The 71,385-nt window shown below is 36.7% G+C and overlaps 7 protein-coding genes across 8 annotated transcripts; 3 read left to right on the forward strand and 4 right to left on the reverse strand.

The window, feature by feature from the left end:
• Positions 1–3,024: 3,024 nt before the first annotated feature.
• On the forward strand, positions 3,025–3,906 carry LOC113345893 (F-box protein At3g07870-like). The gene has a single exon (XM_026589544.1). The coding sequence runs from the start codon at positions 3,025–3,027 to the stop codon at positions 3,904–3,906; it is 882 nt and encodes a 293-aa protein (XP_026445329.1).
• A 6,203-nt stretch (positions 3,907–10,109) lies between these two features.
• Positions 10,110–16,197, forward strand: LOC113345817 (NAD-dependent malic enzyme 62 kDa isoform, mitochondrial-like). Its single transcript, XM_026589484.1, has 19 exons — positions 10,110–10,481; positions 10,620–10,716; positions 11,164–11,282; positions 11,410–11,577; positions 11,885–12,013; positions 12,182–12,242; positions 12,350–12,453; positions 12,569–12,652; positions 12,888–12,994; positions 13,079–13,190; positions 13,704–13,817; positions 13,901–13,966; positions 14,332–14,404; positions 14,487–14,573; positions 15,010–15,064; positions 15,152–15,223; positions 15,328–15,390; positions 15,488–15,602; positions 15,745–16,197. The coding sequence occupies exons 1-19, from the start codon at positions 10,296–10,298 to the stop codon at positions 15,817–15,819; spliced, it is 1,887 nt and encodes a 628-aa protein (XP_026445269.1). The 5' UTR covers positions 10,110–10,295; the 3' UTR covers positions 15,820–16,197.
• Positions 16,198–16,564: 367 nt separating this feature from the next.
• Positions 16,565–20,592, reverse strand: LOC113345818 (vacuolar protein sorting-associated protein 55 homolog). 2 transcript variants are annotated; one of them, XM_026589485.1, is made up of 5 exons: positions 20,446–20,592; positions 18,220–18,386; positions 18,069–18,108; positions 17,034–17,118; positions 16,565–16,925 (listed from the first exon to the last, which is right to left on the reverse strand). In XM_026589485.1, exons 2-5 carry the CDS (start codon positions 18,316–18,318, stop codon positions 16,733–16,735), a joined length of 417 nt encoding a protein of 138 aa, XP_026445270.1. In that variant the 5' UTR covers positions 18,319–18,386; positions 20,446–20,592; the 3' UTR covers positions 16,565–16,732. The 2 variants fall into 2 exon arrangements, with proteins under 2 accessions (XP_026445270.1, XP_026445271.1); XM_026589486.1 differs by having other exon boundaries at positions 18,220–18,383; positions 20,446–20,587.
• A 601-nt stretch (positions 20,593–21,193) lies between these two features.
• LOC113345952 (binding partner of ACD11 1-like) lies at positions 21,194–24,035 on the reverse strand. Its single transcript, XM_026589590.1, has 5 exons — positions 23,854–24,035; positions 23,386–23,489; positions 23,219–23,294; positions 22,176–22,259; positions 21,194–22,061 (listed from the first exon to the last, which is right to left on the reverse strand). Exons 1-5 carry the CDS (start codon positions 23,860–23,862, stop codon positions 21,492–21,494), a joined length of 843 nt encoding a protein of 280 aa, XP_026445375.1. The 5' UTR covers positions 23,863–24,035; the 3' UTR covers positions 21,194–21,491.
• Positions 24,036–40,564: 16,529 nt separating this feature from the next.
• On the reverse strand, positions 40,565–41,163 carry LOC113345894 (major latex protein 22). The gene is made up of 2 exons (XM_026589545.1): positions 40,956–41,163; positions 40,565–40,833 (listed from the first exon to the last, which is right to left on the reverse strand). The coding sequence occupies exons 1-2, from the start codon at positions 41,161–41,163 to the stop codon at positions 40,565–40,567; spliced, it is 477 nt and encodes a 158-aa protein (XP_026445330.1).
• Positions 41,164–42,918: 1,755 nt separating this feature from the next.
• LOC113345810 (major latex protein 146-like) lies at positions 42,919–43,807 on the reverse strand. Its single transcript, XM_026589478.1, has 2 exons — positions 43,527–43,807; positions 42,919–43,400 (listed from the first exon to the last, which is right to left on the reverse strand). Exons 1-2 carry the CDS (start codon positions 43,729–43,731, stop codon positions 43,126–43,128), a joined length of 480 nt encoding a protein of 159 aa, XP_026445263.1. The 5' UTR covers positions 43,732–43,807; the 3' UTR covers positions 42,919–43,125.
• Positions 43,808–66,885: 23,078 nt separating this feature from the next.
• Positions 66,886–67,787, forward strand: LOC113345965 (major latex protein 146-like). Its single transcript, XM_026589601.1, has 2 exons — positions 66,886–67,181; positions 67,300–67,787. The coding sequence occupies exons 1-2, from the start codon at positions 66,977–66,979 to the stop codon at positions 67,572–67,574; spliced, it is 480 nt and encodes a 159-aa protein (XP_026445386.1). The 5' UTR covers positions 66,886–66,976; the 3' UTR covers positions 67,575–67,787.
• Positions 67,788–71,385: the final 3,598 nt, after the last annotated feature.

Here is a 71,385-nt window from a genome sequence, read left to right on the forward strand (position 1 = left end):
AATTTAGTATAGAGCTGTGTGTCTATTACGAACCATTTGCAATTACCAAAACCAGCCAAGTACTGTTGTCGGATGGACGTAAGTTCTGTTGTTATGACACTAAAACTCGAACTGTAAGCAAACTTGGGGATGATAGGACTGTTATGGGATGCCCAGGAATTCAAGTAATACCTCATGCAAACAGCTATGTTTTCGTTGAAAGATTTTGGGGAGACATGGTATGGGCCGGGGTGCTCTGCAGTTCCTCGAACAAAAATCTCTGCATTGTCGACAAAAGTTAGAGATGCCAACTCGTCCAGGTTTTGTTTTTTTGAATAAGAAAATAGGTTAATTTGGATACATATCATTTGTCCTTGAAGTAGAGTTCAAGGCCAAAATTTTGTCTATCGAAAGGGTTTCAAAAAGAAAGCTAGGAGGATAGCCGGAGTAATCCAGGGTTGGTTTTGTTAGTAGGCCTTTGTTAGATCGTTTTTACTTATTATTTTCCTGGAATGTTTTCTTTTGCTTTATTCCTTTTATCCTTTAGATAACCTTTTTCTTTTCTTTTTTCTTTTCTTTTCTTTTTTCTTTTCTTTTCTTTTCCACTATTTTCCAAAAAAGAACAAAATTAGTCTCTTGAAAACATACTGCTTGATCATAAGTGTTGCTGAGAATAGTTCCATGTCGTCCGATGATGGTGCTGGACACGCATATATAGCTGGCTTAAAACTTTGACAAGAAAAATTCATGGGGATAAAACCTTTAGCGAAGGCCATGCTAACACGAGCATGCCACTTGGCATAACATAAACTGAACATGGTAGCTTCAGGTGCCGTGGTGTGTTAGCCTACTCGGCACACGATGCAATACCAGACACCATTCTAATTTAGTTTTTATCTTATGTTATCTTGTGAAAGATTTTGGGGAGACATGGTATGGGCCGCGGTGCTCTGGGGTTTCTCAAACAAAAAGCTCTGTATTGTTGACAGAAGTTAAAGGCGCTTAACTTTGATTCATTCGTGAAACAAAAAAGTAATATTGACTCGTCCATCTTTTGTTAGATGGTTTTTAGTTTTTCCTTTGCTGGTATATATGTTTTTCTTTTGCTTTATTCCTTTGGAAATTGTGTAACATATTTACAGAGAGGAACATCTCAAAAAAAATTTGTTTTTGTTTTAGCAGCGTCCAAAACAGAACAAAGTTGTTCTTTTGAAAGTACACTGCTTCTATTTGGTCAAACTGTTTACAGGTGTAAAACGTGCCGCCACCGCACAGCCCAGCCACGAAATCACCTGCTTAACGTGCTATCTGTCGTGCTGTGATGTGCCGGAGATTATGATTTGCCGTGTTGTGCCGTGCTAGAAGGCGTGTTGGGCTGGGAAAATAAACGTGTTGTGCCGTGTCGGGCACATTTATTTTATATTTTTCAATACAAACCCTGCATACTTGAGATTATGGTGTTGGAGAATCATGGACAAAACGTTATGTCATTACCATGAAAGGATTATGAGACACTCTTCATACTTGAGATTTATATGTTATTTTAAGAGTGGTTAGGTACTATATGGGCTTTCTTGTAATCCTATATTATATGACCCTAAGAACGGGAGGCTGTACAACCAAATATTTCTAGATGGATGCGCTGGCACCAAGAACTGCATTACTTTGAAAGCCTCGTCTCCCTTAACTCTGGTATTTACGTAGGGAGCTGGGGAGAATCCTACAAAGAAAACCAGGTGAAGTCGTGAAGCATCATTGGCGGTCACTCTATGATCGTGTAGTTCTGTTTTTTTTTAACAATAAACCAGCAGGTAACTTACTATTTTGCATTTCACTTTTTATTATATCTTGTGCTGTTTGTTAGAGCCTCAAGTGATGATACTACAGGCCTGGATTTGAAACTCGTTTGCAGCAAATTCTTTAACGATCTAAAAAACAAAATCACCAAATTAAGAATGTGGGGAGTCATGTATGTCGTTGTAACTTATTTATAGTTGTTATCAAGCTTCAAGGAAGTACGGTTAGGAAGACAGAAACGATAGCTTTCTTCCATCTGTTACCTTGAATGGTCGAGGAGTGGGGTCTTTAAACAAGCAGCAAACTGTCTCGATCCATGCATTTGTCTGATCCTGCTTCACTGAGGTTGCTTTTACCTTACTCTCATCTGTTTTTTCCTTACTGGAACTCTGCAAGACTGCAATATTCCAACCCTGTGTACCTTGATTTGCTCTTCGCACAGTAAAATCTGAATATTTGGCATATGACTGTAAGTCACTGACTGATCCATACTTGCACATAGGATTACAATTTTAGAAGAAACTTCATATAATTTGGTAAGGAACATAGGATTAATATCTGGCATATGTTGTATGAGGCACGAGGCGAGGTGCCCACACTTTGCATCGTTCTCCTTTAGGGCTTTTGCGGGCACCTCGGCGCATATTAACAAGGCAAGGCGCGTCGTGTGCCTTGAGCGCCTTGTGTAGTTAAAGTAAAAGCAAATTAAATTAGTAATTGGTGCATTCTTCAAGGCATTTAGTTAAGACTTTCGGTGTTAAATGCTCAGCCACATCGGCTGGAATGATTTGCAGCTCACCAGTCAAATTCGGAATTCTTCCAAATAAATTCTGTGAATTAAGTTAAAAACAGTTCACCAACTCATTGATAATTGACCAACATCTGGAGCTTGAATTGTGCAGTACATATTATTGGGCCGTCCAGCAGGGCCTTATCCAAGAAAGAAGTTTCATGCACCGAATTTGGTACACATCTCTCTCCATATATATAAAACTTGTGCACGGCTAACAAATCAAATCATCAGGTCACACAAAAAAAAGATTGAGGTTATATGAAACGATTTCGCTGATCAGAAAAGTTTTTTCATGGAAAATCGCGACCATGATGTCTTAGAAAACATACATTTTCGCCTACCTTTAAGGACAGCTTCTTCGCAGGCTAAACATGTGTGCAGATCATGGAAAACTATCCTGTCCAATAGACCTCATAACGAGGTGGGTTTCCTTTTTGCATGTCGTTACTACAAAGATGACTACACAGACAATAAAATCAAGCTATACTTCGGAGGAATATGATCATATTGATATTGGTAATAAGATGGAGAAGTATTACTACTCTTATGAAACACTCATGGAGATGGAGCATTGCAGATTTGCTTTTAAATCCTTTCAAAGTGATATCCTGGTTGGATCATGCAATGGATTAGTTTGTTTTGAGAAAGAGGATTCTTATAACAATATGCCTGAGCCTTTCGCAATTTGCAATCCCTTAACAGGAAAATTTATTTTTCTTAAACCTAATTTTAGTAGGGTGTGGGAAGAAGAGGCTGTCCTAGTTTCAAGTGGGTTCGGTTATTGTCAATCAACAAACCAGTACAAGGTTGTTAGGATTTACGCACTCAATGGCGAGGAGTCACACGTCCAAGTATATACTATCGGCAGCAGCGAGTGGAGAGACATGGAAACATGTATAAGGAATAACACATTCCCTTCACCTGGTATCTTTGCTAATGGTGTTCTTCATTGGTTGGACGCTTTCGAAGGTGGAATAAGTCACATTGCGTCCTTTGATTTGGAAGATGAGAAGTTTCGATCTCTCCCACTACCACCTTCTGAGGAACTTGGACGTTTAGATTCTTCTCATAATAAACTCAATTTGTTGGGTGGGAATTTGTGTTGGGTTCAGTCTCAGTATAGACCTACCTATAACATAGACATATGGGTGTATAAGAGAAAGACGCACAACACTAACAATACTCATAAGCTCGACTACTATAGCAAGAATTCTTGGAATTGGGTCAAGGAGTTTAGTATAAAGAGTAGGCTCGAGCCAATTCAATTACAAAAGGCAATCAAGTACTATTGTTGGGCAGCAAGATCCATTGTTATGACCCTAAAACTCAAATTATAAGCCAACTTGGGAATGATAATGGTATGGGTTAGCTATGTTGTATATCCCAACAATTTTTCTACAACAATTCCTTTCTTTTGCTGTTTCCGGACCGTCAGTAGCCATTATTTTCAAACGCAATCTGTCCAATTTTTGTTGATGTTATGTATTTGTAATGTTCATTTTTCTTAAATAAATAGATTGGTGAAAAACTAAAAAAGAAAAAAGAACATAAGTCTTACAGTGGGTCTAAGTTACTATATACAAAATACTCCGGACACTGCTTCTGGCCTTAACGGTGATTTCTATGCTTGCGTAAATCCTGGACATATGGTGGTTCACTGTAGAAAACTGTAAGGACCTTAAAAAGAAATATAATGTTAATTTGGCTGAAAACAACAAAGATGAATTTTCTGGCACGGTGTCTGAAGTAAATTTGGTAATAAATGTGAGAGACTGGTGGGTAGACTCTGGTGCTACCAAACATGTATGTGGAAACAGAGATATGTTCACCTCTCATAATAAGGTAGGGGAAGGCGGGAAACTCTATATGGTTAATTCATCTGCAGCTTCGGGTAGGAAAAAGCAAAGTTGGGCTCAAGCTCACTTCTGGCAAGACTCTCACTTTGAATGAAGTTCTTCATGTTCCGAACATCTATAAAAATCTTGTTTCTTGTGGTGTTCTAGATGATAAGGGTTTTAAAATTGTAATAGAATATGGAAATGTGTTGTAACTAAGAAAACTATATTTATTTTCTTAATTAATTTGACAGTACGTGCAACACCAATCATTTGCGAAGTGAGCTATTTGCGCAAGTGTGGTCAATGTATCCCTTAACTGTAATAATAATAACAACACGTCAGTTTTTTTCAAGGTGTCCAGTTGTAAATGGTATGAATCTAATAGATTTGAATTGTACCTCAATCTTAGATATCACATTCTTCTCATATAACATAACAATTGAGGAAGGACAAATCTTGACCACTCTTTACATAGGCAGAGTTAGCCAAACTATGTTTTGCAATTGTCTTACGTGGAAATTATTATTAATCCATTTTTTAATCGTCTCCTATCGAAGCCGATCTAATTAGTCTTATAGAAAGTGAATCTTAAACTTTTGACCTTATTTCTTGACCAAATTATTGAAATATTCTCAGTGATGTTCTGCTTTGTGTGATCTACCCATTTGTATCTACTATACCTTCTAACCCAGTGAATGAAACCTATATATATTGATCCGTAATTTGATATTGTTGATTTGAAATCAAGAGGTCGCATGATTTGAGAATATAAAATATAAAAAATATTTTATAAACATCGGAGGCAAAATTTAGATTTATGATTTAGAGTTTTTTATGATGATTTTGATGAACAAACATAATTTTCAAACAAATATTTTAGAATGTAAATTCATTTTCCCGGTCAATAAGGTTTTATATCGGGAATTGAGTGAAAGTACGTTGTTTTCTTTGTAGGTAGTTGTCGCGAAACAACTCGACATTGATGGTCTTTCAGGAAAAAGAATGTAATAGTACTTTAGAGAGCGATAATGTTCTCTTACGCGGGTACACCAATTTCCTTTATATAATACGGATACTGTTTCGGTGATCCAACAGTCATGATCGTATTTTCTTATACGTTCCGGTATCATCCTCGAAATATTTGGTTTTCTTCCTTATCAATCGTGCTAAAAACAACCAATTACATCTTTCACGATACAATGTTGCATGTTTTGTGAAGATTTTTTTTTACTCGGTCAATAAAACTCACTAAAAAGAAAAAATTATTTTTATCCACTACTATTACCAACACCCACCACCATAAAAACCATCCACCGCCACTATTTCTTCCACCAATAGTAATGTTACCGCCTCCACCGTTCACAAACACCCGCCATCGTTAGAATTAATATAGTTTTTAGTAAAATTATTTATTAATAAAATTATGTATTTATGTTAGATTATTAAAGGGACATCTATAATAGAAATTTAATTAATCATTATGAACAATCAGTGAGACACTAATTAATAAAACATTTAAAAATGGTTAAGTTGAACAAACCCCAGCGGTAGATTTATTTTTGCCAAGGACAAATCCTGACCACTCTTTACATAGACAAATCGATAATAAATAATTTCATATGGTCTGATCTTGATTCGTGTTGTTCGTTTAGTTATTACATAACATGGCAATTGATTGCACCAATTTTTTTAAAATGGACATGTGTTTTATCGAGTTTATTTTAACATTAGAATAATCAACCACGTTTTATACTTTATAAATAATGTTACATATTGGCGTTTTGAAATTAGCATAATATTTTTTTGTTCACCAATACCCGCCACCACCATAAAACCATATGAATCCATTTTTTTTATCCACCACCACCTAGTGGCAGAGCCAAGGGTTGACTAACCTCGCTCTAACCCCTTAAGTTTTTAATAACTACATATATTTTTTAGTTTATTTTATAAATAGTACTTTGTCCATATACATTTATGGTTTATTCCATCAATGCTTACATGTTTCCTTTTTTTTTTTAAAAGTAGGCCTCCTAAATGTCAATTTTTGACTCCATCACTGCCAACCACCCTACCACCCTATGTAGGTTATTGGACGCAATTCCAATTTTCAATCACAAATGATATGTATGAGGTTTAGAATGAACAAAATGTCGTCAACTGATTAATTTCATTACATTTTTTCCTTGTATATATTCTTTTTGTATTGCAATCAGTTTTATTTAACATTCTTTTTGTATTCCAACTACGATCATGAAAATATTGTTTTGTATGATACAATCGCTGAAAAACAACCAACCACATCTTCCACACTACGATGTTATCGATGTTGTAACGACAAAATAAAATTAATATTGTCCATCACTACTCACCAGCACTCACCGTCACTACTTCTTCCACCACAAATCAGGGACGGAGCCAGGATTTTGAGGAAAGAGGGAGAAAAAATTCTTGACAAGTTGGATACATGTGAAAAATGGACTTTGTATCCCATTTTACGATAAAAGAACAAAAATAAATATAACTGTGCTTGGCTCCGCCCTTAACCACCACTAATCTTTCGGCCTCCACCTCTTCTACTACTCATTGTCGGCAGAAATGTCTATTGATATTATTTATCAAAATTACTTATTAATAGAAATAAATATTATAATTAATTAAGAAAATATTTATAATTAAAAAATGATTAGTCATTTATTATGAGCAATTAGTGAAACACTAATTAAAGAACACTTTATAATGAATAGATTATTTATTATGTGCAATTAGTGAAACACTAATTAATAAAGCAATTATGATATTTAAGTTGAACAAACCACCATCGTTTATTTATCTTTTCTATTAATTCCAACCAAGGTAGAACACTGGTTAGAGGCCACTCTTATGACACAATAGGTCATGAGTTTGAACCTCTGTGTTATAATTTTTGAAAATCCATATTTTGACTTGATTATTCATTTTTCATTCATAATATTGGAATTAATGCCACGTGTGCGAGTTGTAGGGGGTGGTCAGGAGAACCACAACCCTTGATTTATCTTTGTATGGATAATAAATCTTGACCACCACTAACACAGGCAAACTTATCCTAGCTTTGTTTTGTACTAATGAAATGTAGATAACCGTCGATGTGGAAAAACACCATTGTCCCTTATAATATATAGATATAGATTCCTATATATGCCACGCATGACAATAAAAGCATAGTTAGTAAAGTTCTGCGAATCATCATTGACTTCCATGTTAGAATGGTTCATGGAGTTTATACTGATTGTAAAGTCAAATTTCAGCATATGATTCATGTTTTTATGTTTATACTATCCTGATCAGATTTCTGATATATAATATAGATTGTTCAGAATGTGATTTTGATTAATTGTGCATCACTCTATTGAAAAACATAGGTGTTGCTTGATCTTTGTAATAGTAGATATATCAAGAGGTTTAGTCTTCTGATAAACTACCTCATGTCTAGCTTTCCAAATGTACCAGCATATAGTAACAAAGATTGGAATCTGGTTCTTGAATTGATAATGAGCGAAAAACCAGGATTTGACCAACTCATTAAAAGTGGCAGCAGCACCAAAGCAATGGTGTTGAGTGTCAAAGAGATTTATTCATACCTAAGAGGCCAGGGGACATGAGAGAAGAGTATGAGTTAGATCTTTTTTGGAACTTTTGCATAGGTTACATACATGATCAATGTAGTTTAGGATGCTTGCAGTTCTGGTATTAGTAAAAACAATACCATGAGCACATTTCCAGATGAACATTTTGATGGATGGGGAATTATCTTTTCCCATGCTGGATTGGGCGGATCATCCTTATACTTATCACTGATTTTCTTGTCATAAAGAGATTTGACAGTGAAGATCTCATTATCAGTAAGTAAGGCTAAAGATGATTTTATCCTCCTTCTGAGTACTGCATATAGTGTTCCAAATGTCTTGCTGGTCTTCTTTCATTGAACCATAGAGAGAAGAGTCGTGCCCAATCACCTAAAGAATTGATGAGATGACAACTTATATAAGATCATTATTAAGACATATTGCGGTTTCGTTGTAATCTAATCTTGTCATTGATCCATCTTTCCTCCCAAATCCAATTGTTTCCACCGTTACCTATTTCTCATCTATTATATAATATTTTTAATTTACATGGACGAGAATGTAAAAATAGCCAGGATGTAAACAGTTTCATCCTACCCATTTTCAAATACTTTTTCTTATTTTTAATTTACATCAGGATGCATCCAGTTTCATCCTCGCTATTTGCATATAGTGTTCCAAATGTCTTGCTGGTCTTCTTTCATTGAACCATAGAGAGAAGAGTCGTGCCCAATCACCTAAAGAATTGATGAGATGACAACTTATATAAGATCATTATTAAGACATATTGCGGTTTCGTTGTAATCTAATCTTGTCATTGATCCATCTTTCCTCCCAAATCCAATTGTTTCCACCGTTACCTATTTCTCATCTATTATATAATATTTTTAATTTACATGGACGAGAATGTAAAAATAGCCAGGATGTAAACAGTTTCATCCTACCCATTTTCAAATACTTTTTCTTATTTTTAATTTACATCAGGATGCATCCAGTTTCATCCTCGCTATTTTTTAAGTTTAAGCCAGGATGAATCCAGTTTCATTCTTGATATTTTTTAGGTGTCCATTTCACCCATATTTATTTTTACTCGTCCATTAGAGCCATGTTTTAAAAATATTTGGACAAATAAACCATTTTCCGAAAGATCTAAACTCTCTAACATTTGGATTGGTAAAGGGAAATTGTGGGTCCCATTCACATTATTTCTCTTCAGTGTATTATTTTCGTTTCATAATACCTTTCCAAATCCAAAGACTAGCTCAACTAGCATTGGACTACCATTATTTCTCTCCAGTTGTGGGCCCTCTCCAAATCCAAAGACACTACTATTGGACTCTGTAGAAAAGGAAGAGCAAGCATAGGAGCTCAACTAGCTCTGAATTGGGGACAAACAATGCGGCAAATAAACATCAACTTTGCTGCAGAAGAAAAAGGATTCCTACAAGTCATCCAACTAGGGTACCAGCTGAAAGTCCAACAAAGATTTCAAGGGAGAATTCAAAGTCAGTAGCCAATTGACTTTGTCTTAGGCAAACTCATCAAAATTTCTGTCCATCAGAACAAGACTGCTATCAACTTAGCTACTCTAGCTAGTCAGTCTAATCTTTTTCATAACTTTAATTGGAGAGGACCAAACCTCCAGACTCTTTTGTTTTCCCTTCGGTTTCCTACAAACTTAACTCATGAGGATAACTGTAATAACATTGCTGAACATCATCATATTTTGAGGGATTCTTCTGCTGCTCGAGTTAGCACATAAAACATCCCAGATATAACTATGAGTGGGCTGCTTGCTTAAGCGCCTATTTCTTTTTCTTATAAAGAAAAAAAAATAAAATCCAAAGACTAGGTTTTTTAAGTTTGGTGCCCATTTTGATTAAATATGCTTCCTTGTAAACTTTAAAACCAAAAACACAGTCCGTCGACATCAACCAGAAACGTAGACAGTGCGAGTGGCATCTGGCAAGTGGCTTGTCTTTTTAATAATTTTGGGTCAACATTTTGATTGAGTCACTATTGATGGGTGGTGGCACGATGTAAGTAAACCGACAGCCCAGCACGGTCACTCAAAAGTAGACACCCCCCGACAAAAGTCAGAAGAAGAAAAGTCTACTCTCTACTGCGAATCAACGCGGTGCTTCTCTCAAATCAATGGCCGTCGTCTTCTTCGTCGTCTCTCACTAGAATTCTAATCGATCTTAACACAGTCTATATCTCTTCATCTTCTTCCTCTTCTGTAGATTCTGAGTTGTGTTTTTCTTCTGTAATTCTGCAAAAATGTGGAATGTGAATTCACAATTGCGATTATGTTCATCAATAATGAGACAAAGAATCAAACAACAACAACAGGAATTCTTAATTGGTACATCAATTAGAAGATCTTTTACTACAACTGAAGGATCTAGACCTACTATTATACATAAACGAAGTATTGATATCCTTCATGATCCTTGGTTTAATAAGGTAGGTTTTATCTAATTTAATTGCTCTTTAACTGTTTGTGAAATTGCTTCAGAGAACAATGATTTTTGATGATTTAAGTTAATTTTGTGTGGAATTGGGTGAATGATTGATTTGTGTGGCCTTATTTTGTGTATTTAGGGTACTGCATTTTCTATGACGGAGAGAGATCGACTTGATCTTCGTGGTCTTCTTCCTCCTAATGTTATGAGTTCTCAGCAACAAATTGAGAGATTCAGTAAGTTATTTCACTGGTTTATATTCTTTCTCCGTGTTACGTGTATGAATTGTGGATTGTACATCTTGTTAGTGAAGATGAAGTCCTGTTCTGTCACTCTTTAAGTAGTTGTTGTAGTGATGGTGGTAGGAAAATGCTGTTTCTACCTTGTCTGCACTGAAACTTGCCGACTTAATGGATGATATGCTAAGCCAACTGAGTTGCTAGGCAAGTGGGATCTGCAAGTAAAATCTCCTTTTATCCTGTAATTTTGCCGGTGTCGGTTGATCTGCTGGTTTAAACAGGGTGTAGTTAGTGCGGAAGGTAGTAGTAGTTTTTGTAGTACCTTGTTTGGTGGTGTATATTGTGTTAACGTTCCTCTTTTCCTTGTGTTAAGTTGAATTTGTTTACTTCGTCAAGGGAAAAAGAAAAGAAAGTTGAAGGTTATTGTTTTTGATTGATTGGCAGTGGCTGACTTGAAAAGGCTGGAGGAGCAAGCAAGAGATGGACCAAATGATCCATATGCATTGGCTAAGTGGCGTATCCTTAACAGGTTGCACGACAGAAATGAGACTATGTACTACAAGGTGTGTGCTTTTATATCTGAATTTGAGTTTCTACTTAGTAGTAACTTTTTGCAAGTAGAGGCCTTACAAATGTATGGTTAGTCATTGGAATTTACCTCAATGTTAACTGCTCTCTGGGTTCTTACAGGTTTTGATTGACAATATTGCGGAATACGCACCTATAGTGTATACCCCAACAGTTGGGCTAGTTTGCCAGAATTACAGTGGTTTGTTTAGAAGGCCAAGAGGAATGTATTTTAGTGCACAAGATCGTGGAGAAATGATGTCTATGGTTTATAATTGGCCTGCGGAACAGGTTAGTAATACTTCTTGCACTCAAACATATGCCGTTTCGTGATAGATCTCTGTTTCAACGCCACTAAGAGACTGCTGCTAGTGTTGCTTAGCAATCATGTCAATTCTGATTTCCTATTTCATGTGTTGCATTATGCAAACAAGTCAGGCTACAGAGGCAGTGTACTTATTATGGCTTTTGCGTGTAAATAGTTATTGTCGGCTGGAAGTTCTTAAGTTGTTTGTTATTAACACTTTTTTGTTATTATATTTTGTTATCGTCTAGCTTTCATTTAATAAGCTACTGACGAATGTATTCTATCTGGTAGGTTGATATGATCGTGGTGACAGATGGAAGCAGAATATTAGGTCTTGGAGATCTTGGAGTTCAGGGCATTGGAATTTCAATAGGGAAGCTAGATCTCTATGTTGCTGCTGCTGGGATAAATCCTCAAAGAGTAAACCTCATATATTATTTCTTTACATGTATATGTACCTGTGGCTTATAATGTTCCGGTATTAGTTCCAAAATGTAGGTTTGTTTGATTGTGTTTCGAGTACTCCAAGCATTGTTGATACTGTTTGCTAATTGTTCTAATATTGCGTTGATTCTGCACTTGCAACAGGTGCTTCCTGTGATGATTGATGTTGGAACTAACAACGAAAAGCTTCTCAAGGATCCTCTGTGTAAGAACTAATTACGCATTTCGCCTCGTATGCAAGTTATTGGTTTGTGCATGATAATTACTGTTATTTCTGCTTTCTAAAATACAAATTCTTTTTTGTGTGTATAGACTTGGGATTGCAACAAAACCGCCTCGAGGGTGAGGAGTACATTTCAATTATCGATGAATTTATGGAGGCTGTTTTTACCCGATGGCCACATGTGATAGTACAGGTACTGTGACACTACTTAGACATGATTATTATGTTACCATTGTTGTTATAGTCTAAACTGTCTATTTTTTTTAATCATTTGAATTGATACTGATGAAGTAATTGTGTTTGAGCAGTTCGAAGATTTCCAAACCAAGTGGGCCTTTAAATTGTTGCAGCGCTACAGAAATACCTATCGTATGTTTAATGATGATGTTCAGGTACTGATGCGACATCTTATTATGTCTTTATGAGAATATCTGTTATATAAAGAACGGAGATTATTTTCTGTAGTCTGCCAAAAGTTTCAGAGTAAATAGCCTCTGTAGATGGTATATGATAACAATGATGAAAACATGATAAGTAAAATGAAATTAAGATACTCGTAGTTCAGGTAATCTTTCCCCAATGTTCTCCTTGATTTCTTCTTGATTGTATGTCAAATATACACTACAGGGAACTGCTGGAGTTGCAATAGCTGGTCTTTTGGGAGCTGTTAGAGCACAGGGAAAACCAATGACCGAGTTTCCAAAACAAAAGATTGTAGTTGCTGGCGCTGGAAGGTGAGATGATTCTGAAATTAAAGAAGAGTGTGTTATAAGATATTATTATATAAGATCTTGAGACTTGTCCTTCTTCTGCTTCAGTGCAGGAATAGGAGTTCTTAATGCAGCAAGGCAGACCATGTCAAGGATGTCAGGAAATAACGAGGCTTCTTTTGAAAGTGCTAGGAGCCAGTTCTGGGTTGTTGATGCCAATGTGAGTTTTTACTTTCTATATCTTAAAAATTTACAAATCCTTCATTCATACACGATAAACTATTCTTGAGCACTCATCTATTTTTTATTATTATTATGTACTGTTATCTACGCCTTAGCAAATGCGCGGTTTGCCAAAAAGATACTATTTTATTTCACTATATTGCGTCCAAGTATTATGCTTCTACTCACTTGGGGATATTGGATCCAAGGAGAGAATTAGTTAATTTTTTTAATTTCTTAGTGTAAACTTTTATACTTCACAGCAGGACTTACTAGTTATTCCTTTTTCCAATTGATTTTTACAACTGTATGGAGGGAAATTAGGACTTGGTACAGAAAATTAGTGGAGTACATAGTTGTCCACAATCAGCAGTGAAAGACCATAGTAGAAATGGAAGAATAATTGCAATCTCCAACCTAAAAGTTGAGATTATCTTCATGTTGTGCTGTATCTATTTTATTCAAAGATGCCACTAATTTTTCTTCCTTACTGTTTCTTTAATGAATCAAGGGACTTATTGCCGAGGATCGTCCAAATATTGATCCAGATGCTCTGCCATTTGCAAGGACAGTCAAAGAACTTGGTCCCCTGGGACTACAATCAGGATCAAGTCTAGTAGATGTGGTAAGTTTACTTGCTATATCTGTCGTTGCTACTTACATTTTTGTTATCAATCATAACAACTGATGTTACTTGCGGCTGTTCAGGTTCGTCAAGTAAAGCCTGATGTGCTTCTTGGATTATCTGCAGTAGGAGGCTTATTTTCAACTGAGGTAGAGAAAATACGATTGATTGACGCTGTATTATTTGTGTTTATCACTTTTTTTGTAACTAGGGCATGTGCTTGCTTTTACTAGTTTATCTCAACCTCCAGAATTGTAGGATATGTTACACATGTTTATATCATCTTTTAAAATCTCAAATAGTCGAAGTTAATCTGGGATGACGGTAGATCTAAGAATTTATCCTCACCAGTCATTTGCATCCCTTTGTATCTTTTTAGTCCTTTACATAACTTAGTACAAGTATGTAAGGCTGTGTTTCCTCCTGTTCGACTTACCTTGAACAATTTAATGTCTGATTCACCTTTTTTTTATATAGATTTTGTGTACCTGTTACTAATATTATTCACCAACAGGTGTTGGAAGCCCTCAAGGGTTCAACTTCGTCCAGACCAGCTATTTTTGCCATGTCAAACCCTACCAAAAACGGTATTATAAGGCTCATAACATATTCATATACTCGGTGTAGCCTTGTTAACTGTCTGTTTCATCGATAACTTTTGTTTGCCAGCTGAATGCACCCCTGACGAAGCATTTGCGGTTCTGGGTGGTGATATAATATTTGCAAGTGGGAGCCCTTTCAAGGATGTGGATTTAGGTACGCCTATTTAAGATGCCGTGTATCATAATTTGCTCATTGAACTCGGCCATTTAAAACTTATTGTCCATAGACGTATAAGACTGCCATCTTTTTCTATGTTGAGGCCAGCAATATCAAATTATTATTTTTGGACAAATTGCTTAGGTCTCCCTGTAAGATACATCATATTCTGTACCTTAGTACGGTTTTCTGTTTTACAGAAAGGCTCCTTAGCGAATACTAGTGTATCACACTCGAATGAGGAAACAAGCTTCCTGTGTCATTCTTACAATTTCTATCTAGTTTTACCAATTATTTTGTTGGGAAATGTTTATACATACTGACAGTGAGGTGACTGGCTGCTACCATTTTTAATTTTGTAAATGCAATTGAACTGAATTTGCTTCAAGTTTTGACCTCTTGTGCTCTTCCTCTTACTCATTAAAATTTTTAGGAGATGGTCGAATTGGGCACTGCAACCAGGGAAACAACATGTACCTATTTCCAGGGTTAGCTTTCTTTTACTCTTTCTGAGTGAACACTATCTTGTTCCTGGCCTCGCCACATACCAACATAGCACGTATTTCATCATGCAGGATAGGTCTTGGTACACTGTTATCTGGATCTCGTATCGTCTCTGATGGCATGTTACAGGCTGCTGCTGAATGGTATCTTCAGAAACCTCTTCTCTTGTCTAACTGGCATCTACCAAACTGATGCTGGACCACAATATTCTGATATTTTCAAACTTTTTGCATTTCCTTATCTGCAGCTTGGCAGCATATATTACTGAGAAAGAGGTTCTCAGCGGGACAATTTTTCCTTGTGTTTCCAGGTAAATTAACAAATCCTATTTTGCATCAAATAATAATACTGTTTGTCAATGCTGAATGCTGATCTATTGGTTACTTTGAATTGTATGAAATATGCAGCATCCGTGATATTACAAAACAGGTAGCAGCAGCAGTTGTTAAGGAAGCTATAGAAGAAGATCTAGCAGAGGGATACCGTGATATGGATGCTCGAGAGCTCCAAAAACTGAGTCAGGTAATTATATATTCTCTGGTACTCAATACGCAACTGATCTGCTGGTTATTTGGGGTCTGGATGATATTTCTGTACGTAAGTGACCGTTCAAGATTATTTTGGGACCATCAAACTGTTGAACTAAAATACAATTTATGTGCAGGAGGAGATTTTAACGTATGTGCAGAACAATATGTGGAATCCTCAATATCCAACTATGGTATACAAAAAGGACTGAAAATTCTGCGTCTTCCTCTGATTCTGTTGGTAACCACGGTGGTGTCCACGAGCTCGTGTGAAGGAAGAGGTGTGGTAGTTAGGATGTTATCCCGGTTTCGTCTTAAGACTCCATTGTAGAGACTTGTATCTTGTGATTAGATTTTTACTTACTGTTGAATTTCCCACGCACTGTAAACATTTTTTCATAATGACCCCCCTGCCCAGCAGTAGTCAATTTGTGCCTATATCCTATTAGCAGCTGGGATCATATCATAAGATGGTGAGTAAAAAATAGGAGCACCATTTTCTTCCATGTAAATTCAGCGTGAATATGCTGCAGATTACTTGATCATGTTAATTTCTCTTCTTGGTGTAAATTCTTAGGAAATTTTTGTTACTTGGCTTGTCCCCTTTAACTGTAAGGGCAGAAAAGCCTGTACCCACAGGTCATTGCTGTTGTGCATGCAAAAAATGAAATCTGCAAGGCCAGGGTTTCTGTATTGGCAATGCCAGGGTTGTTGTATCGTGTAACAGAAACCGTGTTTATCGAAGCCACCAGGCTCAAAACTATGGAAAATTCAAGGGAGTAGGCCCTGCAAAAATGGTCTTGCTGCTGCTTATATACGTTTTCCCAGCAATTTCTGTAACTGGTTGAACCAAAACAAGCCCTGTAACTGATTGAACCAAAACAAACCTTGGCAAAAATGGTGCTGGCAACACAACTTACATATTTCACGTGTACAAAGTTGCAGAAAACTAAAGAATTTCAGGCACAGTAAAACACTTTATATTAATTCTGTACAAAGACATTCATTGTATCTATGAACAGCTTTTTCCTCTGTTTTTATAAACAATTTGAATGACACTCACATAAATAACCACACTTCTCGCTAAAAATAAAACCTGGAGAAAAGGTCGGAGTTGCATGCATCTCAGAAGCTACTGTACTCGTCTTCATTGTTCATTTTGATGGTACATAGTATGGCTGAAATAAAAATGAAGAATGATGAAAGTACCATCGTCCATGCTCCCCAACCAATAACATCTGCATGCTTTAAGATTGTTGGTATTGCTATGCTTCCAACTAGCGAAAATCCGGTCAAAAACTTCGCTGCACCAACCCAGCTGCTCAAAGAAGTTTCGGAAGCACGAAGGAAAGAAGAGTAAGAAGGGGATCACTTAAAAAAAGCATTCAGTGCATGATGAAGGAAGAATGAGATCAAGGAGACTTACCCGCTCTCACTACTATTAAGTAGTGATGAAGTATCAGACCCCAAGAAGAAAATCAGCGGCATTGGCAAAAGCACATACATGATCACTGCAGGAAAGCATAACTCAAGTGTTACTTTGGCAATGTATATGAAATTTAAACTTGTTAGAATTTTCGTTTATAAGCATTGACGAGACTACTGTATTCTTTCTTTTTTTTTACTGCCACAACACTTGCAAGTTGCAAAAGAGACGATCAGATTTGGATAATCCATAACTGAAAGCAGTAAAGAATTCATCGAGCAAGAAGACATGTGGGCAATTTGTGCATGCTCATGGAGAGATTTAAGGAAAACTTTGGATCAACAACTTCAAATGATCCATGAAGTGCACTGAAGTTAGATTGAAGAGCTGACGGGGTTTCCAAAAGCCATATCTAGTGTCCATTCCACCACTACTTATGATGCAAGTTCACCAAAATTATTAAACATATGAATTATTTGGATGCCTTCATACTTCCTAAATACCGTAGTGATAGTGTGGTGTTATACATCTTAAATCTTTCCCCAAAATCTGGGAGTACAAATATAGTTTAATGGTCCCAAAGCCCCTCATTTATGAAATGGCTCGATCCCCAGATTCCGAAACCCTAATATATTTATATATGACATGAGCCCGAAGCCGACATCAGTCTATCACAAAATACAGTGGCTATTCAAGAAGTATGAAGGCATCCAAATACTGCATATATCTTATAATTTGGTAAATTTATATCACAAATGATGCTGGAATGGACACTAGATAGGACTTTTACAAGCCCCACCAGTTCTTAAATCTAATTTCAGTGCGATTCCTCACAATTGATTACTGAGGTTTTGTATTTTCCATATTCTTATGGCAATAGGTGTAACAAAACAATCTTGTTTGCTAAGGAATATACATGGAATCCACTCAAAGGAAATAGCACTGAATACAAAAATTATAGTTCTGCTTCGATACTTCACAGAAATCAAGTGAATACGTAGTATGATAGGTATATATGTAAGCAATGCCACTTACTTGTTAACATAGGCCACCAGTTATTGTACAAAGCACACGCCTGCAACGTCATACAAGAGGAATAAGAAAATAAACATTTGATTAAAATGCTTTTCCTAACTGCACAGTGAAAATAAAAGGTAAAAAATTCCCATCAACAGTATTAACTTACCAGTATTTGCAGTACAATCCCAGCAGACACTAAAATCGCCAACATTGCAAGCTTGCCACTGTGCAAGCAAGCAGCCACATGACGCGGTAAATCCCCCATGATAAGGTTCTGTGCAAAATTTTGCAGACGCGGCAGAATTCAGCGATCCAGAGATTTGAAACGTACTACTGTAGGCATCGGATCAAAGCAACAATCAGGGGAAGGGATCAAAAGTGATACACAGGTTGAGGATATATCAGACAACAGACAGTACAATTCTAGGTAAACTACGAACCAACAAATTGCATCTCCGTTTCAAAAGGTCAAGATATAGGCCATGCTTGGTGTCCTGTGAAAATTTACATGATGCAAACGTAAAGGCTGCTTCAATCTTGAGAGGCTCATTCTGAAGTTTGTGTAATTCGTAGTTCCAGAAAAATAAAGATTAAAGAGGCAAAATGTGCAAAGTGAAATATCCATGTTCTCTTTAAGTGCTACAGATTACGGTATCCTCTTTGCCTCTTATCTAATGGCTCAACACAAACTAGAATCCTAACATAACAACGATCCACTCAACCTAAGTGAACTATTTACATTTGAATCATACAAAAAAATTCACAAGACTAATGTGGTTATCTTGGGAAAGCAATATGTCTACATCAAGAATAAGACTTAAGAACGAGTCCAATTTATCGCAAGTTCCTGCCTTCTTAGTGTAAGCAACTAGTACTATTCACATAACCTCATTCAGTCAATCAAATTGGCCTAACATCTCCAATACTCTTGATTCTATCTGCCATTTACTTTATTTCCGATTTTGAGACTCACTTAGCTAGTATCATTGTGTTATGCTTGGTTATACTTTTGCGCAAAAAGAGTAACGAACCCTAAATGAGCAACAGTATGGAGGTTAATAATTCAAAAATTTGTAAACATATATGCAGAAAGATATCTTTTAGTTTGACTTGTTAATAAAAATTTGTACCGTACAAAATTTATAAACATTTTTATTAACAATTTAATAGAAACGGCTTACATAAACTGAAACTTCGAGTTTATCGTAACTTCTTCGTCTCAAATTAATAGAAACACTTATAAGATGGGAAACAAAATCTTGTACGAACTATCAAACAAGGTACACTAAAATACTTCCACAGAATCAAATTGACCTAAATACCCTTGATTCTGTCTGCCAATCAATGTAAAACAACTAGCAGTATTCACCAAAGCTCGTTAAGTCGATCAAGAAACTAGAATGAGCTAAACCTGGTCAGGTCTACCACCCAAAGTGCTCAGTCAAACCTACTACAAACCAAAAGGAAGAATCCATTTGTTTCAAGATTAAGAGCCTATGAAATATCCATGACCTCTTAAATGCTACAGATTACGATATCCGCTTTGCCTCTTATCTAACAGCTGGACACAAACTACAATCATAACACAACAGAATCCACTCAACCAAAGTGAACTATGTACATTTGAATCGTACAAAAACATCAATCACAACCTCTTGGGAAAGCAGTATGCCTACATCAGAAATAGGATTTAGGAACGAGTTCAATTAATCGCAAACAAACCACAAATAACAAGGGAAGTGAATCAAACATCGATACCATGAAAGTATCAAACAAAGTAAACTCACTCAAATACTTCCCCAGAATCAAATTAGCCTAACACCACCAATACCCTTAAATCTACCTGCCAAACACCCCGTAACAACAAGCATAGCCTCTTGGGGAAGCAGTATGTCTACATCAAGAACATGATTTAAGAATTTCATCCAAAATTGCACACTCCTCCTTACTTGGTGTAGTGTCTTTGTGAGTCAAATGACACACAGAGAACAAGAGAAGCGAATCAAATTCCGTTACCAAGAACAACTATACCAAACAAGGCCTACACTCAAATACTTTCACAGAATTACATTGACATAACATCTCCAATACCCTTGATACTATCTTCCAATCAATGTAAACAACTAGTATTATTCACCAAACCCATTCAGTCAATCAAGAAACCAGGATGAGCTAAACCTGCTGTAAGGGCGAAATTCTTCTGTTTCATTGAAAACCCATCTCTTAAATTCTCAGATCTTTGGTTATCATACATAAATTTCCTCAAACAATATACAAATTATTAAGGTTTTATGCATAGGGTGAGATTTTTGTATTAATTGAATCATAATAACAGAGAAGATACCAAAATCGAAACAAAGATCAATTGAGACACAGAGGGAGAATTGAGTACCTGTTTTGACCTAATGATGATCTTCTGAGATTTCTACAAATCAAAATCAAGGGTTTTGATTTTGTCGTGTGAGGGTGGAGGTTGTAAAATCATTCACTAATCTATTCTCCCTCCAACCTAATAATTATGTCAACCGTGAGTCCAACAAAAATATATGCACCAAAACAAAACAGATGATTTGTACCTACGGTTGCCCCTAGGGGCAAGTATAGGGTATGAATCTGACTCGGAATCTGACTCAATCCGAGTAAATACCAAATTGTCTGAGTTTATGTCGCACACCGTTTATAACCATCTTACATGTGACATGAAAATATTTGAAAGTTTTATATTTTTAACTTATATTTTTTTCTTGCTTTGGTTTTCCATCTGACTCGTCTAGATCTGACTGAAATTACTCGACTTGTCTGTATCCGACTCAACATGTTTGTTTTGTTTAATCAGATTTAACTCAACTGACTAAAAAAATATACGAGTTAGAAGTTAGGTCGTATGAGTCAGGTTGTTTTATTCCCCGGTTAAAATAGGCCTGAGTCAAGGATTAGGCTTGAATCAGATCGCGAGTCAGATCTAATTCAAACTAAAAAACGAAAAGTCTGACTCATACCTATTCAGAGACCAAGTAAAATCCAGATGACGAGTCAGCAAAAAAACAATCGCAATGAGTACTATTTAATAAGTTTTGAATTCAATGCAACGAGTCAGACTCAAACGAGCCTATCAAATAAAAAAATCTGCAGAGAACCTGTAAGACGAAATTTGATTTTTGATATCCAAGGAATTAGTTACACACAACACACAGGAGGAGGTAAATACTAAAACAACACTTCCCTGTAAAACCCTTTAATGGTGTTCATACTAAGTATCTTAGAACATACAAAATAATGAAACAAAGAAATGAGTCACATTTTATATCAGGTTCGTATCGAATCAAGAAGATGGGAAAACGTATACCAGAATTTACCACTTTTCAAACTAAATATGCAAAGTAGGTAAATCATAGATCATTTGATCCCAGAGTTTGAGAAAGAGCTCCTTTTACAACATTAAAGGATCAAACCTTCAACGGCTGGTTTTGCCTTGGAAGCATCTTGTTCAGATTTTTTCGGAGTATCAGATTCAGAGAGATGAACCTTAGCATAGTCTTCAACCATTGTTCTTCTCTGTTCATCCTCGGTCTTTCCAACCTTCTCCTTTGCCTTCTGACTCAACTCAACGGCAGCACTAGCAGCCTTGTTAAAGGCACCGGTTACCCATGAAGCTCCTGAGGAGACATACTGGTTGTTCATGAGGGCAAGACCAGCATTGGCCACGGTCTGTTCTGCAGCTGCGAATGCTATTTTGGTCTTCTCAGATACTTGAAACTTCTCATCCATTACCTTGACTTTGTCGTTAACGACAGTTTTAGTCATGCTTATCTTTTCGCTGAGACCAATTTTTTGGTCAAGATTAACAACTGTAGAAGTCGCAGTGCTTGTCAGTTGGTGCTTCTCATCCAAAGCCTTTGCTTTGTTAACTGCGCCCTTCCCCAAGATGAATCCTTTGGCAATCATGCTGCTGACAACATCTTCAGCCCTTTTCACTGCAGAAGTTGCACTGCTGTCTGTATTGTTCCCCTGGAAGAAAAAAATAAAGAAGAAAAACGATATGAGTTTTCAAAAGATTCACTACGAAAATATGATACAAAATGGGTTAAAGGAGAAACAACAATCATATGTGCATTACCGTACCTGTTGAGCGGAAGCAACACCTGGTGGTAGCTGATAATCTGGAGCTGGGGTTATGGTGATAATTAGATCAACAACCATTGCCCCCTGTGAGACCATAGAATTCAATCTTTAGTGAGGCAGAAAATATGTACACGGATATAAAAAAGTTACTATAAAGATTCTCCCTCTTTGACAAAAAGGAACTATCTACTACGAAACTGTAAACGCACCCAGAAACATTTCCTTTCTGAGTTACCAAACATTTAACCACTGACGATACAATTTAGAACGACAGCTATATGGTCCTGATGATACAAGCCACTGTACCCTTGACAACCATGTCCACGAATATATCCCACATCCGATAGTGATAAACAGATTAAGAAATCCATAAATCCTAAAACGTTACATTGAGACACCTGAAGGTCTTTTAATAGGATACACATCTATCCATGAAAAGAGATCAGATATACATAAATGAAACTTAGAATCGCGCAAGGAAACTTTTATAATGAAATGCAACATTTGATCGTTATACAACACAGCTTTCTGTATACAAGTTAAGCAGGACGAGCTGAAGTATGAGTATAAGCCTATAAGGGTATACAATTTAGACAAAGGGAATCAATAAGCTCAAAGACACAGAATGGTATAACACCAAAAAACGTTACATTTTTAATAGGATACGCATCTATTCCTGATAAGAGATAGGATGTATATAACTCAAATTTGGTACCGCGCAAGGCAACTTTTATAATGACCTTCAACATTTGATCGATATACTATGTAATACACAGCCTTTTGTATACAAGTTAAACAGGACGAACTGGTGTATGAGCATAAGGGTATACAATTTAGACAAAGGGAATCAACAGGCTCGGAGAAACCTACGTAAAACTTCAGGATGATTGGTGTGCATGCATCATGCCAAACACTTGTAGAAATATTAACTACCAACTCCTCAGTCCTCAGAGTCATGTATTCGAGGTTAATTACATTAATGATAACAAGATGTAACCATACTTCAGTCAAAACAAAATTAGGAGCAGGAATAGCAAACTTACGGAAAGAAGAAGAGCAGTCTCTGCACCCTGTGTATCTTTAAATGTGACATACGCAACTTGACAAGGCTCATCCTCTCTGTACATACGAAGTCATTTAAAGCAATAGGTGTTAGTACAATCTTAACAAAGATTGTTTGAGTTGGAATGGAAAACAAATAAATAAAAACCTTTTCATTTCAACATATTCGATATCACCAGAAAAAGAAAAGAACTCCTTAATGTCTTGTTCCGTTGCTCGTAACGAAATGTTGCTAACTTCTACTGTTCTCGTCTGAAAACAACACCACCAACAACAATTAATCCTCTATTCCAATCGATAAAAACCACACTAATCCTCAAATTACCCTAAAACTAAAAATCTTCTATTAAAAATCCCCAAATCTTAGATTCTCATAATGAATAACAAAATTTAACAAAACCCACGAAGATATTAATCAAAACAACAATGTTTATGTACATTTAATCAAACAAAATTATGATTTTTCCCAAAAATCAATCTAACCAAATCTATGGTTCAAAACACAAATTGGGTTTCTGGGTATGCTTAAAAGAAGATATAAAGAGAACCCATTAAATTAGATTTGAGTTTGAGTTTAAATCAATAAAAAGTTGTAAATAAATTAACAGATACTTACAGAATTCATTGTACTCAGTTTCCTTCAAAGTGGTTCCTTTTGATCAGATCAAATCACAGAGAAGGAGACGAAGATGATGATAGGATTAAATCAAAACCCTGATTTAAAATACTAGAGGAGGAGTTACAACAAAAAGGGAAATTGGGATGTGGTGAACGCAAAGGAAGTTAACGCGGTTTTGTTTGATTCAGAAGACGTGACCCTCGATGTGATTGCCACTCGCCGAGCAGGCCCCCTAACAATTATTGGCCGTTGAATGTGAGACCTAGAGCTGTCAAACGGGCAAGCTAGGGTCAACCCGGCCCTAGCTTGCCAACCCGTACTAGGGTTAGGGTCAACCCTAGCCCTAGTACTATTCACATACAAGCTCAAAACCCCAACCCTAGCCCTAGACGGGTCAACCCTGACGGGTTGGCGGGTTGGCTTGTTAATGTTATCAATTTAAAAATTAAATTTAAAATTTAGGATTATTCATTTAGTAAAGGTCGAACCTAGGTCAATTTGGTGTTTAACTAGAAGCCCCACCACTGAGTTGTAAAGTGGACGTTTTTATTGCCTCTTAATCAACGATATAGCCGGTTACGGCGCTTTAGTTTTCTTAGGCAGAGAACCCTAACATCAACTAAGCATTTTACTTTTTTTTTTATCATTTTATAAGTTTAAATTAATGTGAGTAAGACTAACTCACTGTTTAAATTATGCTAGTCCTTTTATCAATTTAGGACATCCCGAATAAATATGTGATTGATGAATCTAAGTTGTAATTTAATTTATTGATTGATTATTTAAAATCTAAAAATTGTTATATTTGTTTGGGTAGATCCAAAATTAGCTTTATTTATTGATTTAAAATTAACTAATTCTAATATATGTTTGCAAATCATGGATTTTAAAGAGTTGGTGGGATTGAGGGATATATTTATTAATTTTGACGGGTTGACGGGTAACCCGCGGGTTGGCCCTAGCCCGGCTTGTTTTCTAGTAGGGTTGTATATGCCAACCCTAACCCGGCCCGTTTAGACAACAAGCCAAGCCGGGCCGGGTTGAAACAAGCCGGGTTAGGGTCAACCCGCAAGCCGGGTTATAAATTGACAGCTCTAGTGAGACCCCATTGTGGGCGTGGGGGCATGCACCGAGAGACATTACGTACCCGGCCAACTCGCGCCTGAAGTATAAAATTGGTACTATATTTGGAACGCTTTTGTATCAGGACGATATTTAGCATGCAAGTAAGTTATGGTAATTCCTGTACTTTTACCCAGTGGAGTTATATTATGAATATCATTGGAGTTCTTATTTTTTTGATTTGAACTTGGTGCATAGGTCTTAGAGGAGTTCTAAACGTATAACCTCGTGAAAGCAGAAAGATGAAGAGGAAGATCACAGAGGAGGAGGAGGAAGGTAAACAAGAAGTGATTTGTAAATTTGGTGATGATTTGAGATACTGACTAAACTTCCTTTGAAATCTCTCATGAGATTCTAGTGCATATCCAGAAGTTGGGAATCTGTTATTTATCAAGATCGCCTCTTCATTGATTATGTACACTCGTCGCAACAAAATCAGCAGCCTACCTCTCTTCTTCTTGTTGGGAAACCTCGGTATACACACGACCCAAGGTGTTTATTTACAGGACAACTATTGGTAACGAAGAATGATAACTGTGTAGTATCAGTAGCAGCCACTAGTCAATGGATTGCACCCCCTTCTCGTAGTGAGCATCAGGTATGCACCCTCGACGGATTGGTTTGCTTCATTGACACGGATTATTATCGCGCTTCCATATATAACGTTACTACCAGAGAATCAACGCCATGGATAAAATCAGTGATTAAAAAAGAAGTAGATGAAGAACAAGTACATGAGCTACGAAGATTGAGGGTACAGATGGGAAGCTCGCAAAGGAAAGATAAGTTGCAATGGATGGAGAAGGAGGGCACGTCAACCACTCTGACTCGTGCAGGATTGGAAACAACACCAAAAGGAAAGCCAAGGCGGACTGACCAAAAGCAGGAAGAGAGACCGAAAGCCGCGAGGTGATAAAGCCGGAGGTCACCAGATGCAGAGTATAAAGCCAACAAAGCAGGGATTGAACATGATAGGATCAAATCAACATTGAGTGCAACAACAGGAAATGCCGTAGCAAGGGAAACGGTAATAGAACTGACGAGGCCGCTGGAGATGATGAATAAATATGCAAGAAGTAGACCATGCAAACCCGAGATTGCAACATTATTTTCTCTGAAGCAAAGGGATAACGTTAACAAAGATATCTCGCTCACGACATACTTCGTCAATTTTAGCTCATTACGTGTAACACGACACCTCTCTATTTCTCGCCAAGATGAAGAATAAACAATCAAGCATACAAGGGAAAAATCTAAGCGAAGCAATGAATGATCCCAACAACAACTCATGATCGACAGCAACAAGATCAAGGAATGGTGCTTCTATACCACAACGAAGCTTCGGAACTTCGCAAAAGAATAAGAGGCAAGTATATACTTTTCAAGTTATTATTCTTTCGCTCGTTCCTTCATTAGTAAAGGTCAAAGTCATTCACTCAAGCAACACACGTCTCGCTCCAAGAACTATACCAAAACGGATCTTTCCTTAAGGATCGCTCTTCAAGCAATACTCAAGAAAAATAAGGGCAAAATGTAGATACTGATGTATTTCAAATAGTGATTGTAGTAGTGGTAAAAAGGGTTCTTTTCGAACTTGTGAAGGTAACTTTTTTTTTTTGATTTAATAAAAATAAAGCAAATTAATTTTCAAAGAGTGATGTCAAGATTTAAAATGGACTAAGGCTCCGGATTCACTATTACTTCAAGTTGATTGGTTACAAAAATATTTCATAATTATTATCTAGCTCTTTTTCCATTAAATCACTTCTTAATATATAAGGTGTCCAAATATTAAATTGTAATCCTTAAGCATGATTTATCAAAGAATTAATTCTAAGCATAAAACATCAAACTGATTCACAACTAATTAAGAAAACCATTTTTATCTCTTTTTTATTGATCCAAGTGAATTAAATAAAATAAATAATTAAGAAATTATAAAAAGAATTTACCAATCAAACATGAGTGAATAGATCCTCCATTGCGTCAATCACCAAGAATTTAGCTGCTCATCATGTTGGAAAACCTCTCAAAATATTTCATTGATGCTCAAAAGTGTTTTACAATGAAGAGAAAGACAAGCAAATGATGTAAAACAGAATTTTGCGACCCACATAAGGCGTCCAGAATCAACGACAAAGCTGAAGTGCTGTTGTCGTTGAAGAACTACGACCCACAGGTGACAGTCGATGTCACTGTTGATAAACGACGGCCTTGGAGAGTCCGTTCTTCCTTCTTCGTCTTCCTCCTCGAGCAGCAGCAGCAGCAGCAGGTATGATTTCTGTTCTTCGTTTCGGCTCTGAACTCTCTCCTAATTCTCTCCTCAGGGTTTCTCCCTAAACTTTTCTAACCCTTTTTATGACTTGAAACCACTCTTATATATCCCACAGACCCCAAATATCTCGTATAAATTCCGACTTTTTTTTTTCTTTTTCTTCTCTGCGCTGTTGAGAGAATAATCCCTTCTGTTGAGCTTTTTCACGTGCTGTTAGCTATAAAATAGCTACCAAACTCTTCCCTAGACTTGAATAAGACCGTGTACATGTTAATCCATCGTCAAAGTCCTCCAGAAATCTCTCAAAAATCTTTGAAAGTGCACAACAGGACACGTCTCTCTGTTTTAACTTTGATTGCTTCTCCCGGATATTCTAGCCCAATTAAGCCCATGAAATCATCCATACTAGAATTCTATATCCATATCACGTCCAGCCCAATCAATTTCCGGTGTTTAATCTCCGTAAAACAGCTCAAACAATCGGATCAAAATTCAACAGCGATATGCATGGCCTTTCCCGCCAAAAACCAGTATTTGAAATTTGAAGAAGACCTCCCCCTATCCAGTTCTGGTGTCCCTTTAGCATGTGCCTTGAAATGGGGTGCCCCTTAGTAATTAGGTTACCCCTTATCCAAAATCAAGGGTCCGTATAGCAAGTGTCCTCTGGGGCATTTTCCGCACTTTTTTCGGGGTTCCTCCGGGGTATTTCTGGGGTACTTCCGGTACACTTCTGGGGCGCTTCCGGCACTCTATCAACGGAGGTCCAAACGCCGCATTTTCAGCCAATTTCGCCGCAAATCCTTATTCTTCTAAAAACACCTACAAATAAATAAAATAACCAAATAAGTATAGAATCGAGCACTAACACTATATACAATTGAGATACATTAGACACATAAATGCGTCTATCAGATACCAAAACACCATACTCGACATGTGGCGCCAAATGAAGGCCGAAGCAGTATAACATTCCTAGGATAGTCAACATAATATCTTAACTTAGTTTCCTTAATTTGTAAGTAAAGGACATTTTTGTAAATTCATTTCTACTCTCTAGTACTTAAGAAAATATCTGAGAGAGAAAGGCATCAGATTTTATTTATCCTTATGTTCTTCTTCCCCAAAACTTGATCTAGAGATCTCAAAAACTCTTTAATGGAGTCTATGTAAATCTAATAATTATTAGTGAAGAACAATGAATACAAGTTCGGGTGTAGCTATGGATTTTCCGTAGTTACATTTTGGCGCTAGAATGAGGGGGAAAGGATTTATCCTACCTCAACCTTATTGGCTCAAGAAGATTTGATGGTGGTATTTAATTTCACAGATCTGCAAAGAATGATTAAATTCATTGTGATACTTCGTCGAACTTTTGAGAATTCATTACTTAATCAGGAAGACTGAAGAACAGTATAAATAGTCGGCGAGAAGTGGTGTACCCAAGCAGCAGGTCACGAGTTCAATTCCTCCTTCGTGCAACATTTTTCGCATATTTTCCTTCAACTGCCAAGGACGAAGGCAAATAAGAGTTGTATGTCGTTCGTTTCTTTCACGATTAGAAGATGGCGCAGACGGCTAAGGGTTTGTATTGCGAGATGCAGAACACGGGTTCGAGTCTCACTTCGCGCAGTGTTTTTTCTTCGTGAATATTTACTTCTTGGAAACATTTGTTTCGCGGACAGATTTACAACACATTTACTTCGTACGAGTATTATACGGTTTTGTAAAATCCAAATTCGGTCAACGGGACGTGATTCGTCATTAATTCGGAACGGCATACATACGTGTATAATTCGATTTGTAAATGTGAGTTCGGCTCTGAAAATTCGGTATCTATATATAACAAATAATTTGTATTTATAAGGTCGTACACCAATTTTTATGCATGTGTGAGTTATTTAAGGAAAAAATAAACTCAATATGATGATATTAATAATATATACAACATTGGTTATCCAAGAGGACGTCGTATGGTGGTTTAGATGCTTGGTTAGTGAGTTTGAGATCTCTCTCACCGTCACCTTCAAATTTGTTCAGTCGTTTTTGTTTCATAAAAATTACAACACGTCTAATATTCGGTCGTGTATGCTCGGGAGGCAGTAAAGCCCAAAAAATGGAGTCTTTGAAAAGTAAAAGCTAAAGAATTTATGGCGAATTAAGCGGACGTATCATTCGGGATACGTAAAATTCGTGAACGATTCGCGAATAATCCGGGAATACCACATAATACGCGACTTGGATTCGGAGTTGCAAACGTACGCGAATAAGACGGTAAAATTCGTGATACGGGAAAATTCGCGAATCATTCGTGAATCATTCGCGAACTTACTAACTAGGCGTAGGATTAAATTCACTTCGGGGAATCAAATCTACTTCGGGGATTAAAGCTACTATGTGGATCCAAAGCCAACGAAGAAGGAAGACCAAAGTCAACGAAGAAAGAAAGCCAAAGCCAACGACGAAGGAAGACCAAAGCCAACGAAGAAGGAAGGACAAATCCAAATCCAATGCCAACGAAGAAGGGAGGCCAAAGTCAACGAGGTAAGGAAATCATCAACGGTTCACTTCGTCAACCCCAGCGCCCCACCTATTTCGTGATTACTGCATATAATGAGTAAACAGGAAGTAAAGAAAAGCGTACTCTGATAGTAACAAGAATATAACGAAGCCATTACTAACTCCGCCAGAATACCATTAGCAAAGAACAAGTTTGCAAGACGACGGAAACATTCGACCACACCAGGAGCAAGCAAAGGAGAATGATGACTCATGGAAGCAATCGATTAAAGAAGAAGACGGTAAGATGAGAGGCGATAGAAAGGCTAGGGAAATCATATGGTCCAATGACGGAAGCTATGCCATGTGGAGCGTCAAGGTTTTAATACACGATAATTGACGATGAGCAGCCAAGGAAGAAACAAGGCAATCACCCCTGCGAAGTTGATAGTTCCAAGGAAGATAAGACCAACCTAAAAGGGATAATATGATGTAAGGGAAGACGGCGAAAAGGGGCGAAATCAATCAGTTCACAAAACTAGAGATAGGTAAAATGGAAGGGAAGACGACGGAAAAGGGAGAAATCAATCGAAAGATAGAGAAAAAAAATGAGGTACAAGACAGACCATTGTGTAAAAGGAGGTATGACTTTCTACCCTTTACTTGCAGGAAAGGAAGTACAACCAATCCAGCGATGCAAATAAAACGGAGGAAGAAAAGCTATAGCCGAGAGCCGACGATGAGCAGTGGAGAACGACATAATTCCAAAGGTCCAAAGGGAACTGATTGCAAACCTTAACCAGCTAACCGGTAAAAGAAGCGTGTACTACTGCAAAAGAGGAAGCAACCATGGTTGGAAGAGCATTAATGGATGACGCAAAGGCGGAAGGGATGAACAAGCATATGACTTAACGGCCGAAGCTATGTCATGAGGGGCATCAACACTCATCTTAAGGATGATTGAAATGGAGAATCGGCGACATAAAGGAGTCATGCAATTCACCTGGTCCCCACAACCAATCCAGAACCGGAAAAGTAAAGCAGCTTGCGAAGTAAAGCAAATCACGACCTACGAAGGGAATTTATGGAGATTCTAAGGAGAGGAAGAATGGAAAGAGGAGAAACGTCTGTTACGGGAGGAAGGCACAACGAGAATCAGTGGCAGGGCGGCGGTAATAACGACAATAACTTAAGAAAAAGATAACTGAAACCATCGTAAAAGAAGAATCAACTCACCAAGAGATGAGAAAGAATGACGATAAGGACGACAGAATCAACCCACGAAGAGACGAGAGAGAATGTCGATGAAGACGACGGAATCAACTAAAGAGGAAAATATGTGCAAACAAAGAAAGTTGAGATAGTAATTATACTTTGTCGAATAACTCCAGTATGACCCAAAGAAGACAAGGAAGAGGACAAAGAAGAAACGCGCAAAGCCGTCGATGTGATAAATTATTGGCGAAGTGGAGGTAAGGACGATTGCAGTACCAAAGAGGAAACACGCAAAACCGTCGATGTGATGAATCATCAATGAGGAGATAAATCAACTCCAACCCGGAGAACATACTAACTCATACTCGAAGGAGTATCTCACTTGGATATTATACGAACTACGGTGCTCTGAGATCTGATTCGGATATATACAAATTCAAGGCTCACGGATAAAGCCGCAAAAACAGCGAAGGAAAAGACAAGTATGAGAAGAAGTAACTCGAGTCCAGCGAAGCAAAGTAAGCGAGAGATAGAGAACGAAATAACACGAGTGACACGAACTGAACTTGGACGTCGCTTATATGCGGATGACACCTCATGTACCAGCAGCGAACTCTCATCGTAGAGAGATAAGCTTTTGCTCAGTAAAGCACATCACCAACATAAAGCTACAAGCATGAATGATATGCAAAGATTAAGAGAAGAAAGCTACGAGTCAATAAGAGAAAAGAAAAGGGCAAACTAAGGAACATATAATCAAAGAGAAATATTTGGGAGAAATAAGACCTCAAAACAGGCGATTAAGACCTTATATTAGGAGGCTGATAAGACCCACAAAGTAAAATGGTTTCCAGGGAAACTTAAAACCTTCGCCTAGGAAGGCTGAGAATCCACGACATGCACGCTATTTCGCATGAAAGTGCAAGAGGCAAGACCTAACGTATGTCGTGAACAACTCTCAGAATAACGAGGTAGGGGCAATGATAAGACGTATCCGCCGAGGGTCCCCCTTTTGGTGATGGCCTTCGGTAAGGGGTGTAGTAATATTACCAGGGCGCCGACGTATTCGGTTGAGCTGCGGGTGCCTGGGACATCTTGAGGGTTACCTTCCATGTCCGTATGTCAAGTCCTGGCTACGATGCACTAGGTTCCAAAGAAACTCCACCTAGGGTGTGACTTCGTAACCAATAGCCATATCGGCGAAAGGGATAAGAAGTCACGAAAACAACTAACTTTCGTAATAACCGGATGGGAGGAGACCAACATGCATGTTAGGGTTACCCTCCTTGAAGGGTCAATCAGGGGGAACATAAAGGGACGACACCCTCCGGATTAGGGAGCTGCGTGACCAAAAAAGATGACAATATCATGGGGCTATTATTCATGGGAATAACTAGGCCTGTCATATTGTTGCGAAGTAAGACCTCGATATAGAATGTTAAGACGATGTTGATGGATTGTTATTTGCAATAGTAACGAGCGCCTGAGACTTCGTCGAATTAAGACCCTTAATGTGAGGTTGGGTCGCAATAATACCTTAATTAGGAGATGCAATAATACCTCGTATAGCTACATACCAATAGAAGATGAGGGCACGTTAAGTCCTACTCAACAGGCTGGTAAGACCCAATAAATACAAGTAGAAGACAACAAAACCTAACCCGTACCAGTTTACAACCCCAAAACCTGTACAAGAGGCAAGAGAAAGAAAGCAAACAAAAGCAAAAGAAAAGAAAGAAAGAAAATAAAGTGATGAAATATGATTATCAAGAGCAGTCATCTTTCAGTTTGTATACATGTAAAAAGCTATCATTTGCATATTTAGATTTACGAATTTTGAAACACAGAAAATCCTCCTCATTACAAGCTCTCCAAGCAACTTTAGCTAAAAGTGCAGAGTTGAATTGTTCTAGGTTTCTTAAACCTAAGCCACCTAGAGCTTTAAGAATCATAAAATTATTCCATCTTATAAAGTACAAACCTTTTTCTTTCCCCGACCAAAATTGTCTTTGCAAAGTGTCTATTTAAGCTATCATGTTCTTAGGAATTCTAAAACTACCCACTTGATGGGAAGGGAGAATATTGAGAACATGCTTGACCATAGTAGTCTTAGCAGAGTAGTTCATGGTTTTACGTTTCCAGTTTTTGAGACTAGAGCCAAAAGATTGCAAAATAGGCTTAAAATCTTTAGTTTCATCTCTTCCTAGTAATAGAGTAACTCCTAAGTACTTATCAGTATCTAGCATTCAGTCATATTGAGAGCATTGGCCAGTTCTACTCTAGTTTCAAGGCTTATATTTTTACTAAAATAGACACTGGATTTATTAAAGTTGAGCATTTGACCAGAATACATACCAAAAGTAGCAACGACATCCATAATACCTGCTATAATATGCCTTTCTGCCTTAGTGAAAATGAGTATATCTTCTACAAATAAAATATAAATTATACCTGGAGCCTTTCTGACAACTTTAACCCCAGAGATAACATGATTATTCGCAGCATTCACAAGAAGTCTAAACAGATATTCCATTGCAATTATGAAAAGATAAGGGGATAAAAGATCCCCTTGTCTTAGACCTCTAGTAAGACAAAAATCTTCAGTAGGAGAGCCATTTAGAAGAATAGAAATCCTAGTTGTACTTATACATTGCTCAATCAGATTACAAAATTTTCAGGGAAACCAATTTTTCTAAGCATTCCTAGAAGAAAAGGCCATTCTAGTCTATCAAAAGCCTTAGAGAGGTCCAGTTTTAAAGCCATAGTTCCACCATATCCCTCTTTATGTTTTGTATGTATCATTTTATGAGCTATAATTATATTATCATGAATCATTCTACCAGGAACAAAAGCTGCTTGAAAAGGAGAGATAATATTCTTAATATGAGGCTTAATTCTACCAGCAATGATTTTAGAAATGATTTTATAAACAGTGTTACATAAACCAATTGGTATAAAGTCAACTGCATACTTATCTGTGTCACCTTTGGGAATCAAAGAAAGATAGGTTTTATTGAACTCTCTTGGCATGAAACCAGTAGAGAAAAAACTTTGTACAACCTGCACAATGTCTTTACCTACAATTGTCCAATTAGATTGATAGAAACCTGTTTGAAACCCATTAGGTCCTGGTGAACTCCATGCAGACATATTTTTGACAATGTCAAAAATTTCTTTATCAGTTGGTATTCTACAAAAATTCTCAGAAGAATCAGTTTCATTATATCAAAGATACTTTCAGGAATCTGAATATTGCTAGAAGTGCTAACAGTGCTAAAATGAGAAACAAGAAGCCTAGAAATATCTTCTCTACTATCATAGCAAGTGTCACAACTATCAAAAAGGCAATCAATATTTTTTCTTATCATCCTCCTATTAGAGAGAGTATGAAATTACCTAGAGTTATTATCAGCTTCAAGGATATATTTGTCACCAGAATTTTGCTTATAAAAATCAGTTTTGACATCAAACCAGAATTCTAAATTCTTGTTAATGTCCACCAGAGTTTTCTGTTGAGTAACATAATATGGTTGATTCTGCACAACTAGAAGTTGTTCCTGCAATTTATTGATATTTCTATCTATATCGCCAAATTCTATTCTATTCCTTTGAGACAGTCTTTTTCTGGTTTCGTGGTGTTTACTAGAAAGTTGATAAGATGGAGAGCCATTAGTGGAGTAATTCCAGGCAGTTTCTAACTGATACTTGAAAATAGTATGTTTGAGGCACATGAAATAAAATTTAAAAGGCCTCCAAATTTTATTACAAACATGTTCAATTTGTAGCATTACGGGACAATGATCAGAGCCAGCTTGAACAAGATGATGAAGTTTAGCATTAAAAAAACTGTTAAACCAAATACAATTGGCTAATGCCATATCAATTCTAGATTTCTTAGAGCCTGTACCCAATTTATTACTAGACCATGTACAGTGTCTACCTACATACCCCAAATCCATTATACAACACTCATTACTTTCATCCTGCATATATTTATCCTCTAAAGAGACATATGAGGAAGCAATATCATGCAAGTAGACATTAAGGTCTCCAATAACTAGTCATGGTTGTTCTAAGTTTTGTTTGATTATTTTCATAATCTCCCATTGTTCTTTGTTTTTATCTAAATAAGTTGAACCATACATTAAAGTAACAAAAACATCAGGTTTGGTAACATGCAAATTAGCAACTACATGAATCATGTTATGAGACACTTCTTCAAGAGAACATTTAATTTCATCCTTCCACATTAACATAAACCCACCAGCAAGACCTATTCTATCAATGCATATGAAATTACAATAATTCAGTGATTTGGCTAATTGGATCATTTTTTCTTGCTCTATTTTAGTTTCATAGATAAACAAGAAATCATGCGAATGAGTTTGGATTAAAAATTTTAGCTGATCTTTAGTATGTTTTTTTGCGAACTCCTGAACATTCCAAGCAATTATCTTCATGATTGAAAACAAACTATGTTCTACAGTAAAGAAAATAGCTAGATTTAACTATAGATGAAATATTATATCTAATAATTTGTAATAAAGTTTTAGGTTATACCTGCATGGCCTCTTTTTGAATTTCATTTTTGGTTTCAACCATGCTTGCACTTGAATCATTTCTTTCCATCATTGAGTTGCCATGTTGTTCCATATTAGTAGTAGAAAGAGTAGCATACACATTGGGTGGTTGAACATGGATATTGTGAGGATTCATGGATGGTTCCCTATTTTGGATAGAATTTATCATTCTTTTAGATTGTATTCCATCATCTCCTTATTTATCAGGATGTGCATCAGTACCCATTTCTTCAATTACATTATCAACCATATCTCGTTCAAAAATATCCTTAGCTGCAATTTGCTCTTCCTTAAGATAGGCTTCATATTCAGCTTCAGAGATTACATCAAGGTAAAGTAAGTAGGACCATTCAAGACACTTACTGTTATCATGATCAATGACAAAACATTTCTCACAGATCTTCTTAGGTTGCAGCTCCCAGTGGTATCTAATCCAAACTTTTTCACCACACAAAGTGTTCCACCAGCCTCCACGATGAAGTGGTTCATTCAGCTTTATCTCCAATCTAGCTTTAACTGTATTGTCATATCTTGGTCTACAATTTCGGGGGGGGGGGGGGGGGGGGGGGGGGGGAGAATCCAATAGCTTCATCAACAACTGCACTGTTTAGATGCTCTAGCTTTAGGTATTTGAACTGTAAAGTGTAAATCTGATGAGTAAAGTTGTAATCCTTAATAGGAACACTATTGGTATACTTTAGGACATCAAAAAGGGCTTCTCCCACCAACCAAGGGACATTTTGAATGACTTCATCCCTTTCTTATTCATAGTTTAGTCTTACCATCATAAGATTAGGACCCATTACTCTGATTTGCTTGTTTTTATATCTTCTCCACAAAGAATTTATTTCTCCTCTAAGGATTCTCATATCAATCTTATGCTTCCACATAAGTTTTCCGTTATTCTATTCTTCAGCAGCTACAGTCACATTTTGTTGGGATCCAACAACTCTCCTCCTCTCCGGTAGCTCAATTGCAGCTTTCCTCAGTTGTCTTGAAAGTTGGTTGATAGGATTCTCAGAGGACTGTGCCATTGCCAAAGTAAAATTGTTTCTCTCTACTGATATGAAATTATGAATATGATATTGAATAATTCGTAAAGGATACTTCACCACATTTATATTCACACTGGTATTTCTAGGGTTTATTCTAAATTTCCTTTTTCTGTTAAGAAAATACCGGATATCAAGTAATTGACCCTCAATAAAAGGATTGAAAAATATATTATTAGCTGTATGATAATTTTTGAATAAGGGAAGAAAATAATAATCCTTTAAAGAACAGATGGAATAGCACAATTTTGACGGGCAAAATTTTTGAATTTGATTTTCATGAAGAAGATGAAGATTGCTATGATTTATTTGATGTAAATGAGTAAAGGTTTGGGTTTCTACCTGGTTATTGTCTAAGCTTAAACATAGACTTCTACTACTGATATGAACTTGATGGTTAGCACCACTGCTTGTAAATATATATTCTTCCAAACACTGTTTTTGATTCAAGGAAGTTCCACATGTTGAACAGAAAATCACCACTGGATCCACAAATAAGTCAGGAGACCTGCAGAGAGGAAATTATTTTTCCATTAAAGCAAAAATCAAAAGAGAAATAAACTGATATCTATTTTGAAAAGCAAATTAAAAACCCGAAACTAGGTTGTTCTTAAAATTTACAGATCATTATATAAATTCCACAACCATTAATGATGAATATAAAACATAATCCAAAGAAATCAAGAGAAAGTAGAGATTTTAGAAGAAGATATCAGTAATCATTATCTAGATTAGGTCGAGATGAGAGCAAAAATTATTAAAATTGAAAACGATTTTGAAAATCAGTTAACTCATTATTCACCCGATTTACAGAGTTTCTCTCTCCTGTCGTGTTTTGGGTTACTTTTTGTGATTTCTTCTAATAGTATATCAAGGGTAAGGTCATGCGTTATCAAAGTCATTAGAATTTACTACTACTATCTGGCAAGGCTCATTTGTCCTCCCTGTGCATAACGAAAGTGTACCCTATGTATGAGTACTAAATAAAAAGTGATCAACCTACTTGTCCAACGTATTCTATATCACAACAGAAGGAAAATACCTCCTTGCTCATGTTGTAGGAATGGAGAGTCTTATAAGAGGAACGTATCATCAAAATATTAAATTTAAATTCATTGTCGTCATTTTGCGGAGAAAATGGCGTACATCATGTACGATAGTGTCCATTGATAGTATCAATAAAAATTAATAGTAATATGATTTGTAACTTAGAATATTCTGAATAATAACTTGAAAATTGTTGATCCATAATGCACATGTTTTGCCTGGCGTCTTTAGTTCACAATAGGAAGTTTAGATTATATAAAAGAAAATTGTTTTAGTTTTGTAATTTTAAGATTTTATAGTAGAAGAAAGAAAAAAAATGGTGGAGATTATCATTTTTTCTTAAATCAACAACAAACATGATGGTATGAACAAGAAGGTGAGAAACATCATGCAAAATATCACGTTCAAGGTTCAATACTGATTAAAAAGAAAATTAAATGTATTCAGCACCATTAATGTCTCAGAATCGATAGATAATAAAATACTTTATCAACCGATTATACCTTTCTGTTCAAATATATTCGCACAAATGGTAGTTTGGTGATGTTTATTATCTACCGATTGTGCTAGTAGCCCCAAATTCAAAATTTTCAAAAACCAATGAAATTTTGAAGTTCTCAATTTTCACAATCGGTAGACTCGTGATGTTTATTATCTACCGATTGTACAATCGGTAGCCTCGTGATGCTCATTATCTACCGATTCTGCTAGTAGCCCCAAATTCAAAATTTTCATAATCCAATGGAACTTTGAGTTTCTCTATTTTCACAATCAGACTCGTGATGTTTATTATCTGCCGATTGTACAATCCGTAGTCTCGTGATGCTCATTATCTACCGATTGTGCTAGAGCCCCAAATTCAAAATTTTCAAAAACCAATGGAATTTTGAGTTTCTCTATTTTCACAATCGGTGGACTCGTGAGGTTTATTATCTACCGATTAAACAATCGGTAGTCTCGTGATGTTCATTATCTACTGATTGTGCTCATAGCCTCAAATTCAAAATTTTCAAAAGCCAATGAAATTTTAAGTTTCTCTATTTTCACAATCGGTGGACTCGTGATGTTTATTATCTACCGATTAAACAATCGGTATTCTCATGATGTTCTTTATCTACCGATTGTGCTAGTAGCGCCAAATTCCAAAATTTTCAAAAACCAATAGAATTTTGAGTTTCTCTATTTTCACAATCGGTAGACTCGTGATGCTATTATCTACCGATTGTACAATCGGTAGTCTCATGATGTTCATTATCTACCGATTGTGCTAGTAGCCTCAAATTCAAAATTTTCAAAAACCAATGAAATTTTGAGTTTCTCTATTTTCACAATCGGTAGACTCGTGATGTTTATTATCTACTGATTCCTAACGGCCACAAGTTCCATTTCGAGTTTTGTACTTTAATAATCGGTAGCCAAAAAATATATAAACTTAACAATCGGTAAATCTCTATTTTTTCGAATTTGGAAACTACAACAATCGGTAGTTTCACCAATCATTAATGAACTTAACATATCAACAGATTGCTAACGGCCACAAAACACAATTCGAGTGTATACTATAACAATCGGTAGTTTCACCAATCATTTATGAACTTAACATATCTACCGATTGCCAACGGCCACAAACCACATTTTCAATGTATAGTTTAACAATCGGTAGCTAATATTCCTATATTTACTACCGATTATGCAAGGACAATTGGGTAATCTTCGGAAATTGAGACATCCCATAACCTTGCTAATGGGTTGGGAATAAAATAGTGACCCCTAATTCTTTCAGGGTCGCCCCTAATGACGCAAGGATGTTTTGGTGCTGAACTCCTAGTTTTGTTCAATATATTACTATCAGATATTGGACCCTTTTCTTATTTAATGCGACCTTTTCTTTCACCATCTTGGCACCTTGCCGTCAATTTTCAGAAGGGGCCAGTTTTTCAATGGTTTCCGATGAGAGTCTCTCAAATTTTGAACCTCCTATGCGCATGGGTTTCTGAGAACAAAAATGATTTATTCACCAAAAAATTTGCACATTCTCACCGTGTGAGAGTACGTGAGAGGATAGGTGGGCAGAAGTCTATCCCGTGCGATCTTTTTCGGTGCATTCACAGTGCAAATTCTTCGGTGGGTCTAATAAAACTGTTCTGAGAAACCCAATCTGGTAACACTAGCTGTGTTCGAATTGGCTTGTTACCACCTTAACAGATTTGGGCGTATCCACTCTGCCTAATCACCGTGTATTTGAATTGAGACTTTTGCCGAAAAAGGGCTTAAAAATTTGTCCAATTATGCGTATATGACCAACGTACTACTAAATTACAAAAACGACGTACATGGTTAAAAGGGCAAAATATGACCCAAAAAAATGACGTCCATGCTATTCACAACTGCACGATAAATGTAATGGGAATATTTTTGAAGTGCACTTATAGTGCGTTCGAAATATTGATCGGTCAACTAGACTCATGTTCATGGTCAACAACACTCGACATTGTTTAGTCAATAGTAAACGTTACAATTTTTGAGTGTCCAGTAGGAATGCACCGGAGTCAGTCAACTCGAATAGTCAACGGTCAATGGTCAATGGTACGTTCATGAGACTCAATGAGTCCTCATTTGACCAAAATAGTTGCTAAAAGTCCATTTTCGCGGATAAAAATGTATAAAACCGTTGCTAAGAGTCCAAACAACATCCTTAAAATACTTCATACACAAACAACATCCTGGTGAGATTTTTAGAAACTGTTCATACAAGAACAATTCAGATGACTTGAGTTGTTCAGTGGCTTATATATTACATGCATGCCTTAATATAGAGGACGACATAAGCGCGTTCAATCAACAAAAAGTTAAAGCAGAAATGATGCATGGGTACGTAATTGCATATGTATTCGATGGATACATATCCATTGATGATTAGTTCAATCAGAAGCGCAGAGGTAAGTGTTCAAATCTTCGATGATTTTATGGAAAGTTAGATAAGAAATAGGAACTGGAGAATCCTCATTAATCTTCTCATATTCCACTATCCAAGTTACGATGCTTCCATGTCCATCAGCCTTCGGATTAACAAGTGTTGCGTCGAACTTCTTGTAATCATCCAGCAATACTCCTTCTACTGTACTGTGGTGTATCGTCCTTGCTTCATCTTCATAGGTAGTTCTCTCCTTGCAAGTAAGTGGTTTACCCTCTGCATATACATACAAACATATTAATGTAACCGTAATCAGTTTTCAGCGCACATTATGAAGAGAAAGTAAGATCATGAATCAGACAATTTTGATGTAATTATCGGCATGTGTTGAAGCATACCAATTATATAGTGCCATTCCTTGATAAAACCAGAAGTAATTCCATCTCCCTCAACAGCTTTGACGCCTCTATAAATATGAGGTATTGCGTTTGGAAGGTCTTCGTGGTGCTTGAAAATCTTGTAATATTCATCCGCGTTGCAGTTAACCTCCAGTTCAGTTACTAGTTTCCCAACCAGACCTGAAATGGTATGGTGATGCTCAGCCATAGATTTTTTTTTTTAAATGATATTTGATAATAGCTAATGTTCAGCTAGTTTGTTTTTGATGAAATTGATCATAGTTGATTGAGTTTATATAGAAAACCCAAGTATGAAATGATCAGTTCTTTAAAAATGATGACTCAATATGAGCTATACTGTTATTATAACCTCAGCTTAATTCCCTGATTTATCTAATAATAAAAAAAATCACCATTGAGCCCGGTCTAATGTCAACTTTTAATCCACGCAAATATTCCGAGACTGTGACAAAAACATTGCCAAAACCAATAATTCGGAAAAAAAAAATTCCTTGGCTGTAGGTTCATTTCCTGATCCATGGCATTGAGATTGACTAAAAGATGGGATTCAAATTTACATTTCTAAGGTATAATAACTTTGAAGAGTATAGAAACTTGGCCTGTTTAAACATGGTTACTAATCCGGATACGAATTTTCTTCGGGGTGTACCGAATTCAATTCGGTTAAAATCATAGGGTTTTGCTAGATCCACTGAAAAATAAACCGTGATGTAAACCGAGGGAGATCGAATGGACATGGGGAGCGTTCTGTGCATCGAGATTAGGATGGGCAGAAATTGGCCCCATTTCCCACTCACACGGTTCAATCACGGTGCTTGTTTTTCGGTGTATAAAGCATTTCAGAAAACCATATGGGACCATGGGTAAGAAGAATCTATGGAGCAGAATGAAAATAATTAGTGGGGGAAGTGTTCTTGAGTAGTCTAAATCAAACAATCACGGAATACTAGGATAAACAGTGCACATCTAATAGTCAAAAGAAAGCAGCCCATCATAGAGCCAGCGCATCAACAGTTGGTCATAGGATGTTGTTCAAGGTATAGTGACAGCATAAACTAGAATTGTTTAAGGTGGCTAGGCAAAGAAATGAAGAAAATTTCCCAAATCAAAGAAAATCTAAAGATCTCATGACAGTCTCCAAGTGACGAAGTAACTCAATTATTAGACATTTGCACCTTTTCTCTATACTAAAAAGATTCTATACTAGAAAGAAAAAGGGATAGATGCTGGAGTCGGAGAACTTTTTGTTAAACTAGGTCTTATGGACCGTCGAGCGGTAACTTAGTTATTTAGATCCCCCCAAAAGAAATTGATCACAATATGCATCTCGGATTCCCAAAACAACCGAGCCAATCTCAAAAGTCAAGGCCTATTGTGCAGACCCAAAATCGTATAGAGCTTTATTCGAGTATTTAACCTCTTAAATTAGAAATCTTAATTTCACTCGTATGTATATATGAGAGTATGCTAAACCTAGATAGTAAGGAAACAATGTTTGCAAGAAGAAAGATGGAGATGAAGAGTAAGAGCCAGGACTGTTGTTAGGCACACTGTGGAAGAGGAAAAAGCAAGACTTCGAGTGCGTATTAACCTTGGAAATCTATGAAATCTCTTCATTGATTTGCACTTGTCACGACTGAAAGCTATGACCACAACTAGATCTCTAATACTTTTTGTGAAGAGAATCTGTTTATGACTGCAGAGTTACTCCTAACGTCTGGTGATCACCAGGATGTACGTGTAGTAGAAGTAAGAATCGCTGGTATTCAACGGATTCACCCAGTATGCACCCTCAAAGACTTGATTTGCTTCATGGACACAAGTAACTGTCGTGCTCTGTAACATTAACACTAGGGAATCAATACCATGGATAAAATCAAGTGTTAAACAAGACCCAGAGATGCAGAAAAACCACAATAGTTAATTTTAATGCATGATCCTGTAACGAAGCTAACACAAAGCTCTTATATAATTGCACTCTTAAAATGGTTGATATACGAAAAGCTCATGATGAGTACTGTTTTACAAATAGTTCACACAGAAACAACTCAAAAGACTTGAGTAGAAGTACTGGCTTATTTATATGCATACACGCAGTACTGTCACATTATCACACCAAACACTGAAATGGGCCACCAATTACGGTAGTTTAATCAGAAGCGCAAAGGTGAGAGTTCAGGTCCTCAATGATTTGATGGAACAAAGCTAAATATGGAATAGGAACCGGAGAATCCTCGTTAATCTTCTCATAATCAATAGTCCAACTCACAATGCTTCCATGACCACTAGGCTTTGGATTAACCACAAGTGTTGCATCAAACTTCTTGTAATCATTAGACAAGTCTCCTCCTACGACGCTGTGATGTATTGTCCTTGTTTCATCAGTGTATGTTGTTGTTTCCTTGACAATTAGTTCTTTACCCTCTGGAAGCACAAACAAGAACATAATAAATATACGTCAAACAGGATTTAAGTGCACGATTTGAAGTGAAAATAAGTATCTAAATCAAAAAGGTTATTTTGTGTGTCGATTTACAAGTATATGCGTACCATGAAGATAACCCCATTCCTTTACACAACCAGAAGTAATTCCATGTCCCTCAACAACCTTGACGCTTGTGTAAATATGAGGTATTGCGTCTGGAATGTCTTCGTGGTGCTTAAAAATTGTGTAATATTTGTCAGCGTTGCAGTTAACTTCCAATTCAGTCACTAGTTTCCCAACTAGACCTGAGATGGTATGGTGATATGCCATTGATGATAATTGAGTTTGGTTGTTACTACACTTGAATGATATTAAGCTCTCTTAAGCTTGTTTGATGAAATTGATTTAGTTTAACAAGTTTATATAGAAAACTAAATGTTAAAATGAATTGATTAAAAAATGATGACTCAATATGATCTGTATTGTAGGTTTAAAGATTTTGATTTTTTTTTTTTGTAAAATAGTATGGCTCAAAATGTTCTGTCGACTCACGTAACCTCATGGTAATTCCCTGGATCATATATTAAAAAGGATGCTACTTAGCTATCGTGATAATATGCCCAGATATGTAATTATATCTGACAATGACTATTTCATCGTGATACTTGCTCGCCCATATTAATACACACCTTGATGTGGGGTCTTTGCTTCCTTTTCTTGCCTAGACAATATTGACATCACCTCTAATAAATAAGCAGACGATTGTGCCATTTTGCACGGTTTAATAGTCAGTGTGGGGGTTAATCATTTTATACAGGAGTGTAGACAGCTTATGTCAAGTGGTTGTAACTGCGTCACCACCAACAAATTGGACGTTAAGGTTATATATGTTTTCGCACAAACACCCTAAAAATATAGGAGTATTCTGTTTTTTAAAGGAAGCACTCTTCTAACTTTTCTGAATCGGGTTGAGTTGCGCTTTGTGAATCGGACGATCAGCTCCGTGAATTTTTTCGTTTTGTGCATCTAAATTTCGATCTCTCTTCATCAATCCAGGTGAATTCAATGAATGATTTCAATGATTGGTGTTGATTTTTCTTACAATCTTTGTCCGAATAAGGTTTCTGTTAAATTTTTTGAATATTCTGATAGATTTCGAGTTTTATCAAACTATGGAAACTGGATCGAAGATGGACATCAATTTTTATAGTTTCTTCTCCTCTGAGAAGAGAGTTGAGTATGTAATTTCTTCAGCGGTTCCATCTCTATACATTTCGGGTGAGGATATTGATGACAGTCTAAATTAGAGCTGGCAAACGGGCGGGCCGGGGCTGGTTTGTTACGGATACACGGGTTCGGGTTAACACGGGTCAAACCTGCGGGTTGATATTCTTTACGGGTGATCATTTCTTCAACCCGCACCCGTAACGGGTAAAGCTTGCGGGTTCACGGATTAACCCGACTTGTTTAATTAATGTTAAAATTAAAATTTAATTAAGTTAATTTGTGTTTGATCAAAAAAATGTTAATTTGTGGTCCTGTTGAAGCTTTGACTATCGTCTTCCAACCAATAACACCAACCCATGATAATCACCTGCAACACCACCATCTCCGCTTTTCAAATTCAACCACAACATCACCAGAACCCCTTGGTAATCTCGGATGCACACACCATTAGAATTCATATCCATCTGAAGCTCCACCAATCATCCAAATCTCGACAACATCTTTCATTCAAAACCCTTACAAGAAATCATCCACTCTGTTGCCAAATCCCAATCATAACCTTCATTTCCTCCTTCATTTTTTCGCTTGTAACACTGACATAAACCCATTCAAATCAAAACCCCATCTCTGCTTATCTGAACTGATCATCTATTTCTCTTATATCTTCTTCAATTAAATCAAACCTTGAATTCATCACCTGAGTTCCAACACCAACAGGCAACAACACAACCGTCAATCATCATTGCAAACCACCACCAATACCTGAGTTAATATCATGTACAGAGGAATCAATTTTCACTCATTCATGATGTAATTACAATTCATATCATGTTTATATCATTCAATTTCACTCAATCAAAATCTTCAATTTCGATTATAAACCCTAATTAATATAAAAATAGAAAGACCCCTAATTCTTATGAACCCTAGTAATAAAATTGCATTTCGATATCAAATTTAACAAAATTAAACATGTAATTTAAGTAAAAAGAAGGTGTGGGTTTGATTTTACTTATTTGTTTTCAGTATAAATAGATTTGTTTCATCTAATCATTCTTCATTGACTTCCTCTGCATCTTCATCGAACTGTGCTTTAGAAATCAAACTCAAAATAATATTCTTCAGCACCGTCGGTTCAAGTTTCGGATCGTGATAAGAAGAATAATAATAAAAACTCAGCTACTTCTGCTGCGTTTAGTATAATCGTTGACTGTGACATCCGAGTTACTCCTGAACCTTCATCTTCTGTGGTGATTCTTTAAGTGACTGGGTGAATGTTTCTTTAAGTGATTCTAAAGCTACTTCACACACTCTGTTATTGTCTAATGTTTTAGATGAGCATGAAAATCATCAACTTGAACTTGTTCGTTCAACTGCTCCTCTTCTTAAGCCTCTTTCTTCTTTCTACAGTTCTGTTTAACTGGTGCTACACAGAAAGAAAAGAAGAGATGAAGATACAAGTGGGGGTATGGAGGGACACGTGTGACGGGTTTACGGGTTGTATCCGCGGGTTTACGGGCCGGACTGGGTTAACCCGTTTTTCAACAAGCCAACATTTCTCCAACCCTAACCCGGCTTGTTTAGATACCAGCCGAGTCGGGTGCGGGTTTTTTACGGGCCAGGCCTGGCAAACCCGCGAATTTTGTCTTGTTTGCCAGCTCTAGTCTAAATGAATGGATGTTCAGTTTAATTGAGAGACTTGATTTTGTCAAGATGAAATTTGATGTTGCTGAAGAATCATTGAGAAAACAATGGAAAACATCATGTAACTATCAATTGATCCCTCTTGATAAAGGTTTTTCATTATTAAGCTAGCCAATGAAGTAGATATGAAATATATTTGGAATGGGTTTTGGAAGTTAGAAGCTCAAATACTTAAATTGAGACTTTTGGAACCAAATTTCAATCCTGCTGCTCAAAAATCAACAACTGCTTTTGTTTGGGTTAATTTTCATGTCTTAGAAATTGAATGTTGGAAATAAAGAATAATTAGTCATTGGGTGATGCCATTGGAAGGGCTATCAAGGTGGATGAAACAACTCTCAAAAGGGAAACAGGTTATTATGCTAGTCTTCTTGTTGAAGTTGATTTAGCTTATCCTGTACCTCATCATGTTTTAGTAAAATCTAAATATGGTAGTTTTGAGCAGAAGATAACAATTCCTCAATTATCAAGTTTTTTCGGTCATTACAAAGTGGTGGGGCATTTATTAACTGAATGTAGAGTGAGAAAAGAGTCATCACAAAATGAAACTGTTGAGGAAATTCCTAAAATAGTACACAGGAAGATTTGGAGGATGAAGGAGAAGAAACAACAACAACCTATTGGTTTTGATATCTATTACACTCCAAAACCTCAAATACCAAAGGAAGTTGAGAACGGAAAATTTTAGTGAAGATGAGATTGTGGATGCTATAATTCCTCCACTGGAAAAAATGTTGAGAATGTTAATGAATATTGTAGTACAAGTGCAAAATGTTTCTCTTGTATGATTGATTCTACTGAGGAATTTCCTTCTTTATATATAGAGAACCTAATTAAAGTATCTACAAGTATTCCTTCTTTGTTAACAATAGGAACAAATGATCAAAGTCAATTGGTTACTCCTTATAATGCTTTACAACATACTTCATCTTTACAATTTGGTTCTCTTGAATCTTTTGCTTTTGCAAGCAAATTTCAAGTACTGGTGGATGTAGCTGAAGAGCGAATTTCTGATGAAATTATGAAGTCTTCCAAACAGGGAGCAAAAAGTACTTCTACCGGCAAACCTGTTAAAGATGCTAACAAAGGATTACAAACTAAAGGTATACCTCTTACCACCACAAGAAAGTTAGCAGGAAAAAATTTAGTTAAAAATAAAGGAGTGAGAGGTCCTAAGTGTTCTCACAACAATTATTATCAATGAGAGTACTCTTCTGGAATATCAGAGGACTAAAGAGAATTTGGGCCAAAGATAAACTAAGATCTTTAGTCAACCAGTTTAACCTTCCTTAATTTGGATAACAGAGCCTAAAATAATGGTTAAAAGTAATTTTGTTAAAAAATTAAGATTGCCTGGAATGAGTCAAATGTTAATTCATAACTCCAGTACTGAGAAAAGAAATATTTGGTTATTATGGAATTCCTCTCTGTCAACTTCATCAATAATTTCAAGCATAAAAAAAGTTATTGCTGTCAGAGTTGGAGAAGTGCTTGTTACTGGCATTCATGTTGCTTTGTTAACAGTGAACAGAAGAGAGCTATGGGAAGAACTGATGAAGATTAGTGGATGAACTTTTCATGGTTAGTGCTTGGAGATTTTAATACTGTTTAAAATTGTGATGAGAAAGTAGGTGGAAGAAGTCCTCTAAGAATATCAATGACTGATTTTAACAATTACTTAAATTATTGTGGACTTTTGCAAGCTCCAAAATATGGAATTTAGTTTTCTTGGTGCAATAACAAGGAGGGTAAGAAGAGAATTTTATGTGATCTTGATAAAGCCTTCTTTAATGTTAAATGGATGGAGTTATATGATGATTGGATATGTAAAGTGGGTGTCAGGGGAGTCTCAGATCATGGTGCACTAATGGATGGAACAAATGATATTCCTAAACCTCAAAACATACCATTTAGATATCAACCAATATGGGCTTCTCACCCTGATTTTATGCAACTTATAAAACAATCATGGGAAGAAGAATGTCTTGGAAGTCCTGATTTTAGTTTTATGAGTAAACTTAAGAGGTTTAGAATAAGAGTTAAGAAGTGGAACTGGATAGTGTTTGGAGACCTGAGAATCAAAGTCAAAGAAACTGAAGACAATGTTTTAAAAGCTGCTCTGCTCTCAGATCCTCAACCAGAAAATGTGAACCTTCTTAAGAACCTAGTAACTGCAAGGGGAAAGCATGAACTGGCAGATCAACAATATAATGAATTACTGAGATCAAAATCAAGAATCAAATGGGTGAAAGGGGGGGGGTGTGTGCAAATAGTGGTTTCTTTCATACTTCTATGAAGGTTAGAAATGCACATAACAACATTGTAGAATTTGAAGATTCTAATGGTAATATTGTTACAAAACAGACCAAATTGCAGATTTATTGGTAACCCACTTTAAGAAGAAATTTGAACACCATGACGTGTCTTTTAAGGAATGCCTATTTGACGCTATTCCTAGAGTAATAACTGATGGAGATAACGCTCTCATGGATGCTCTTCCTTCGGCACAAGAGATTAAATATGCAGTTTTCTCTATGGATCCAAACAGCTCTCCTGTCCCTAATGGATTCCGAGGTAGTTTCTACATATTTTCATGGGAAATTATATGCAAAGATTTCATCAATGCAATATAGTGCTGTTGAAGATGCAGATTTATACCAAAATGGATGAACTCTAACTTTCTGTTTTTGTTATACCTGGTTCTAGGAAAACAAAACAATTTAGGCCAAATGGATTGTCTAATTTTTGTTTTAAAATTGTTGCAAGAATAATCACAACAAGATTCCATTCAGTTCTGCATAAGGTGATATCTTGGCAGTAAGGAGCTTTCATAAAAGGGAGAAATATTCAAGAGAAAATTGTACTTGCTTCTGAACTAGTGAATGAGATAAATACAAAAAGAAGGGGAGGTAATGTAGGTTTGAAGTTGGATATATCTCAGGATTTTGATTCAATGAGCTGGGATTATTTGTTTTCGCATTAACTCATCATGGTTAATATTTCCTAGGATGTGTTCCACCAGAGAACTAAAAGTGCTGAGCTGTTTATCAGTTTTTGAAAACAAACATCCTTTCTGGAGTATATCATCTTCTTGCTCTATGTTAACTGAATCGACCATTAGATTAAATTTCTTATATAAAGTCACACTAGCTTTCCAAAATTCGGTTGACTAGGTACTAGGATCGGTTCCCCACATATATATGGTATCTAACTTGAATGTGTTGCACATGTCCATAGGATCGGTTCCCCTTTCTTCTAAAACATGCTGCACCTCATACAATGATCGATTCCCTTTTGTGATGTATTGCATCTCTTACTAGGATCGGTTCCCCTTTACCCAGAGTCGACCTTACACAAAATCACAAACTCGATCATACCATCTCAGGTGATTACTTAAGATCGGTTTCACAAATAAAAGTCATACCAATACAAAAATCAGTCCTTTGGGAATAGTTTTACCAAGAATACAAACAAGGCATGAGCGGTTATACTAATCACACATATTGGTTGTTCACAAGATATGCAATGAATAACAATACCAATAATTCCTGGCGATTTCCTTTTCGATTCACCAAACAAGTTCATGAATTTACTTCCTTAAAACACATGTAAAACAATATCATTTAAACGATTATGTCGATGTCTTATCTACAAAGTTTAATAGTTAAGCAATAAACCTTGTATTGTATTCCTTAATATTATGTCTATCTAGAGTTCAATCATGCTTCGCAGTTTTGTTTTCAATATGCACGACTTGAAAGATAAGTTAGGGAATGAAACAGCTCAAGTCAAATATCACTAACCTCAAGTGGAAGGATGATGTTGTCGTTGTAGCTTCTTACTTCTTCAGTTCTTCAAGTATTCGCAATACTTGTAATGTCTCATATCCTAATACTTTCAAGCTAACCTATACGAAGTTGACTCTAGTACATAATCAAGCGACTCTTTAAATGAGTTTTGATTCACTATAATATTACAACCAAACTTGAAATACCAACGCTTGGTGGGTTCAACCGAGTTATTCTCTAACATTATGTTTTGCAAGCAAAGTTGTATTATGGTACTTCCACTTTGTCCTCTGCGCAGGGTGTACATCAAGGAGACCCTTTGGGTCCCTTCCTTTTTGCTTTATCGCTGCATCTCATTGTGTTGAAACTCCCTCAACAGTGCAAACTCGACTTGCAGGCTTGGTACTTAGATGATGGTACCATCATAGGAGATATAATGATGGTCTCTAAGGGTTTTCACATCCTCAAGAGTAAAGGTGTTGTTGTAGGGCTTGACTTAAACATTCATAAAACTGAACTTTTTTGTCCTTCTTTTGATGAGAGGAGTACTCAAATTGGTGTTTTTCTAGCTGACATTGGAAGACCGTCTGTGGGTTTAAACTTCTTGGTGGTCCTGAAAGTTTGGATGCTTATTTTTGCATTCAGCTTGTTCTTGACAAGGTGAACAAGAATAATCAGTTAATGGATGTTTTTCATCGGCTACATGATCTGCAGAGTGAATTGTTGTTGCTTCGAAATTTCGCAGGTGTGTCTAAACTTTACTTTAGTTTGCGTACTACTGCCCCTTGTTATGTACAAGCTTCTCAGGTTGTTTTTGATACATATTTGTCCAAATACATGAGGGAATTGGTGACTGGTTGTGGTCCAGGTTATGGTTTGTTATAACATAGGGTTGTCTATTTACCTATACAATATGGTGTCTTAGGGATCTATTCTATGTTCAATACTATGCAGTATTGTTACTTAGCATCTTGTTCACAGACCTTACACCTACAGGAGAACATACTACAAGGTTCATATATTCCGGTTAAAGGTTTAGCATATCAAATTGCCTTTGACAATTTCCTTCAGGTTAGCGGTATTACATTGTCACATTGTTGCAATCTCATTACTTCCCCTCATCCTATGCATGCTTTGGCAGTTCAGTACTTTGCAGGTGTGACTAAGAAAATGCCGTCTCTTTTCAGTATGTCAAGGCGAGATTTAGCATTATGGCAGTGTAATAAAACTCTGCATGCTCATGATTATCTTCTTGTTATTCCAGCTGATGGACTTGGACAGAAAATTGGGCGACGTTAGTTTAGTGCAGTACTTGGTTATCGTCTTGGTATTCCTTTGTTTGTTTTTAATAGTTCTTGTCTTTCCTGCAATAGGAATATGGATGTTTATGGTGACCATGCACTTCATTGTTCTAGTGAAATTGGTTATAAGTTTAGACACGATCTTGCGAGAGATACCTTTGACGATATTTCTTATCGTGCGAGTGTACCTTCTAGAGTTGAAGCTGCTTTGGGGTTTCTTTCTCATGATGGCGGTGATGATAGGCCGGCTGACATCTTAGTCTACAGTTGGGAGAAAGGGCGTGATACGTGTTTTGATGTGATGGGGGTTTCCCTTTTTGCTGGGGGTGGTTTGCAAGATTTTACACCGGGCCTCGCCTTGGTTAAAGCCGTTGAGCGCAAGAATATTAAGTACCTTGATGTATGTAATTCCAATGATTATAATTTTGGTACATTAGCTTTTACTACCTTAGGTGAACTTGGTATCAAAACTATTGAATTTTTGAAGCGATTGAAGCATTACATAGCTAGGCATGATGTAAATATCAATGTTCGTAAGTTTTTTTATTAGAATTGGTTCAACTATTCAAAAAGGTGTTAGATCCCAACTTGTTGCTAGGCTTCCATCTAGTTTCTTGTAATAACTTTCATTTTCTTTCCTAATAAAAAAATAAATAAATAATTTATAAAAAAAAAGAAAAAAGAAATTGAGACCAGACCACCAGACCAACCGGAATAAATTCAATAAAGTCGACCACTGATACCTTTGTATATGCCAGTTGTGTTGACCTAGAGTTAGGTTATCGACCTATGGTTCCTTGTATATGCCATTTGTGTTGATATTAGTGAGACTATTATCTCATTCCATTAGGATAGGTTCATTTTGTCAGTGTCCTTCATACAGATATGAGAAACATCGTTCACCTAGTCAACATCAAAACCATCTATTTTTTTCTCTATATTCATCTTTTAATCTATCCATGTGATTTGTGGACTCAGGATATTGATGTCCATAATGCGACTATCTGAGTAGAGCTTTGTCACTTATATATGAATTTTAGTATGCTTGAGTGCAAACTCGTATACAACAATTGGAATTTCGCATCAAGGTACTTCCTCCTGTAGTCAATAAGTATTCCAACCAAGGAGATTCTTTAGTGCTTTCCAAGGTTCTGCGTAGATAGCTAGGGTATGGGGTAAAGGTTTTGTGGGTACACCTCTTGTAAACCCTCCCAAGACTATAACTCTGCCACTAGGGACACCTATGGGTTCAAAGGCTTGTTTCATATGCTAAGTGAAATCGCGATGCCTGCGATAATGATTTAGGATTATATTTTCTATTTTAGATTTGCTCGAGGACTAGCATATAATAAGTTTGGAGGTATTTGATAGACACATTTTTGTGTCCGATGATGTGTCTCGATTCTATATATTGATAGTGCTCATTTTTGTACTATTATGGTGTTTTATGTATGTGTAGGTAATTTTGGGCAATAAAAATCTGCTCGAAAAGTTGTCCAAAGCACCCGTAGGAATTGATTTTGTCACCAACGGTTTGGATAAGTGGCACCTTTAGGGCACCCCTCAAGAAAGCTACTATTCTCACCCCTACTCTGGAGAGGGGGCGAACCTTTCTCTTCTCCAGAAGTTTGGCGGGAAACACCATGTTACGACTAAACAGTGTTGGTAATCATTCCAGATTCAATAAAACAGGTTTAATTATCGGGTCCAGCAAAACAGTGGAGGATAAAGACTCGTTTCTGTTGGAGATTTTGGAGAATCTGTGAAGGGTTAGGAGAGGATTTTACGTTGTATATGGATGTATATGGTCTTGTTTGAGTCTTATGAGGAGTTTGGAAAGTTTGGGTAACACAGGAGAAGCGTGAGAAGCAAAATAGGGGAAGATTTGTTATCGGAATTTTCTTTGGTCTATATATGGGATTTACGTGCAGATAAGGGAAGAATGGTAGCTTTTAGATTCTAAGATATCCTTTCGAATTTCTGGGACGTTGGATTTGATATAGAGGAGGAGTAAACAAGATTCAGAAGAGAAAATCCGTAGCGTCGCAACACAGATAGAAGTTAGGTTTAACCGAGATTTCATCGAGTTATAATCGGTCTGCTGGCTAAATATAGGTTGCTGAAAGGTCAAGGAAGGGTTACGTTCACTTTGGGAAGGTTTAGGAGCACTACAGAGAGAAAACAATTAAGTTGCAGAGACACAGGCGACAGGTAGAAGAAGAACCAAAGAACAGCAGAGCCAGAAGGTCGCAGAATCGGTGACCTATTCTTTCAAATTCAAAGCCTTTGTAACAATTTTTCCAACAATTATTAGGAGTTCGCGACAGTGCGGTGTAAAGGTTTCTCTGTAACAGTGGTTATGTAACAATTATATCTGTTACAAACACACTGCTTTATACCTTTTCACTCTTTTAATCAACTTTTGAGCAACAAACATGTATTTTGAGCAACTGATTAATATGAGGAGCTAAACCCCATTGCTGAGGCGATAAAGGAAGCTATTTTTCCAATAAAAAGTGGTATATTCTATTTTATCAATTTATTTGCAATTATTTTATGATTATTTTCCTTGATTGAAAATTATTTGAATGATTTTTGTTAACCAATTGTTATTTATTTTGATAGAGCATGCTTGGACATAGGTTTTTGATATTCTACACTTCGGATTTAAACTTGTTATTTTGAAAAACTACATTTTGCAATAGTTTAGAATCAAATTGAATGAGTAAATTGCATGAATATAAATATTGGATTAAATCCCTTTGAACTTGGAAAATAGTGGAATCTTATCCTCAGTGTTCTTTTAATATTGATATCAACTTTGTCAGTGTTTGCTATGATTATTAGTGAGTTTTCTATTGATATCAACTTTCCTTCACAAGTTCGAGAATCGAATCACTTTATTTACCACTTTCAAAACAACATCAGCTGCAAGTGCTGATGAGAAACAACACGATGCTGGGAAGGCTCAGCATGATGTTGGCAGGGGCCAACATCACAACATCAGTCATTTGCTAGGGAGAAAAGCACACACAAAGAAGAAGATATCTTATGGACTGATGTACATTGATGTGAAGATCAATGGAGAGTGGGTATTAGCGATGGCTGGTACCGGTGATACGAAGTCTTTAATTCATCCAAACGTTGCCATGGAATTGAAATTAACAGTTACTAGCGCGATTATCACCAAAAATGTTATCGCAGAACCACAAGCCAGTCGATGGAAAGTTCGCAATGCAGATGTGCAAGTTGGGGAATGGAAAGGAAAACTAGATTTTCTATTGATGATCATGGATGATTATGACCTGATTTTGGGCATGGATTTCTTTTTCACGGCGAAGGCGTCGCCATTGTCTTATAGAAATGGGATATTGATACAAAACCCTCAATACCCATTTTTTGTCCCTATGGTGAGATAAAGTGAACCACACATATTTTTCTGCGATTCAGGTGAAAGAAGGTATGGACCAAGCCGCTTGGCTACATTCCTAGGAGTGTTGGTTGAGATCAAACCAGGAAGGTAGTAGAAGTTGAGGATGAAATAGCTGATGCCTTCAGAACTGCCTAAGACGCTACCACCACGGCGTAGGATCGATCATATGATTGAGTTGCTGCCAGGGGCGAGGCAGCCTGTACAAGCACCATATCATATGTCACTGCTAGAACTTGAGGAGATGCGCAAGCATATTTCTGAACTGCTGGAGGCAAGCTATATACAACCGTCTAAATCTCCATTCGGTGCTCCGGTTCTGTTCCAAAAGAAGCAAGATGGCTCGCTTCGTATGTGTGTAGAATACAGGGTTTGAAAAATCTAACTTTGAAGAACAAGTACCCAATTCCGCTAGTGGCAGAATTGTTTGACATATTAGATAAGGACAAGTTTTTCACCAAGTTGGATTTGCGCTCAGGTTATTACCAAGTGCGCATAGCAGAAGAAGATGAACCAAAGACAACAATGGTAACAAGTGTGATTCCATTCGTCTTGAAAAATGCACCTACAACGTTTTGCATCTTGATGAATGATGTGTTTGCTGAGTACATCGACTGCTTTGTTATGGTATACTTGGATGACATAGTCATTTACAGTGAGACTTTGGAAGAGCATGCAATGCACCTTCGCGAAGTGTTTCCAAAACTTAGGGAAGCAAGTTTGTATGTGAAGAAGGAAAAGTGTGAGTTTTCCCAGACCACAATTACTTTCCTTGGCTATGTGATATCACAAGGGTGCGTGCATATGGACCAGAAAAAGGTAGAGGCCATTATGGATTGGCCTGAGCCAAAGAAGCTTGGAGAGCTTCGTTCTTTCTTGGATTTAGCTAACTATTACCGGCGCTACATAGTTGGATATTCATATAAAGTATCCCCTTTGACAGATTTGTTGAGTAAGGACAAATCATGTGCATGGACTGACGAGTGTAAGCAGTCATTCGATGCATTGAAGGAAGCGGTCTCGACAGAACCAGTTCTCCACTTGCCTAGATTTGATTTACCATTTGAAGTGCACATTGTTGCTTCAGACATGTCTCTAGGGGGAGTCTTGGTGCAAGATGGCCATCCAGTGGCTTACGGGAGTCGTAAGCTTAACGATGTTGAAGGGAGATACACTTGCATGAGAAAGAGATGTTGGAAGTGATACATTTCCTAAGAACGTGGTGCCATTATTTGTTGGGAACTTATTTCATCATAAGGACAGATAATGTGGCCATTACGGTCTTTTCCATCCAGAAGAAATTATCGCCAAAACAAGCAAGGTGGCTTGACTTTTTGAGCGAGTTCGACTACAAGTTCGAGCATAAGCCATGAAGGCTTAATTCTGTGCTAGATGCGTTAAGCAGAAAGTTGGTGGCAGAGTATGTTGCAGCACTGACCACGATTAAGGCAGAGTTATTGCCTCGAACCAAAGAATAGAGGAAGAATGATCAGGCATGTGTGCGCCCGACTAAGCAGATAAGTGATGGGATTGTTCGTCGATATTGGCTAGATGATGGGGTCATTTACGTCAAAGGATGAAAAACTTATGTACCTAATTCAGGTGGACTGAGAAGGGAACTCTTGCAAGAGAAGCATGATTCCAGTTGGGCTGGTCATCCAAGAATGGAACGAATGCATGCTTTAATAGCTCGTTCCTATTACTTGACTAAGATGGAAGAAGATGTTGAGTTGTATGTGAAGACATGCTTAGTCTGTCAACTGGATAAGACGAAAAGGAGAAATATAGCAGGATTGCTACATGTTTTGCCGATCCCAGAAAAGCCATGGCAGTGCTTGTAGATGGACTTTATTAACAGGGTAGCAAAGGTGCAAGGCTTTATCTCGATAATGGTCGTCGTTGATCGCTTTTTGAAGTATGTTATATTCATTTCCTGTCCCCATTTTTTTAATGCATACGTTGCAGCGGATCTGTTCTTTAAGAATGTAGTGAAGTATTGGGGACTTCCTCGAGATATTGTGAGTGATAGAGACTCACGGTTTACAGGCAGGTTTTGGACCGCCTTGTTTGGAATGCTTGGTTCCGAACTAAATTTTTCTACTATCAATCACCCCTAAACTGATGGTCATACGGAGAGGATAAATGCATTGCTAGAAGAGTACTTGCATCATTATGTGACGGCAAGCCATGGAAATTGGGTGGCATTGTTGGATACGACCCAATTTTGTTACAATTTGCACAAGAGTTCATCAAAAGAGTTGAGTCCATTCGAGTTAGCGACAGGCCAGCAACCGTTAACCCCTCATGAGGTGAAAAAGGATAAGAAGCAAGGTTCTTGTCCAACAACTTATCGTTAAGTAACGTCAAAGATGGAGGTGACTGAGGAGGCGCGTGATAGTTTATCCAAGGCGCAAAGACGAATGAAGAAGTATGCTAATTTTCATCGCAGAGATGTGGAATTTGAGGTGGGAGACATGGTGCTGCTAAAGCTAACGCCCTAAATTTGGAATAATATTTCTAGCAAGACAGTGCATAGAGGCCTAATTCCAAGATATTATGGTCCTTTTGAAGTGATAAAAAAAGTTGGTAACGTGGCTTACAGACTTGATTTGCCGGAACGTTAGAACGTGAATCCCACTTTTTATGTCAGCTTCTTAAAGAAATACCATCTTGATTTGCTGGACAATTCGAGACAACAAGCGAAGCGTGTACCAACAGTAATCCGATCACAATTCGACAAGCAAGTTGAGGCAATACTTGATGATCGAGTTATGGGGCAAAAAAAGAAGAATAATAAAACTTATTTTCTGATTAAGTGGCAAGGGTTTCCAGACTCCGAACCTTCAAACTTACCTACTGTAAAAGGAATCGACAAGGGCATCGAGTTAAGCTGGTGGGGGAGGTCTATGACATGTATGTAGAGTGGCCAAGTGAAAATGTGCAACTGTGGTGCATTATCAGTGGCTTGGGCAATATGTCAGATATGCAGAGTGCATGTCTGAGTTGCGTATAGATAATGGCATGTTCCAAAAAGGGTTTGGACATGACAAATGACGCAAGATTAGTGTCAAGAGATGCCAAATGAGTTTGGCAAGTAAACTGTATGCATGAGGCGTGCAGGCATGCAAGCAAGACTTGTATTAGGACACTTCCATCATTAGGAGAATGATGCTTCGCAATGATTGTGTTACTTTGGATGGAAGACGCAATCATTAAGCTGTCAATGGAAGAATATCTGTCGGATATTTAGAAATCCTATATCCGACATGTTAAGCACTACTGGATATTCGATGTTCGATAAAATCCTATAGGATATCAAAATCAGATACCGATTCTGATAGGTTAAGCTATCGGATATCGGATATTTATCCGATTCTGACAAAAAAAAATCTATAGTCTGTAAAACATATGCAGAGGTGAAATTTAAGTTCTATTTTTCATACATACCATCCAAAATGTCTTCAAAAACAGTCTTAAAACATTATTCTTAAGTAGTTATGTTTCTAAGTAAGTCTCTTACTCAGACACATACATGAAAAGAAACACAAGCAAATGCTATAGAAAGTAAGAAACTTCAAAAAACGAAGTATGATAAGTATCTGTCACTCTCCTTTCCAACCTCTGACTCTCTTGACTTCTTTCGTCTTCGATTTCCAAATTTTCCGTATATGCATTATAACAAGTCAACATTCAGATAAGATACACAACTACATAAGTAGTAATAATAGGAACTAAGAAGAATAAAAAATGAAACTATGCACTGAGTTTAAGCAAAAAAAGAAAGAAAAAAAAGTTACCTTCACAAATGAAATCTGGCAACCAAACGCTTAAGCACAACAATGCTTCAACAACCTCTGGATCTAATGAAGCTCTGTGTGCTGTAAGCACTCTAACACCTGCACTGACATTGATTTGGATGCAACACTGGTGACTAGGATAGAAAAGACATATCTTGCCATCTTTGCAAGAGTTGGGTAATTAGGTGCATTTAGCTTCCACCAATTCAAGATTTGAAACAAATACTCATCTTTTGGTGAGCCTTTGCTAAGCATTGGTTCTTTTAAATACTTGAACAACTCAGATATCTGCACCTCAAATTCAATGTTCTCCATCATAAACTCAGCATATTCAGGATCACATACTTCATCTGGATTGTTTAACTCCATCATACTTGAGCTAGAGACAGATCTGCGGGCGCCAAAATAGTGTTCATCTGCATTTGAGTTTTGTGAATCATACACATTGAAAGAGCTGTCAAATTTTTTTTGAATTAGTTTTACTCCACTGCATAGCCAGTTCCATACAACTTCTTATAACATAACTCTACCCATATTTCCTTGTATCTAGGATCTAACACAACTCCGATGCCCATAACCAAATTACTTTCAAGCCAATATGCGTCGAACTTTTCCCTCATCTTCAGCCTCATTTCTATGCTATACTCATAATCCTTGTCTTCCCATTGTTTGATGCACTTGTTAACTTCATAGAGCCCATTGTAGTACAGATTTGTAGTTGAATACTTCATCCCTACAAACCAGGTTGAAACATCATTAAACACCTCTAAACACCTGCAAATAACTACCCCTTGTTGCCACTCGTCTTCACTTGGTATACAATCGAATTCAGGATCAAGGACAACTAATCTTTGAAACCCTTTTTTCAACTCAATTGCATTTTTAAGGCATAACAAAAACTGAGTTCCATCGAGTTTCCACGTCAAGACTAACTGCCTTTCCAGAAAACCTACATTTTGACAGCGCCGTTTCAAACCTCTCTTTTCTTGCTTGTGAAGCTTTAACATACTTAACACAATCTCTAATTGATTGCACAAACTTAGAAACAACTTTCATACCATCTAGGACAACCAAATGAAGAATGTGGTTGGAAAACCTCATGTGAAACAATTCCCCATCAATAACTATACAACCTTACTCTTTATCCACCAAATCAAATTTCTATCATAACACCATTGGCAGCAGCATTATCAACAGTTAAAGCAAGGAAATTCCTATCTATGTTCCATTCAAGAGTGCAAGTTTTGATACATTCTGTGAAAACATCTCGTGTGTGTGGTGATGTCACTAAAATATAAGCTAGTGTTTTCTTAACCAAATTCCATTCATCATATATGTAGTGGCATGTTACACAATAATACCCATCTTTAGTATGCTTAGTAGTCCACATATCAGTTTTAAGACTATATCTAGAGGTCAAATTATCCAATACTACTCGGAATTCTTGTTTTTGTTCATGAAAAAACTTCATTAAATCACTTCTAGTTGTGTTTCTACTCATGATCTTAGCAGCAGGGTTCAAAGACTTGCAATATTATGTAAAGTAAAAATGTTGAACCATGTTTAGAGGGTAATCATGCCTAGCAATTATTTTAAGAATGTATTTCCTAGAAATTGCGAGATCATACTTCCAATTAGATAATTTTAAAGATTTGTTACCTGCTGTTTTTAGTGAAGTATAAATATTTTATTGTCCAGCCTTGTTCTGTGGTCTCCTATGAAAAATCTTTAGATGATTCTGCAAGCTTGTAGTACCACTGACACTATCAGCACCAACTACCTTGTTGCAATGATGGTGTGTACCTATTACAATAGCTTCCCTCACATGTGTTTTATTGTTGTATCTTACTTTAAAATCCTTTTCAAATTCATCCCACACTGGTGACCTTGTTGCTCTAAGTTTTTGCTTCAGAGCAGTTATCTGTGGATCCTCACCAACTTCTACATCTTCATCATATGTATGAGATCCTGGCATGTTATCATCAGTTGGGTTCTCTTCTGGTTATGGTAATCTCCTAGTGTCACTAGTACCCGGTGTTGAGCCAATTGCTGAAGATTGAACACTTTTTGATTGTGAACCATCCCTAGAAACGACAACATTTGAGATTGAGGCAAATGGGTTGACTTTGAGGTTGTAACCGTCTTTCCCTTGGATGATTTTTTAATCATTTTTGCAATCGCCTATATTAAAATTAAACACAGAGTAAGTTACCAAAGAAATGGAAAAAGCATTCATAACCATCAACAGTAAATACTAAAAAGCATTCATCTCAAGCTGAGTAATTAATATCAAATACAGTTCAAGAACATTCTTTACTAACCAGCTTCAATTTCAATTAAGTTACAAACTAACAAGCGAATGACTAGCTAGGATAGTTTAACTTAATACATGTTACATGTTAGGTGGTGATTTGTCATTTGTGTACCATTATATGGTCAAACGCAAACTGCCATTGTTAGCCAAATCAAGAAGCACTAGAACCACAGTTTCCAAATGTAACATAAATATAATAAACAAGCGCAACAAGTCAAACAGAAAATACCTTGATAGAAAAGAACAACGAAAATTTAGACACTCAAGAACAGTACCAAACAAGATAAACAGAGATGCATAGACCCACAAGTATCATGAATGACATATTCAATACACAAAAACACAAACATAATATTAATGAACTATTTATGATCTTCACTTAACATTTGGAACTTAAAAATGAGGTACATAATAGAAGAGCCCCTTTCAGAAATCTTAAGGGAAAAGTTTAAATGCATGAGAAATTTTTTTGAAGTACTAGAAACCCATTTCTATTGATTAAAGGAAAAGTTGACACTATGAATATAAATTCAAGGGATATTGATGATATCATATTCAGGATTATGCAGTTACATTTCATAACTGAAATTCAACTAAATATAGTAAACAGGGATGTAAATGGAGATGCATTATCAGAGAATCAGAAACATAATTCCAAGAGAATAACAACTGATTATGATACCTGATAGAGTAAAACCTTCTTCAGAGCCTTTTGCTTGTCTTTGTTTTCATGTAAATCCAATGTCAATATTAACTTATGTTTAACATCCAAAAGATAGAAATCAGATTCTTCACATAAAGAAAGTAAAACAGAAACTGCAAGTGTAAACCCATCTCAAAAATAGATCAATTCAATCAAACCCTAACCTAATAACTATCGATATTGAGTTATTCTTCAACCTCAATGCCTCATATTCTTATTTAAGTTAAACCCATCTCAAATATTTCTCTAATTTCATCAATACATGTAAGTCATATCAAACCCTAATTTTTTATTGCAAGACAGAAACCCTAATTTCAGGAAAATTGAACACAAAAATAGAAGAGAATCAGTACATGATTAAGCGGTGAGTGATTGATAAACAAATGAGTGAGTGATTGATCGAGACTCGATAAAGGCAGAGACAGAGTGGAGAGGCGACTGACAGAATGAGAAGAGAAGAGGAAAAAAAGAAAAGGAAATGAGTATACACGCCCGGTTTACTCGACTATAATAGGAATTGGAAAAATTACAAGTATATCCCTAATTCTATCGGATATTAATGAAACGGATATAGCCTAATCCGGTATCGTTAGGTTAAGGAAGAAATATCCGATAAATATTCGTATCCGATATCCGATATAACGGATAAAATCCTATAGGATCTCGAATAATCGGAAACGGATTCCGGATATCGGACAGATATTGACAGGCCTACCAATCATTATGCAACAAGGTTGGATGACATGTGTCGGGCACATGGCCTTGACGATTTCGAGTTGGTTACACGGAAGTTGAGTTGCTTTATGCATAACTGAAGGGTAGGACTTGTTTGTTTAGCTTTAGAGTGAGTTGGCGTCATTTGGCACGGTTGGCTAACTGCCTGGGATAAAGTAAATATGTAACTGCCTGACAGTTACTTGTACATAGCTTTTGTAAGGCTATATAAACCTGATCTTTTGAAGGGATTGGGTAATCCGGACAAGAAGAGTGTGTAACCCTAAGTGTGAAATAAATAAAAGGCGACGGCCTAGTTTAAAGCTAAGTTTTGGTGCATTTATCCATTTGTTTTGGATTATGTTTATGCATCAAGCTGAGTGCGTGTATTTGGTTGAAAGCTTGGAAGATTTGTAAGCAGAACCTCTATTTAGTATGGGATGAATAGAAAATTAGTCAAGAAATTGAAGTATTGGCTAAGTGCGAGTTCGCTAAAATTATGACGTGGAGCATAGTTGTCATTTTCAAAGTTGGTTTTGCATTTGGGTGTTGCAAACCTGTGACACTTACCATGTTTTACAAAAGTTTTCTTATTTAGTTATTTTGTGTTTTGCTTAATTAACTTTATTTCGTATTCACAAGATCCATTGAAGGACCGACTAATTTGGTTTTTCTTAACTAACTTTATACTACAAGCACAATTGTTATGATATGGAATGGCATTTATTCATATTTATTGTACGTTTATTAATTTTTTCCCTTTTTGTGTAAACCTTACTTTTGAGGAATTCTCTCCATAAATCATTCCCCAGATAACGTGATGTTTTAGGATGCTAAAACTATACAGTTTTGTTACATACGAACACCCTTACATTGTCATGCATGAATGAAGTCAACAAAGGTTTGTGGCCATCAAGGATGAAAAGGTTTACGCAAGAGCGGAAACAATAAAGCGTGCAGTCGTCAAGTTTTCATCAGCATGTATATATGATCTGAATCTTTGATGTAAAATGTGCTATCCATAAGTTTTCGTTAGCATAATATTTTATGTGCATTAAAGAAGTTACATGCATAAATTTTCAACCATTATGAATTACACTTATCACTTCTTCTCTTGGTTTAGTTAATGAACTAGCCCGTCCATTTGGACGGGTTTACAGAATTTGTTTTGTATATATAATCTGTGATCGAAATATTGGTTCCAGAATGAAAATTAGGCCAAAGGCTTGAATTCTACAGCTCCTGCCCCCTACGAATAGGAATTGGGGGTTTCCATTTTATTTCGGGATTTTGGATACACACCAAACACCTAAAGCCAATATCCGAGCCTAATCTCTTCTCTTTCCATCCCCGTCCATCCTCACTCCTAATTCATGCGAGGGTTTATCTCTTCCACTGACTTTTGATTTACCTCACTGTGTTTTAATTTTTCAGGCGAGAGTTAATCTTTCTGCAGCGGAAGTGATTTAGGGTCTATTCCTTATCTCTATACATTTTGTTTTGATTTAGGGTTTTTTTTCTCTTTTGGTTTTCGGTTACAAGAGAAACTAATTTCTCTGTTCTTCTTCAATCTCTTTCCCTCTTGCGATTTCTTTAAAAGGACGCTTAATTGAGTTGTTGCATCATTCTTAACAGGACCATGCCTTCAACTGATTTTTGATTTCTCTCTTTGTAGTAAGATTATATTCCTCTACTCAATGGAATATCTTAACCGGAATGTTGTCATAATGTTAGTTCATCCAACTTCATTTATGTATAACATTCGAAAGAATAGCATACTGTAGATGCATCTAAACGAATATGGGTGGCTTTTGTTTGCATCATCTTTGCATGTTCATACTCAATTTCTTTGATTCCTCCTTTTTCCAACTTAAATTGCTTTCTGCATTTCTCTTTAAATATTGAATTTGTAATCTTTGTTAAATTGTGGAACAATTATGAATAGATATAATTGTACTGTTGAACAATTTAATTGCAGTATATTAGCACACACGCCGAACAATTCGCTTTACTTGAAACAAGTAGCCGACCCTTGCAACGGTAAAATGCTACAGGATGAGGATACCCAAGGTACGCGTCATATTTCCTTCTTTTTTTTTGATTGGAAAGTGAGTGTGCATCAACCTATGGTATATTTTACACCAAATTGGTCAATTAACCCAATAACGATAATTTTTGGGTGAAAAAGACAAGTAAAATTTGATACTGTTTAATGGACGAGAATGTAAAAATAGCGAGGATGTAAACAGTTTCATCATACCCATTTTCAAATATTTTTCTTATTTTTCATTTACATCAGGATGCATCCAATTTCACCCTCCCTATTTTTTAAGTTTAAACCAGGATGAATCCACATTCATTCTTTCTATTTTTTGATGTCCATTTCACCCATACTAATTTTTACTCTTTCATTAGAACCATGTGTTAAAAATATATATTCGGACAATTGACCTAATTTCTCTATATTTTACGATTGGTGTCAGAAATTAATTCAAGCAGTGCACTAAGAGGAGCATGAGGTTTTAATGGAGATAATGTGACTGAGAAGGATGCAAGCGAAGTCTTCTTAACTAATTACTATAACTGGTATGTTAAAGAATTTTACATTAATCATAAATATATTTGTCTTTCAGTTCTTTATATAAAGAAATTTGATCTTTGACCACGGGTGAAATGACTCAAATCTTTGATAGAAATACTTGATTATCATTAATGGATCCATCTAAAAAGTCGAGGAACATACTTGATACGGTTAGCAGCATTGGAAGCCAAGTTATAAATTGGGCAGTGCAAAAGTGTAAGACGTCCGGGCTACAAATTCCAACTTTATGACACCGGTGAAAGTTAATAAGGGATAACGAAACAGAGTGAATAAGGGATCTGTGAACTGTGGATAACGAAACAGAGTGAATAAGGGATCTGTGAACTGTCCCTTGACTGTGTGAAATGCAGGGGCAACTAAATGAGTTAATAAGAGATCTTTGAATTGCCGCTCGACTGCGTGAAATGCAGGTATATACCAACAAAAAAAAAATACAGCAAAATAGATAGATTTAATGCTACTATTAAGTTAGTATTTACTACTGAGATGTTAGTGTTTTAGCTGAATGCAACACGAGCGCATGGGGATTTATGAAGAGTGAGCAAGACTTTTGTTAGGTATTTTCCGAATCACTGGATTGAGATTTGAGTATTCATCTGTGTGCTATTAGGTTGTTTTGGTGACTCTTACTACTTTGGTTGTGAATTTATATCCTACTTAGCTTTTGGTTATATAGCACTAAGTGATTATTTCTTTCGAATTTAAGATCCTTAAAACTTTTTTTCCCCAAAAAAGGTAGTGGTTATATGATCCTTAAATTTTTTATTTACTCAATTGTGGTGTCTGTAATTTAAATTCTTATACACGGTTAGAGTTTATCGAGCACTGATTATCGTATATATGCAATTACCATATTGTATTAGAAAGAAATAATCACTTAGTGCTATATAACCAAAAGCTAAGTAGGATATAAATTCACAACCAAAGTAGTAAGAGTCACCAAAACAACCTAATAGCACACAGATGAATACTCAAATCTCAATCCAGTGATTCGGAAAATACCTAACAAACTTATATTCTATAGGTATCGAATCCACCTAAAGGTAAAGGACAAGACAGAGACTGCAGTGTCCGTTGTTATAGTGCTTAAGCATACTGCGTGTTTGTTGAAGAAGATTTGATTCAACACATTATGTTAAACAGGTTTTAAACTGATTGGTTGTCGTGTGCTAACCAACAACCAACCTGTTCAAAAAAATAAATAACCAACCTGTTCCCGTGCAATGCACGGGCCCAACACTAGTTCCTAAGTAAACAAAACAAAACAAAAGAAAGGTTGAATCGTAAGTTGTTGTTTTTTGCTTCTTTCTGGTATCACCTTATGTTTGACAATCTAGGAAACTTCCAAACGTTAAATCCAAAATGGTAGACGTAGGAAGCTCGATCCAACCGACTGAGCCAGTCTAGCTCAATAAGACCTGACTTTCTTACTTGAAATCAGAAGAGTAACATCAGAAATTATAGGCCTCGTCTTTGAGAATTAGTGATCTCTTCATAGCTACACTCGTGTTTCTAAAAAAAAAAAAAAAAAAAGCAGAGCATACGGACTAACGTCGCATCACCATATGGCGCGCCTCTATCTATCTTCACGTGAGAGTTTTGAAAGAAACTGTTCTTAGGATTTTCCTAGTACGACTGTTAGATGAGAAAGTTTAACTAGGTTGTCTATCTTTTTATGTAATGTTAGATTACTTAATCCTACTATATCTAATCGAAGTACTAGTAGGTAAAAAGTCATACCACTTTATCATAAGTACAATCTCACAAAATCTCTTCTTGTCTCCAAAGGTCTTATTCTTTCCAGATACAGTTGCTGAGTTGAATGATTGTTGTCCTAAATGCTGTTTATTAATCAATTCATTCTTGTACTTCCTGGTTGTTACTATATAAACTCATTTAGCTAACATCAATTTTCATCACAATCACAATCATCCAAATATTTAGCTAAGGAAACAATTATCATTCAGTATCAATTACTATTAATTACTATCAGCAATGGCTCAGCCTCAATGTATTTCAGGTCTATCTGGGAAACTTGTGACTGAATTAAATGTTAACTGCGGCGCTGACGATTTTTACACAATATTTAAGCAGCATGTAGACGTTCCGAAAGCGATACCTCATATTTACAAGTGCGTGAAAGTTGTTGAGGGAGATGGAACTACTTCCGGTTGTATCAAGGAATGGGGCTATCATTGTGGTATGCATAAATCTTTATCCATACACAGAAAACTTGTCTTAATATTTATATTCTTAATCTCTTCATATTGTAAGCTTAAATTTTACTTACGATTATATTTATGGTCGTGTGCATCCAGAGGGTAAGGAACTGATTGTCAAGGAGAAAACGACATACACTGATGAAACAAGGACGATATGCCACTGCGTAGTAGGAGGAGCCTTAGCAAAGGAGTACAAGAAGTTCTATGCAATCCTTGTGGTTAATCCATTGCCTTGTGGTAATGGAAGCGTTGTGAGTTGGACTGTGGATTATGAGAAGATTAATAAGGATTCTCCAATCCCTATCCCTTATCTGGCTCTGTTTGGTAAGGTCATTGAGGGCATGGACTCTTACCTCTGCGCTTCTGGTTAAATTATCGATGATATATGCATATATATCAACGGAGAATCCTGCGTACGGTGTGTGTTTGTGTGGTAATAAAAACTACAAATAACTGAGTCTTGTTATTAGAAGGGAATGAATGTTATTAGGAGGGAAAGAATGGATGTGAGGAGGGAAGAAAATGACCTAAATTCAAGTCAACACTTAGTCACGTACAAATCCAATAAAAATAAATAAGTATTTTGAAAATACCGATTTCATCCTTATTAACTTATCTCCGAGCTATTGATGTTGACTATTTAAAACACGAGCCACTTCTACATTAGTTTAATTTATAGTAATTGAGATTTGGATGAGCTACTTCAAAGATGTCTTTTCGACAACATACAGTACGTATCTGGCATCCATATCATGAAATTAACATTAACGCCCTTTTCTTTTCATAAGAAATAAAATCGTTAGCTCACGATTTACCCAGCGAGATTGTTTTGCTGCAAACGGTGTATGCATAACAGATATCCAAATGTGAATCAAAATTGTTAACCTACATGGATAAAACTACAACATGTCAAGGGTCAATCCCTCCTCTTAAATTTTAATTCCATCCTCATAATCCTTCCCTCCTCAAATCCATTGTTTCCCTCCTATTAACAATACTCAAATAACCGTGGACTTGCAAGAGTCTATCTTGGACCTTATCATCAAGGCTTTACCTATTGCCTGTATGTTTGGTTTGTTTGGTAATAAATGTGTAGTTGCAGGAAATCCTATAACCACATCCATACAAGAATCTAAACAATACTCTAAAAAATCATGATGAAAATCATTCAGTTACTCATTAAGAAATTAAGTTGGATACAAGATAATACAAAGATTAAACTTGCTTTCCAAATAAACTTTTTCTCTCCTAATTTCTTTTCTAACACACTCTAAAGGATCTCTCCCATTACATGATAGCCCTTTCTTTTATATAGGGTATTACATAGTGGATGACACCTAACAGATCCCCTATTTTCGGAATCACCGTGCGTTACAATCGCTCATGTACATTTGCTTAACTTCGCACACTTTACACTCCGCATAGATCTTCACACTTTACTCGTGACTTTACTGATATCATCAAATACATCATCTCAATTTATCCATGAGCGATAATCTTCACGAATATTGGATAATCACTAATTCACATAAATAGTGAATGTGCGATATTTTACTCCTAAAAAATGAATAAGTGAATCGTATCTATGTCGTATGGATTGTTTCTACCGTTTATAAAATTATAATCAGTATCACTTTTAAGAAATTTGTTTTCTAAGGGAGAAAGGTTTATGATTTATTGAAGAAGAAAAGTAATCATGAAACAAGCTCCTCCTATATTCGAGGTGATGTTTGCTCAGGCAGCTCACCCTCAAATATCCACCCGTATTTTATTTGATTCTGAGTTAAAAAAAAATATGTACCGTTTTGGCACTGCCCTTAAACCAGCAGGTCATGTAGATTAGCTCAAGGGGTAAGGCCCTTCGACGCCGCTCCGTTCTGCCAAATAATATGCCTAAAATAAAATGCAAGTTAGTCACCGGAATGTATAATAGGGTAGTTGTAAAACACATATGGTAATTTTTTTATTTCTCAGCTAGTAGTACATTCCTGATTTCAGCGGCCCGAAAAGTAATACATAGCACTATACCCTAGAGAATTTGTTATGTAGGTACACGAAATAGGTTCGCCACGTGTCAGACATAAAGGAAAGAAATAGGGATAGAAAATCTTACTAAAAGAACCCAGTCAGAGACTTGTCAATCCAAATGACAGAATTATCTCGTCGTCGATCACCCTTGCGAAGTACAAATAGAGTGCGTGCGAAAGCGAGGAGACTCGCACAAGTTGAAGTATCCAACAAGATATCAAGTGCGATATCGTAAGGGACGAAGTATGATTACTTGGCTGAAAAGACAAGCCACGAGATAGTTATATTATGGAGCAAGAAAGAGACAGGTGTACCGACAAAACCTTGTGAGGATAGCGAAAGAAGGGGAAAAACTTTATGGAAAATGGTCTGGGAGAAGTATAAGGCATTCCCGCGAGAACGCAGCGAATTAAAGTGTGTTGTACACCACTAGGGTTGGTTGGCCTATAAATAGAGGTCCTTGGTCAATGTATGTGAATCGGATTTTGGAGAGTGGGAGAGCTTAGCCTAGAGAGAGATTAGGGTTTCCTTGTATTAAAGAACTTGTATCTTTGTTACTTTAAATGATTCATAAATAAAGATTTTTGTTTTCATGTTACTTAGTATGTCTTAAACCTTGGTTACTATCACTTTGGGCGTGCTACTGGATTTCCAGTAGTTACATTTTGGCGTCTAGAAACAGGGAACTTAGATTGAGGATTCACCCTCATCTAAGGAGTGGAGAGAAGCTGAAGTTGTAGGAGAAAGAGATCTTAGTGAGACGTCCCTTTTAAGACTAGGGTTTAAAGGATAACCGATATTGAAACTAGTATAAGTTGATGACTAGAACACCAGATCGAGAGGCACACATGATAGCGACAAGGAGAAGCAAACGATTGGAGGCCAAAAGAGGAGGAACATCGGATGCAGGAGAAAGACAGGGCGTGAACCAGCGGCGGACTGAGGAGGCCAACAAAGATAAATTTAGAGAGGGATCTGTACATACTTACGACAGGGAAACCATCGCAGGAGAAGAGATGACTCGCGAGGATATGGAGGAGAATACTGGTGAAGAAGACATGTCGTTGGATCAGCTAAGGGAGACGCTTCGCTTTAAGAGGGAGAGATACAGGGATCTAGAAGATCAACAAGCCCGGTTGACGAGACAAAACACCAGGTTAGAGTTGCAGAATCGCAAGCTTAGCGAAGAAGCGTCATACGAAGCCATGGATTCATAGGTGGACACGATATTATCAGGAGAAAAGGAGTTACGACGATGAAAATACACCCGCGAGGACGACGAAGGAGAGCGAAGAAGAAAGCGACTAAGAGAAAACAATAAAGAAAGAGAGTTGAGAAGAGCATTGGAAATATCAAGTTGAGAAGATCAAAGGTGGAGGTACGAAGAAGGACGGAGGCACGAGGAAAATGAGAAGAGAAGAAAATATGAAAGACAACACGAATTCAACCGGAAGGATGAGGAAGAAAGGAAGCATGGTAAGGAAGGGTTAGTTTGATGAGAGGAGACCGTTGGGAGAGAAATGGAGGGAACCTAAACCAGGAAGTCTTGGATGAGTTGCGATATATGAGAACACTGATAAACAATTCTCTAAGAGATAGCAGAGTGCAGCTGGCGGAGGCAATATAAGAGGCCGATAAATCTCCATTTACCTATGAGATAATGTACGCGGATATCGTAGAAAAATGAGTGCTACCAATACTACCAAGCATATTCAGCGTATCTGAAAGTGTTGTGCATCACTTGAAACAATACACCCTTTCGTTGATACAATGGGGACGAAATGATGCAGTACTGTGTCGATACGTCCCAGCGATCTTGGCCGGGGAAGCGTTAGCCTGGTTTGATGGGCTACCAGAAAGATCAATTTCGTCGTTCAAAGACTTGCAAAGGATATTCTTGACCACTTATATAACTAACAACATGTTGAGACCAGGAATTGAGACTCTATTCAATTTGAGAAGGAGACCATAAGAAAGCCTGCGAGGATTGGTGACGAGGTGTCGAACGCTATGCAGCGAGCTTGCAGGGAGAGTTGACGAGAAAAATTTCACCTTAGCTTTCGTAAACTCTTTAATCCCAATTGACCGGTTGTACACTCAAATATTCATTATTCAAAAATCTTTGACAATGAATGAATTGAGAGAGTACATAGC

Source organism: Papaver somniferum, unplaced genomic scaffold (genome assembly GCF_003573695.1).
Source record: "Papaver somniferum cultivar HN1 unplaced genomic scaffold, ASM357369v1 unplaced-scaffold_84, whole genome shotgun sequence".
Classification (NCBI taxonomy): Eukaryota; Viridiplantae; Streptophyta; class Magnoliopsida; order Ranunculales; family Papaveraceae; genus Papaver; species Papaver somniferum.

Excerpts from the sequence above, each read along its gene's own strand:
- LOC113345893 (XM_026589544.1), top strand. The coding sequence starts at position 3,025 with ATGACTACACAGACAATAAAATCAAGCTATACTTCGGAGGAATATGAT.
- LOC113345817 (XM_026589484.1), top strand. The coding sequence starts at position 10,296 with ATGTGGAATGTGAATTCACAATTGCGATTATGTTCATCAATAATGAGA. Across the intron at positions 10,482-10,619 it reads ATGATCCTTGGTTTAATAAG|GGTACTGCATTTTCTATGAC; the intron begins GTAGGTTTTATC and ends TTGTGTATTTAG. Across the intron at positions 15,224-15,327 it reads TTACAGGCTGCTGCTGAATG|CTTGGCAGCATATATTACTG; the intron begins GTATCTTCAGAA and ends CCTTATCTGCAG.
- LOC113345818 (XM_026589485.1), bottom strand. The coding sequence starts at position 18,318 with ATGGGGGATTTACCGCGTCATGTGGCTGCTTGCTTGCACAGTGGCAAG. Across the intron at positions 17,119-18,068 it reads CTGGTGGCCTATGTTAACAA|TGATCATGTATGTGCTTTTG; the intron begins GTAAGTGGCATT and ends GCTTTCCTGCAG. Across the intron at positions 16,926-17,033 it reads CTTAATAGTAGTGAGAGCGG|CTGGGTTGGTGCAGCGAAGT; the intron begins GTAAGTCTCCTT and ends TTCTTTGAGCAG.
- LOC113345952 (XM_026589590.1), bottom strand. Across the intron at positions 23,295-23,385 it reads GAATATGTTGAAATGAAAAG|AGAGGATGAGCCTTGTCAAG; the intron begins GTTTTTATTTAT and ends TCGTATGTACAG. Across the intron at positions 22,062-22,175 it reads GTGTTGCTTCCGCTCAACAG|GGGAACAATACAGACAGCAG; the intron begins GTACGGTAATGC and ends TTTTTCTTCCAG.
- LOC113345894 (XM_026589545.1), bottom strand. The coding sequence starts at position 41,163 with ATGGCTGAGCATCACCATACCATTTCAGGTCTGGTTGGGAAACTAGTA. Across the intron at positions 40,834-40,955 it reads GGAATGGCACTATATAATTG|AGGGTAAACCACTTACTTGC; the intron begins GTATGCTTCAAC and ends ATGTATATGCAG.
- LOC113345810 (XM_026589478.1), bottom strand. The coding sequence starts at position 43,731 with ATGGCATATCACCATACCATCTCAGGTCTAGTTGGGAAACTAGTGACT. Across the intron at positions 43,401-43,526 it reads GGAATGGGGTTATCTTCATG|AGGGTAAAGAACTAATTGTC; the intron begins GTACGCATATAC and ends TTGTGCTTCCAG.
- LOC113345965 (XM_026589601.1), top strand. The coding sequence starts at position 66,977 with ATGGCTCAGCCTCAATGTATTTCAGGTCTATCTGGGAAACTTGTGACT. Across the intron at positions 67,182-67,299 it reads GGAATGGGGCTATCATTGTG|AGGGTAAGGAACTGATTGTC; the intron begins GTATGCATAAAT and ends GTGTGCATCCAG.